The sequence below is a fragment of the Humulus lupulus genome, chromosome 4, assembly GCF_963169125.1.
Source record: "Humulus lupulus chromosome 4, drHumLupu1.1, whole genome shotgun sequence".
Classification (NCBI taxonomy): Eukaryota; Viridiplantae; Streptophyta; class Magnoliopsida; order Rosales; family Cannabaceae; genus Humulus; species Humulus lupulus.
The window spans coordinates 204,791,258-204,863,153 of record NC_084796.1 but is presented as its reverse complement, the minus strand read 5'-3'; the positions used below and the strand labels follow the sequence as shown (position 1 = coordinate 204,863,153).

General features: G+C 40.1%; 2 protein-coding genes and 1 pseudogene across 9 annotated transcripts; 2 read left to right on the top strand and 1 right to left on the bottom strand.

The window, feature by feature from the left end:
- Positions 1-22,774: 22,774 nt before the first annotated feature.
- On the top strand, positions 22,775-52,522 carry LOC133831128 (uncharacterized). 6 transcript variants are annotated; one of them, XM_062261310.1, is made up of 14 exons: positions 22,806-23,035; positions 23,133-23,309; positions 23,381-23,427; positions 23,526-23,796; positions 23,993-24,339; positions 24,526-24,811; positions 25,144-25,211; positions 25,918-26,166; positions 26,452-26,527; positions 26,836-26,912; positions 27,005-27,054; positions 50,787-50,871; positions 51,510-51,608; positions 51,831-52,522. In XM_062261310.1, the coding sequence occupies exons 2-14, from the start codon at positions 23,150-23,152 to the stop codon at positions 52,056-52,058; spliced, it is 2,043 nt and encodes a 680-aa protein (XP_062117294.1). In that variant the 5' UTR covers positions 22,806-23,035; positions 23,133-23,149; the 3' UTR covers positions 52,059-52,522. The 6 variants fall into 6 exon arrangements, with proteins under 6 accessions (XP_062117297.1, XP_062117296.1, XP_062117298.1 ...); XM_062261313.1 differs by lacking the exon at positions 51,831-52,522 and having other exon boundaries at positions 22,775-23,035; positions 50,787-50,970; positions 51,510-51,607; XM_062261312.1 differs by lacking the exon at positions 27,005-27,054 and having other exon boundaries at positions 22,776-23,035; positions 26,826-26,912; positions 50,787-50,970; positions 51,831-52,130.
- A 1,108-nt stretch (positions 52,523-53,630) lies between these two features.
- On the top strand, positions 53,631-59,241 carry LOC133831126 (TSL-kinase interacting protein 1). 3 transcript variants are annotated; one of them, XM_062261307.1, is made up of 14 exons: positions 53,631-53,830; positions 54,511-54,681; positions 54,799-54,881; positions 54,967-55,014; positions 55,124-55,233; positions 55,388-55,472; positions 55,562-55,841; positions 55,972-56,106; positions 56,219-56,373; positions 56,480-56,718; positions 56,815-57,187; positions 57,605-58,015; positions 58,110-58,238; positions 58,522-59,241. In XM_062261307.1, the coding sequence occupies exons 2-14, from the start codon at positions 54,561-54,563 to the stop codon at positions 58,747-58,749; spliced, it is 2,397 nt and encodes a 798-aa protein (XP_062117291.1). In that variant the 5' UTR covers positions 53,631-53,830; positions 54,511-54,560; the 3' UTR covers positions 58,750-59,241. The 3 variants fall into 3 exon arrangements, with proteins under 3 accessions (XP_062117291.1, XP_062117292.1, XP_062117293.1); XM_062261308.1 differs by having other exon boundaries at positions 54,504-54,681; XM_062261309.1 differs by having other exon boundaries at positions 54,463-54,681.
- Positions 59,242-59,498: 257 nt separating this feature from the next.
- On the bottom strand, positions 59,499-61,392 carry LOC133831127 (UDP-glycosyltransferase 86A1-like; annotated as a pseudogene).
- Between the last annotated feature and the right edge of the window lie 10,504 nt (positions 61,393-71,896).

The window sequence follows — 71,896 nt, the reverse complement described above, 5'->3', positions numbered from 1 at the left end:
ACTGATTAAGTAAGCATGAGGGCCCCTAGGTCCCATTTATTTTGGCGCCCCTAGGTTTAACCAGCTAATCCTCACCTCTTGGCCACTCGTCGCGGTAATGAGCCGGACATAATAAAATAAAGCAGTGCGACGGGGATCAGCCGTCTAGGATATGAAGGATCTTTACCGTTCATATTTTCTAAATCAGCACTCACTAGACTAACGTCTCTAAGCAACTTTCTACGATAGTGTATATATGTGCAGGTATCCCTATACTAACATACAATACAATAATCGTTTCATGTTGCAGCCATACAATATAAGTTGACTTACTTGGAGTCCTTAGCACTCAGTAGGTTTTCACCCTCCAACGTTCAATCCAATTGCGCTTAGCTAATACTGTAGTTATCCATATAGTATACTCGGATTAACTATGGCACATAATTCATTATTATTATTTTGGGCAGTTTGGTCATTTTCAAAATCATTTGTAAGGATTTATGATCCTTATTTGGTTTTAAACCCATTAAGGAAATTCATACAAAAATATTTGAGACTACACTCTAAGTCTCGGGGAGACCTATCCTAAGGTCTCAATACCTAGGCTCGGGTATCACAATAGTATTTTCCCACAATCCGCTAAAAATCTTATTCTTTCAAGGTATCGCTATTAACCCGCACTTTCAACAAGTCGGTTAAAATATGTAAGATTTTAGCCAGTATTATAACCAGAAAATACTAATAAATTCCTTAATTATTTTTAAAGAAAATAAACTCTTACTTTTCCTTTTATTTTTCTTAAGGTTTTAGTCTCTAAAAACCGTTTTAAGAAAATTGCCTAATTTTAACCGTTAAAAAATTTCCCTTCTTGACTAGTTAATTTTTCCAAAATCAATTAATCAATTTTACTTACTAAAAAAATAATTCACTTAATTATTTTATCAAAATATAGGGTTTTAAACTCTCTTTTAATTTATTAACTATTAATAAATTAAATCTCTTATTTTTAAAAATAATAAAAATAATTCACACTAAACTCAAAGTGGTAATTTTAGTGAAAATATGTTTTCAAGACTTACCAAGTTTATATCTTGAAATAAGCAAAATTTTACTTTTTACCTTATGTTCCAAAATCTCATTTTTACACTAAGTGTGAAAATTATATTTTTCACATTTTTAACTACATACTTCGTTAGTTCATAACTTGAAATTTACTTACCCAATTGTTACCAAAATTTTCCAATTCCATTTTTGGGATGCCATTTAGTTTTTTGTGAAATCTTAGGTCAAAATGAGCATTTTTTATTGGTGAAATAATTTTCCAACAATGAGGTAAAAATGACATTATTTTCAAGTCCTTATTTTTTCTGAACTTTGACAGTTAATAACTTTTAAACCGTTCAATATTTTCTTACCAAATTTTACAGTGGAATACTAGGTTATGCCAACAATATGTCCACAAAATTTTAGAAAAAAAAACTGGGTTTGTTTGCCCTATACAGTGGTTGTCCAAACTTGGTTCCGAAAATAATAATACAAAAAAACAGTTTTTTTTACCTAAACTTTGAAATAGCATAACTTACTCATTTCTAAACATTTTTGAGTGTTTCAAAAGCTCAATTTTATGTACTCAATCTCAACAACATCACAGTATAATTTAATTTTACAAAATCAATATACAGTGGCTACTTGACCCCTTGGAAGTCACAGCTCAAAACATGTTTTGTTTTAGGATTTCCTACAAAACCCTTGGGGGTTTTGGTTTCTATTTTCAAAAATCAACACACATGCATCATTAAAATTATAAAAAAACTACCATAACCTTATTACATCACCAATAAGAAACTTTAAGCATTAACTATACAAAATAATGCTTAAAACTAAAAATCATACAATAAAAACCATCAAAGTAGACTTTTTACCTCTTTGGTGTTATTGCTAAGGTGTGGATCTTCCTACTAGCTTTGGCTCCTTCAAAACCTTTCAAAAACCCTAACCAACTTCCCCCAACAACATAGTTAATTAGCTATTTGAAACTCTATGATTAAAACTTTACAAAAGTCTAGATTTATGAAACTTTACCTTATGGACAACCCTTCCTAGACCAAGACTTAGCTTCCAAGTTTCCTTGGTGTTCTTGGGGTTGAAAATGGAGAGAACACTTGAGAGAGTCTTCAAAAATTAGATGAGAGTGAATGGGAGAGAGGTGTAGTCGGTTTTGGGGTTAGAATGGCTCACAAAACTCTTCAAAATATCACAAAACACTTGAGTATTTTTTTCTACCCACTTGACTTCTTAATTAAATGGGATTTAAACTTAATTATTTTTTTTGGTTTATATCCTTTTTAACACCCCACATGGCCGACAACCTATCCTAAATACCCACTTATAATATATATATTTTTTATAATGGTTAATAATTATTTCCTAAGAAGAAAAGTCCAAAGTGACTTTCTATACCTTTTTCACTCTTATTAAGTTTTAATCACAAAAATTAACACTAAATAATTAAATTAAATGTCTCTCACATTTAATCTAATTGATCACACAATAAAATTTAACCTAAAATCCATTCATGAAATAAAATTCCACATTTCAGTAAAATTAGGCATTTAACACAAAATGCCATAAAATTTCCATTTTTCCTTAAGTTTATTATTTTTCACCAAACTTTAATTTTTATGAATGTATTTTATGCCCAAAATATATTTGCCATAGTTTTTCATTTTATTTTCTGAGATTTTTACCCGATCAGGGTTTTTGTGTCGGTCTAGGACCGAAAGTCTTATGTTGACTTTTAAATCACAAAATTCAAAATTTTGCTAGCAATAACTCATGGAATAATTTCCAACAAATATAATATTATTTAACATAATATTCTTAACTCGGAAAAAAAACCCGACCCGAGTCGTTTAAAGGTACCCAAAAACACAGGACGTTACACCTCATCACTAATCCCTCTTAACTGACACATGTCAGAAGGTGAAAATACAGACAAAAATCTTTATGGATATTTTAAGATTTAAAATGCTATTTTTCTGATTATTTTTCAAATTATTAAGCATCATTAAAATGGTAATATTTTTTCATTATCATTTTTAGAAAATTTGAACTAAAATCCCTATTTTTGAGGGGAGGGATCGGACAATTGGGATTTCCAACCATGTTGATTCTTTTTTTTTATTTCTTTCATTTAAGACATGATATTGGGATCCTTTAAAGGGTGGAGGACCCTCTAAGCCGAACGCAACACGTTAAACATGGTCATTATCGTTTTTTTTTTAAAAAAAAGGATAGCATCGGGTTGGAGTTTGTACGTGTTCTGGGAAATTATGGGTATTTGGGATTGATTCTTAAGAACCTAAGGATCATCTTGGACATAGAGAAACGAAGAGAAACCATACGATAACCAAAATCACAATCCAAGCACCATTAAAACCGATGTACTGAATGTGGAGGAGACAAGTTCAAACGGAGGGCTTCCAATCATTTTCTTGGGTTGTTCTTGATCGGGAAGGAGTGTTGGACATCGTAGGATCATTTTCCAATCGAAAGGAGGCTACAAATGCCGTCAGGGAGGCTGGGAAGAGGTTGTCGACGCCGAAGAAGGAGAGCCACGACGAAGCTTCGACCAGGTCTCAAAACACGTGTTTTTCTAGTTTTTCTTTGGTTGTTCAATCTTAAAAATTAGTACATTAATTTTAGAGCATTTTCCAACTGGTTTGGTATTTTTCTGATTTTTCCTTGAATTTCTATGATTTATTGAAGTTTAAATAGATATTAATTTTGAAAATATTTTTATTGTTCAGAAAAATATGAGTTTTTATTTGAATAATTTATGTATGATTTAGAATGGCTCTGTATTTTTAGATTTAAGCTTTGATTATGTTTGATCATTTCTTGAATTATTTGCTTTTAAATATGTGATTTAAATAAATAAATGTGGAAAATTATTTAAATATTCTAAAAATACTGGAAATTTTTGTATATATTTAAAATGAGATTCTAAGGCTCTCTGTATTTTTAATTTTGAATTTGTATTATTTGTGTAATTTCCATGATTTATTTGGCTTATTCTATATTATAATTATGAAAAATATTAATGAACCCTAGGTAATTTTTTGTGTGTTACTGTAGGGTGTAGAAACTAGTCTGCACAATTATATTTTATTTTTAATCGTTTATGTATTTTTCTTTAATTAATTTGTTTTTTATATTAAATTAGTTAAGAAAAATAAATATTTTGTTCAGAAAATTCTAAAATAATTTTTCGTAAGTTTATTTTGGCTTTTTGAACAGTCCTGTGTGATTATTTTGAATTTTGGGCTGACTGTATATTTAGTTTGAATTATTTTGGTTTTATTTCGGAAATTGAGGAAAAATAATTTATAAATGTTAAAAATTATTTTTTTTGGTCTTATATGAGCCTTTGTTGATTATTTAGGGTTTTGGAAAGTTTTTTGTTAAATTTTGTTGTCATATGATCATTTTTATAAAATTATTGAGTCTTTTATGAATTATGATATTAAAGGCATTTTGATAATTTTTTACGTAAAAAATATTTATATGAATTCATGTTTTACGTTAGAAACCTCATTGTTTGTGCATGTGACATTATGGTTCGAATCTTTGTGAAAAATGATTTTAATTTACGTGCCATGCACGTTAAAATTGCATAGGCAAATTATTTCGATAATTAGGGTTTTGAAATAAAACCATAACGCCTATTTTTACTTTATTCTGAATTGTTGCTGTGTAATTGAACATCTAGAAGCTAGCGGTCGTCGAGGTGACACAACAAGTAGTTCGGGACAAGTCAGCGAACAACGCATTGTAAAAAGAGTGGACATATGCGCACAGGGTGTACGTTATGCGTACAACCTTGTTTTCTTATTTGTTTAATTATGTAATCATATTTGTGACTTGAATTGTTGCATTAGATTGACTAGCATAAGGATAGCTAGGCATTTTAGTTAGTAGACATGCTTAGATAATAGAGTAGGCGTGCTACTAGATTCTAGCTGCTTGTGTGAGTGTAGCACTTGTAGGAATTATCTTGGGTGTGTATAACTCAGGATAATAGGATGCCACCATGGAACTACCGAGTGTGTGTACAGCGCAGGCTAGACTAGGTGCCACCGTGGGAATGCTGAGTGTGAGTACAGCGCAGGCAAAAAAAATTACATTTCATGTCCGATCAACATGACTTGTTAGTATTTATGTGTGTGAGTATAACACACATTATGTTAGTGTGATGTTGTGTTTATATATCGCACGGTGATTATTATGTTTATGATGTTTATTTATGTTTAGTTTAAAGTTTATGTTTTCTGGTTTTTGGGAGTCATGTCCTACATAGCTCTTCTTACTGGGCGTTAGCTCACGGGTACTCTGTGTGCATGTAAAGACAAAGCGAAGCAGTGAGTGGTGCAGGCTCAAGGCATGGACCGAACATGTTAGAGGCTGGGCTCTAGTTATTTTATGTTTTTAGAAATAAATGTCATGTTTTTAATTTTCATACTTGAAACGATTATTTTCTTTATGTTGTTGCTATTAAACCTAGCGTCCAACATTTTTATTTTTAAACAATGAGATCTCATTGTTTGTTTAAATTTTTGTTGACCCTGATTTTGGCCAACTGACACGGAGTCAAATTTGCTTGATGTGGACGAACACGTTGGAAAGAATGTGATGGCAAAATGATAAAGAACACAAGGGTTTATAGAGGTTCGACCCCAGAATCTGGTAATAACCTACGTCCACTTGAATTGTTATTGATATAGGATTCAAAGGAGTGATCAAAGAACTAGGGTTCAATGAGTTTCACCAACCTCTGAAGAACAATACAATATATCAAATATGATAACTCTAATCTCTAGTGATCAGAAAGCAAGAAAGAAGAAGCAGAAGATCCTTTCCCTTAAGCCCTCCTTCTCTATTTATAGGCTCAAGGAGGATTTACATTAATTTGTTACAGATATGATTTCCTAAATAATCAGATACTCAGGAAATCATGGGAGATAATTTCGGATACTATCATAACTGCATAAGATCTTCTCCGCGTATAGCATGCGTACGACCAGGCTGGTTGTATGAAGAGATCAAACGTTGTGACACTAGATGTCTTCCTGGTCGATAGTCGAGCACAAATTCTGCCAGATGTCAGCCACGTGTACTAAATGTTTGCCATGTCATCCATGCTTGTTTTTTGGATAACAATTTTAAATAAATATTTTCTTTTAGTGTCTTAAAGTATTTATTTGTTTATTATTTTAAACAGACTCCCTAAGTAATGTCTTAGGAAATCGGGGTGTTACAAGATTATAAATGTTATGCTTTATACTTTAAAGGGTCGTGATTTAGATTTTAAGCCTAGTGGTTTAAATTTTAAAGAGTTTTGGTTTAGATTTTAAACGTTATGCTTTATAGTTTAAAGAGACGTGATTTATATTTTTAGCCTAATGTTTAAATTTTAAGTCTTGCGACTTAAATTTTAAAGAATTTTGGTTTATATTTTAAATGTGTTGCTTTACAGTTTAAATGGTCGTAGTTTAGATTTTAAACCTAGTGGTTTAAATTTTAAAGAGTTTTAATTTAGATCTTAAATGTTATGCTTTATAGTTTAAAGAGTCGTGGTTTAGAATTTAAGCTTAGTTGTTTGAATTTTAAGCCTTGTGGTTTAGATTTTAAAGAGTTTTGGTTTAGATTTGAAATGTAATGCTTTATATTCTTAAGTGTTGTGGTATAGATTTTAAACACGGTGGTTTAAATTTTAAGGAGTTTTGGTTTAGATTTTAAACGTTATGTTTTATAGTTTAAAGAGACGTGGTTTCAACTTTAAAGAGTTTTGGTTTATATTTGAAATGTTTTGCTTTATAGTTTAAAGAGACGTGGTTCATATTTTTAGCCAAGTGGTTTAAATTTTTAGCCTTCTGATTTAATTTTTTTTTTAAATTGGTTTAGATTTTAAACGTTATGCTTTATAGTTTAAATATATGTGGTTTAGATTTTAAATCTAGTAGTTTACATTTTAATGAATTGTTTAAATTTTAAGTCTTGTGGTTTACATTTTAAGCATTGTGATTTAAATTAAGCCTTTCCAGTAGAGTTCACATATTATTGTGGTTTATATTTTAAGACTTATGATATTTATTTTAAGCCTTGTGGTTTACATTTTAAATGGTCGTGATTTACATTTCAAGCCTTTCTAGTAGGGTTTACATTATTTTAATGGAATGTGGTTTACATTTTAAGCCTTGTGTTTTGCATATTAAGCCTTGTAATTTATATTTTAAATGATTGTGATTTATATTTTAAAGAGTTGTGGTTTACATTTTAAACAGGCATGGTTTAGATTTTAAGCCTAGTGGTTTACATTTTAAAAAGAAATAGTTTCGATTTTAAGTCTTGTGGTTTAAATTTTAAATAGTTATGATTTATATAAATCTGGGTGCTCGAAATCTGGGTGTTGTGGTTTACATTTTAAGCCTATTGATTTACATTTTAAAGAGACGTGGTTTAGATTTTAAGCATAGTGATTTGTATTTTAAAGTGTTGTGGTTTAAAATTTAAGCCTAATGATTTAAATTTTAAATGATTATGGTTTAAATTTTAAATGATTGTGGTTTATATTTTAAAACCACTTTAAAGAGACGTGATTTAGATTTTATGCCTAGTGGTGTATATTTTAAAGAGTTGTTTAAATTTTAAGCCTAATGATTTACATTGTAAAGATTGAATTTGTAGATAAATTAAGCTTGGAAGAGGGGCAGTTAAAAAGAAAAGGGAAATTTTAGGTTCTATTCATCATAACATAGGAAATTTTTTTAATATGCCAACTTAAACACTCCTCCCATTAATGTGCCCCCAACCATGTGTTGGACAAAAATACCCCTTTTGTTACACCCAGATTTCGAGCTATGCAAAATATGACCTCGAAAGTTGGAATTCGCAAGTAAGTAGACTCGTAAGGTTGGAAACATGCTCCAGGATTACATGTCGAGCCTGCAGGACATAGACAACCTCGAGTATGGTGACCTCGAAGTATTCATGATCTTGAAAGATAACTCCGGGGAAGCATTCATCTCCAGGGATGACCTCAGGTCAGGGGTCTCGAGCTCGACGCACATATGATCTCGAAAGCCATGTGACCTCGGAAGATGTCTCCAGCTCGAAAGGTGACGGGAAACCTGGGAGGCTAAAGCCTTAGAGATACGTGATAACCACCTTGAATATCTACAAGTGTTATAAATATGAGATGTAATCCTCATTTATTATTGTAAATCCCCTAGAATCATGGGATATTATTTGGTCAGTTATACGTCCCCTGGTCTTCAGGGGACGTTTCCGTTTATATCTGATTATAGGCATTTAAAGCCATTAATTTTATTTATACAAAAAGAGTAACTACCCAAAATATGTGGGATAGTATTCTGCAGCCTTCTCTATAAATAGAGAGGCCATGCACCATTGTAAATGACCGAAATTCTAATCCTTGAGAGAAAACTCTGGAGAATTCATTCTTGAAGAATTCCTAGAGATAATCTTGAGTTTAATAACAAAGACTCGTGGACTAGGCAGATTTAACTGCTGAACCACGTAAAAATCGCGTGTTTACATTGTTTTATTTCAATTGGCCATCTTCAGTTATTGTTTACGTGCTCTTCTTTGACTGTTTGACGAAAAACGGCGTCAACAGTTTGGTGCTTTCATTGAGAGTCTTAAGCATTCATCCCTGAGAAAATCATGGCCACAAACAATCAGAACACCCCTGAAGAAAATTACCCAAGACGTCCTGGAAAACAACCAATGGAGAACCCGGATGTTGAGGAGAGGAGTGGGTCTTCTGATTCCCGGGGACCACCGCCTCCACCAAGGGATGAGGATATGTACTACAATCCTGAGCGTTACGTTCCTATTGTAGAACTGGAAAACCGGCAGTTGAAACAGCTGTTGGCAGAGGCCAACAAACGGAATGAGGAGTTGACTAGGATAGCCGTAGAGGCGCAGGTGGCTCAGCCCCCGCCTACGCGTGAAAACCAAGTCCCTCCTCCAAGGGACGTGCATGTTCCTCCCCGGAGGCCCCGTGGGCGTCCGCGAAAGGATGCTGCCACAAGGAGGCCGACTCAACCTTCGGCGCCAGCAGAGCCATCTGCTCCTCCTAGGCCCCAGAGGAGTACCCGAACTCGGGTCCCGCCTAACCCGCCTGTGGAAGTGCCTGCGGGAATTGAGAATAACCGAACCCCTGCAGAGGCTCGGACTCAGGTACCTGGGAGCGCACCGAACGCGACTGACCCATCTCGGGCAAATTCTGGACCCTCTAGGCCGCGACAAGGGTGGCAGCCACCGTCGCCTATACGGTTCCCTCCGTCACCCATAAGATATCCTTCACCCCCACACAGAAACGCTCAACCTGTTCGAGATCAGGATCAAGGGCGTGCGGGGGAAAGGCAAGGAAACAGGGAGACTTTCCAGGAGCGGAGAGGCGCTCCATCTGAGAGAAGCCAGACGTCTCGGTCTCACACCGCGGAGACGAGGCGACGTGGAAAGAATCCATTGCGAAACAACCGAGCAATGAGTCTCACCAGTGATGAATCCGGAGAGACCAGGTCCGTTAGCAAACACGGCCGAGGTCGTAAGAATACTGGAAGTCGCAAGAAACGTCCCGACCTGCGCAATCATCTGAATCAGAGTCGGGGGAATGGAGATCAAACAAATCCGGACCTGAGGGATCGCTTGAATAGGCGTAGAGATCCCTCGCGGAGATGCGAGCCTGGAATCACGATCAATGACGGTCAATTCCAGATAGCACCTCCTACTGACCCAGTCCAAGAAAGAATCGATCAGCTCGAAAGAGCCTTTAGGCTTTTGAAGAATGAATGAGGATTGAGTCGATATGAGGACTCAGATGAGGAGCTCGAACCGTTTGCTCCCCATATCTCTGACACTCAATTTCCTCAAGGGTTTCGGATTCCTCACGTCCCAATGTTTGAAGGAAAAACCGACCCCTGTAGTCACCTGAGCACGTTCAACACTATCATGAGAGCCAGTAACGTGGGTTACGAGCTCAGGTGCATGTTGTTTCCAACATCATTGGCAGGACCTGCCAAAAGTTGGTTCGAAAAGTATAAGAGACACTCGATAACCTTGTGGGAGCAGTTTTCTAAAGACTTTAAGAAGCAGTTTAGAGCAATGGTAGGGGTCAGACCAGAAGCATCCACCTTAACTAATGTCCGGCAGCAACCGGGTGAAACATTGAAGAGTTACTTAACAAGATTCAATCTGGAAGTAGCCCGAGCTCGGGATGTGGATGACAGTGGACACCTAATGGCAATCCGAGCTGGCGTATTACCGGGAAGTGCCCTTTGGGACGACATGCAAGGGAAACCGGTAAGGTCAATAACCGAGTTTAACAGACGAGCGCAGAGGTTTGTCAATGTAGAGGAAGCGAGGTCGACGCTCAAAGCGACCTCCCAGTCCGAAACTACAACGATAAACATCAAATCTGCCTCAACCTCGGCGGACCCAGCGGCACCAAAGCCTGCCTCGGAGAACCCATCCAAGAGGAAAAAGAATGAAGGAAGTAATCCCGAAGCTGAGGGAGGAAAGAAAAAGAAAGGAGATAGGTATTTCTCCGTGTATAAAGTGCACACCGAGCTCAATGAGTCTCGGGAAAACATATACCTGGCTAATGAAAACCAGGTCCCCTTCAGGCGTCCGGACCCAATGAGAAATCAAAAATCCAAGAGGGATTCCAGTAAATATTGTCGGTTCCACAGAGACACCGAACACACAACTGACGAATGTCGACAACTGAAGGACGAGATCGAAGGGTTGATCTCGAGAGGTTACTTCCGGCAGTATGTCAAAAACCAGAGTACTGGACAAACTACCGCGAGCCAGAGAGTATCCGCGCCTCCGACGACACAAAATAATAATTCCCGATCTCGGGAAGAAGACAGACCCCCACCGATAGATGGAGAGGACGTAATAACCATCTCGGGAGGGCCTCATCTCGCAGGAGGGGGCAGGAATGCCCAAAAGAGATATGTTAACGAGCTTAAGACAGGGGACGGGTCTCCTTATGAACCCGAACCTAGGGCACCTAAAAGCCAGAGGATTGAATCACAACCCATAACCTTCACTGAGGAGGATGCCTCCCATGTTCAGTTCCCACATCATGATCCGCTGGTTATTACTCTTCAGCTCGCCAACAAAAGAGTCCACCGAGTTCTCATAGATAATGGGAGCTCAGTCAACATTCTTTACAAAGCGACCCTCGAGAAAATGGGACTCTCCCTTCGCGACCTGAAGGCATGTGCAACTACTTTGTACGGATTTTCAGGAGAAGGAACTGCCTGCATGGGATCCATTGAGCTCCCCGTGACCTTGGGAGACTATCCAGTCTCGGTGACCAAGATAATGGAGTTCGTGGTGGTAGACTTGCCATCTGCCTACAATGTGCTGCTCGGGAGACCCGCCCTGGTCGGGCTGGGGGCAGTTTCATCAGTAAGGCATCTGGCCCTTAAGTTCCCGACCCCTAGCGGAGTCGGGACATTAAAAGGGGACCAACTGGCAGGGAGAGAGTACTATAGCATCTCTTTGAGAAAGAAGCAAACGAGCGCTCAGGCACTCATTATCATACAAAATAAAGATGGAACGGTCTTAGAAATCGACGAGGAGATTGATCCGAGGATTAAGGAGAAAGTTGACCTCGAACCTCTAGAGGAGCTCGAATAAATTCAGCTCGAGGAAGCTGAACCCTTGAGAAAGGTGAAGGTCGGGAAACACCTCCCAGATGAGACAAAATAGCAATTAATTTGCTTTCTGAAGAAAAACCAAGATGTCTTCGCATGGTCGCATTCCGACATGGTGGGGATAAGCCCGAATGTAGCAAGCCATGCTCTAAACATAGACAAAAGTTTTCCCCCAAAGCAACAAAAGCAAAGGCAGATGGACGAAAACAGGAAGAAAGCACTGAAGGAGGAGGTTGATAGGTTAAAGGCAAACCATTTCATTAGGGACGCCTTTTACCCTGACTGGGTAGCCAATCCGGTGTTAGTCCCAAAGCCCAATGGGACGTGGAGAACCTGTATTGACTACTCAGATCTCAACAAAGCTTGCCCAAAAGATTGTTTTTCGTTACCAAGGATTGACTAGCTCGTGGATGCCACAGCGGGGCATGGCCTGATGTCGTTCATGGATGCCTATTTTGGATATAACCAGATTCCCATGCATGCCCCAGACCAAGAACATACGAGCTTCATCACGGATAAAGGGCTATATTGTTATAATGTCATGCCATTCGGGCTCAAGAATGCTGGAGCCACATACCAGCGGCTCGTAAACATGATGTTTTCGGAACAAATTGGGAACAACATGGAGGTTTATGTTGATGACATGCTTGTAAAGTCTCAACTCAACAAGAACCATGTTGATGACCTCGAAGAGTGCTTCGGCGTGCTCAGGAAGTATAACATGAAGCTAAATCCTCAGAAGTGCACTTTTGGGGTATCTTCAGGAAAATTTCTGGGCTTTATTGTGAACTCCCGTGGAATCGAGGCTAATCCCGACAAGATCAAGGCCCTGATCAACATGCCCTCGCCTCGAAGGCACAAGGATGTCCAAAGTCTGACTGGCAGGATGGCGGCCCTAAGCAGATTCATCTCGAAATCTACGGATCGTGGTCTTCCATTTTTCAACTTACTGAGAGGAGGTAAAAAATTTGAATGGACAGAAGAGTGCGAGCTGGCCTTTCAAGAGCTCAAAAAGCACCTAGCGGAACCGCCCATCCTATCAAAACCTGAAACGGGAGAAGTATTGTACCTATACCTTTCAACTACCGAACACGCGATAAGTGCAGTGCTCGTCCGAGAAGAAGAAAGGGTACAAAGACCCGTTTACTACATCAGTAAAAGATTACTGGGGGCAGAGTCAAGATATCCACTGATGGAGAAACTCGCGCTCAGCCTGATTCATTCATCCCGTAAGCTCCGCCCCTACTTCCAGGCACATCCCATCCATGTGCTAACTGATCAACCACTTAGACAAGTCCTATCTAAACCAGAGGCTTCAGGTCGACTCCTTAAATGGGCTGTTGAGCTCGGACAGTTCGAGATCACCTACCACCCAAGAACGACCATTAAGGTACAGGCATTGGCGGACTTTATAGTAGAATGTACGGGTATAGCCGACGACGAGGTAATAACCACGGCCCACGAGCTGTGGAAACTTTACGTCGACGGCTTGTCAAATGAAAATGGAGCAGGGGCAGGGATCATTTTGGTTACCCCCGAAGGAAGCAGATTTCATTCTGCCCTAAGATTTGGCTTCAAAGCATCGAATAATGAGGCTGAATATGAGGCTTTACTCGCGGGACTTCGTATAGCTAAGGAGCTCAAAGCTAAAGCTATACATTGCTACAGTGACTCCCAGCTAGTAGTTAATCAAATCTTGGGTGAATACCAGGCTCGCGGCATGAGAATGGCAGCTTATTTGGAGAAGGCAAAATCAGCGTTAGAGTGTTTCAAATTCTATACAGTCAAACAAGTTCCCCGCGAGCAGAATTCAAATGCAGATGCCTTAGCTCGACTCGCAACGTCCGCCAAAAATGAAGAGCTGAATGTCATACCCGTAGAACACATACCAGCGCCTAGCATTAACGAGCCAGAAGAGGAAGATGTGTGTATGATCGAAACAGAGCCGACTTGGATGACCCCGATAGTTGATTATCTCGAAAATGGAGTTCTTCCAAAAGATCGGAACCAAGCTCGAAAGTTGATGTATCAACTTCCCCGTTACACAATCTTGGATGGAAGGCTGTACCGAAGGGGATATTCCATGCCGTTACTCAGATGCGTAACCCCTCCCGAAGCTAAGAAAATCATTGAAGAAATTCATGAAGGGTTCTGCGGAGATCACACTGGGGGGCACAGCCTGTCCAAGAAGATCATATGCCAGGGATATTTCTGGCCAACCATTAAAGCGGATTCTTTCGAGTATGTGAAGAAGTGCGACAAATGCCAGAGATTCGCCACGATACCTCGAGCCCCACCATCCGAGCTGACCATGTTGACATCCCCATGGTCCTTCGCGGTATGGGGCATCGACCTCATAGGCTCTCTCCCGACTAGCAAAGGCGAAGTAAAATATGCTGTAGTCGCCGTGGATTACTTCACAAAATGGACGGAGGCTGAACCATTGGCAACTATAACTTCAAAGAAAATCCTTGATTTCGTTGTAAAGAGCATCGTGTGCCGATACGGAGTACCGAGGAAGATCGTATCCGACAACAGAACTCAGTTCGATTGCGACCTATTCACCAATTTTTGTGAGAAGAACGATATAATAAAGAGTTTTTCATCAGTGGCCCACCCTCAAGCGAATGGTCAGGTCGAAGCCGTTAACAAAACTCTCAAGAGTTCTCTAAAGAAAAAGTTGGAGGAAGCAAAGGGACGATGGCCCGAGGAATTGCCTCAAGTCCTTTGGGGGTATAGGACCACAACTCGGACATCAACAGGACATACCCCGTTCTCTCTAGCATACGGCTGCGAGGCCATGTTGCCCATCGAAGTCGAAATCCCAACGATCCGAACTCAAATTTACGATCAGAGTTCAAATCACACTCAGCTCGAAGAAAACCTAGACTTGATCGAAGAAAAAAGAGAAGAGGCTCAACTGAGAAATACTGCTTACCAGCAACGCACTATCAGATATTTCAACAAGAGGGTTCGAGATCGAAAGTTCGGAATGGGAGATCTGGTGTTGAGACGCGTATTCTTAGCAACCCGAGATCCAGCAGCTGGAGTGCTCGGGCCGAACTGGGAAGGACCGTACCAGATAGAGTCAGTCATCCGACCTGGCGTATACAAACTTGCGAGATTGGATGGGAGCCTAGTACCGCGAGCATGGAATGGCGAACACCTTAGACCTTACTATCAGTAGTGTAGGAAGAGTGTTGCCTGTAACCATGATTTTCTATCTGTATTAGCTTGTCTGTTTTTGAATTCCATCAAATAAAAGATCTATTTTGTTCAATATGTAATCTCTTTTTGTTTTTTATTTTTGCAATCTCTCTTAATTTAATAACCTATGGTCACACTCATAGGATATTAAGGGGGCATCATTGGTACATATACCATCAGCTTAAAAAATAAAATAACATATACAAAAAAAAAATATATAAAGTATTTGGATGTAACCAAATACGCGAGCCTAGATAGTTCGGATATAACCGAATCATCAAAAACATATAAAGTATTTGGATGTAACCAAATACGCGAGCCTAGATAGTTCAGATATAACCGAATCATTAAAAACATATAAAGTATTTGGATGTAACCAAATACGCGAGCCTAGATAGTTCGGATATAACCGAATTATCAAAAACATATAAAGTATTTGGATGTAACCAAATACGCGAGCCTAGATAGTTCGGATATAACCAAATTATAAAAAACATAAAGTATTTGGATGTAACCAAATACGTGAGCTTAGATAGTTCGGACATAACCGAACTATCAAGAACCGAAAACATTTGGAGTTAACCAGATGCACAAACTTAACAGGTTTGGAACAAACTAGCCAAAAAACTAATCGATGATAAGTAGGAACCTAAACCTATTTCGAAATAAGTCGAGATCGAGGCTGGAATATCTTAAAAGAAAATTAGTTTCGAACTCTTAACCTTGGAACAAAGACTGAGGATGAGGAAAAGTGACTAAGCAAAAAAGATATAACCAAATCATTCACATTACATACCATATAAGTACTTTCGGGTTCATGGTTAAAGTAATACCCGACCTTGAAAAATAACGAGGTCGAAAGCGGACAATTTGAACAAACTGTGCATGAATGCATTGAGCTTCGAACTTAAATCCACAATATGTTTGTATGACTAAATAAACATAACCGATTCATCAATATAAAATGCGCCAAATATTTCGAGCCAAGAAATGTAAAGCATATGTAAGTGATATTTAAAGAAATTGTATCAGCCCCGAGGGCATAAATTAAAATAATTACAGAAATAAGGGGACGCAGCCCCAATAAATGGTTCCCTCGAGATCAGAGTCAAGGAAGAGGAGTCTCCTTGGCCTTCTCAGCATCTGCAGCACCGGATTCCTCAGGACGAATAGCATGACTATCCTCCTGAGCTCCCTCCGAAACGGCGTCCCGAGCAGCCTTTTCCTTCTCGAGCTGCTCAGCCTTCTCCTTCTCGAGCTGTTCAGCTTCTTCCTTCTCGAGCCGAGCATTCCACCTTTCAAGAAGCGGCGCCTCGTGAGGACCTAAGAAGCTGGTGTCCAGATCTTCATTGTAGGCCCACATTCGGTACATAGCAGATTCAACTGCTTGTTCCTTCTTCTCTTTGTATTCGTCAAGGAGGCGAGTTTTTTCATCCTCCATGATCTCGAAGGTGGCAGCCTTGTCCTCTTCAAGCTTCTTGTTGGTCTCCTGAAGCTGGGTGATCTCCTTCTTATGCTCCTCGAGCTCAGCTTTCAGCTTCCCGAGCTCAGTGGCCATGTTTTCACGTTCCTTGGCTTCTGCTTCAAGCTTCGCATTCGCTGCTTTCAGATCATCATCGCATGCCTTGAGCTAGAGATCCTTCGCTTCCTGAGCATGAGATTTGCTCGAGTGGACCTCATTGTTCAGCTTATAGTTAAGCTGGGCAGTGAAGGCAAGAGCCTGAAAAAAAAAAAAAAAAACCACCATTAGCTCCAAGTCAATGTGAGTATAAGTAGAAAAGGAAGGACTATAGAAGGATACTCACCGCGGCAGTATGCTCGATACTCTTTTCGTAGAGAAAAGTGCAGTCTCGGGTGTCATTTAAGCACTGCCATTGGGGAGCTTCGAGACTGCCATAGCTCTGGCCGATCCGGGACATAACATCCGAGACCAGCGTAGATCCATGAGACCCAGCGTCATTATCAACCACATATGCATCCATGTGGGTGGAGACTGATAGCTTCTGTGCTCGAGAAGCAGAAGGCCTTCTAGAAGCGGACCTAAGGAGGACTGAACTGCCACGGGGGGTTGGGACTCAGCCATAGCGGAGGGACCGACCAGCGAGGTCGGCGCCACGGCCGAGGCGACGACCTGTGAGGATGGCGCCGTTGTGGAAGCACCAGCCTGGGAAGCCGCCGCAGCGATGGAGCTCGAAACCGGCGGAGCAAGGGGAGGTGTTTTCTTGGACCTCTTGGGGCCTTTGCCCAGCTAGTCAGTCCTCTGCGCCCCCGCTCTGGGGCGTTTGCTCCTCTTGGCGCCGGCGCCGTCGATGATGTTGTCGAGGTCGGAGTCCATCTTGCCTGCACATGTCACAACACAGAGCGAGTTAATAAAAGAGAAACATACAAGTTGTTTCAGTATCACAGACATATAAGGTGATGATAGAGGAAACCTAACTGGGAGTCTCCCCCGAGCTTGAACTTGGGGACCATGAAATTCCCCCGTCTTTAGAGGAGGCGGGGGGAGTGCCTTCCCTATATGTGGGTGATAACCTCGAGAGGTCCCTATAATCGTTGGTCCCATACTGAACGACTATCCCATTCCACATCTCGTCTGTGGTGTACATGGTGTCGTATTTCCCGAGCCCACTATCAAACCTATGGACGCAGTCATCTACCCAACTCCATATGTAGAAGTGGTATCTATCCTGTGGGCACGAGACTAACCTATTGGGCCTGTGTTTTAGTAAGGTCGGGGACCACATTCTCGAGGTAGGAAGGACTTTACCTTCATCCGAATCCGAGCTCGAGGCTTCACCATTAGCCTCATTCCCAGACAGCGGGCTCCTTGGGCGAACTGGAAGTGGTGGCCTCGTTTCTCTCCTCGAAGGAAGGGCGCCTGTGGGCAGTGGTACCTGCTCCCAGTGTTCGTATTTTATATTGGACCAGTCAAAGGTGGACTGGCCCTCCCCCAAAAGTCCGCACTTTCGGAGCTTATCCTCGTGTAGAAGGTATAAGAGGGACCTCCTGCCACGTGGGAATTGGAGCAGGGTCTCTCTATGCTCCCTCATTGTATCGTCGGGAGTGGGACGCTGAAAATTGGCTGAAAGACAACATATTTCTACTAAGTATGGATCTAAGAGCTAAGGTCACGAGCACAAAAATAAAGATAACAAGAATACTTACGAATCCGCCTGAACGAATAGTGTCGAGACGGGGACAGACCATCTGTCCAGAAGAAGGCCCTTTTGAAATTGGGCGGATGATTAGGAAGATCTTCAAAGACCTTCTTCTCCTTGGGATAGCTCGAGAGGTAATAGAAGCCATCCCCTCCCCGAGCTCGGGAGGGGTTACTTTTCAGACAAAAGAGATACAAGATCTCTTGAGGCGAAGGTCCTATCCACCCCATCTCGTGGTACAAGGACCTCAGGGCAGACAGTACCCTGTAAGAGTTGGTGTTGAGTTGGAACGGGGCCAACCCAAAGAAATCCGTGAAGTCCTTGAAAAAAGACTTCAAGGGCAACAGAACTCCTGCCCTCATATGTTCCTGGCTCCAGGCCGCGTATTTCACACTGGCGTCGCGACCCCCAGGGGCGAAGCAGCTTCGTTCATGCTCGGCCGGAGGTCGACACTTCAAGGAGCCTGACAGGCTGAGGCCGTGGAAAGCCAGGATTTCACTTATCTGGCTAGTTGTGGTAACCGAGCTCCAGTAGTGCTCGCCCTCAAACATTTCTCTCCCCGGCTGCGAGGAGGAAGGTTCCCCCATTAGTGAAAATTTTAGCTCTCCGGGGTGGTATGCGACAGTAACCTTTAAAGCAGGATCGAGAGGAATCGGCCTAGGTCCTGAATTGGATTCCGGATAGAGGGCCTCTTGAAGAACTCTCCTCTTCCCCTCTATGACCTCGTCAATCTGGCGGCGGTAGTGAGCTCGAATGTCCTCTTGCTCGCGCGCAAGCTCGTATTCTCTTATCTGACGTTGATTACGGGCGAACGGCGATTCTGAGCTCGGAGATTTTGGCTCGTAAGGGAGTGCCAGCAACGACCCCCACCGTCTTTCCAGATTCTGTGACATCTAGCGAGAAAGAAAAAATGGTGAGGGCCATGCATGCAAGAGTTGCGAGCTCGAAGTTGCGAGCTCGGGGGTTTAGGAGCGAAACAAGCTAAATATCAAGACCCTTATTGAAGAGTCAGGGCGTGCGTTTCACGAAAAATAAAGGAGCGTGGATAATTTTTTGAAAATCCCGAAAATCAAGGGAAAAGAAAGTGGCGGTTAACCAGGAAAGGCAACCTTGGGTTTTGTGCATTTATCAAGGCCCATGTTTTTTATCCGAAAACTTAGTGTACAAGAAACGTCGCCTAAAAAATTTTCAAAACCCAGAAAATAGGAACCTCACTCAAATATGAAAACTGGGTATAAGCCAGTGATGTAAATCCAGTACGGAAGTCTAAAAAGCATAAGAGCCTATCGGATCAAAACCTCCTATCGTATTATGCTAAGGATGTAAACTAGCATAAACACATACACAGCAAGAACAACATGAATGAAAACTAACAAAATGGAAAACAAAGATTGCTTACTTACACAATAATGGCGATTGCAGAGAGATTGTCGATTGAAGAAGAGGTTGCAAATAAGAACTCACTGACCCGAACAGACCAGGATTTCTTTGTTTCTTTGGCCGAGAAAACATGCACAGAATAGAAATGTTATGAGGAGGTCTCTGGTTTCTTTTTTCTTTTCTTGCTTTTGGTAAACGAAGGTAAAAATGAAGACGAAGAGTAGGGTCTTGTATATATAGGTGGGAAAAAGGAATTAATATGGAACGTTGAACAAAATCCTTGCAAAATCCAATGGTCAGGGATCAATGACAAGATAGCGCCGAAAAGGTGTCAGACGGACGATCGTGGGCGTGTTTCCAAGGTACTCAAGTACCAAAAATGAGCAATACCCAACTGACGCGTGTCCATTTTCAAGAGTGTATGACGGTACAGTTCTCAAAGAAAGAAGTTCAAAAGTTTCCTTCTCTTAGGATTCGAACAAATACTTTTGAGGGGGCAAGATGTTACACCCAGATTTCGAGCTATGCAAAATATGACCTCGAAAGTTGGAATTCGCAAGTAAGTAGACTCGTAAGGTTGGAAACATGCTCCAGGATTACATGTCGAGCCTGCAGGACATAGACAACCTCGAGTATGGTGACCTCGAAGTATTCATGATCTCGAAAGATAGCTCCGGGGAAGCATTCATCTCCAGGGATGACCTCGGGTCAGGGGTCCCGAGCTCGACGCACATATGATCTCGAAAGCCATGTGACCTCGGAAGATGTCTCCAGCTCGAAAGGTGACGGGAAACCTGGGAGGCTAAAGCCTTAGAGATACGTGATAACCACCTTGAATATCTAGAAGTGTTATAAATATGAGATGTAATCCTCATTTATTATTGTAAATCCCCTAGAATCATGGGATATTATTTGGTCAGTTATACGTCCCCTGGTCTTCAGGGGACGTTTCCTTTTATATCTGATTATAGGCATTTAAAGCCATTAATTTTATTTATACAAAAAGAGTAACTACCCAAAATATGTGGGATAGTATTCTGCAGCCTTCTCTATAAATAGAGAGGCCATGCACCATTGTAAAGGACCGAAATTCTAATCCTTGAGAGAAAACTCTGGAGAATTCATTCTTGAAGAATTCCTAGAGATAATCTTGAGTTTAATAACAAAGACTTGTGGACTAGGCAGATTTAACTGCTGAACCACGTAAAAATCGTGTTTTTACATTGTTTTATTTCAATTGGCCATTTTCAGTTATTGTTTACGTGCTCTTCTTTCACTGTTTGACGAAAAACGGCGTCAACACCTTTCATAAACACTCCTCCCATTAATGTGCACCCATGATTAATTTTTATGTTCTACATAAAAATTTTAAGGCTTTAAATATGCTAGATGTAACGCCCCACGTCACTATGGCTGCTTTCTGGAATGATGACTGGCTCTACAAACCAACACGAGTCTTTCAAGCGTGCTTTGTCCTCACTCGCACGCTTCCTGGGAAAACTTCCCAGGAGGTCACCCATCTTGAGATTACTCCAGGTGATGGGCTACCGAAAAGAAGATGCATCTTGTTGATATAGGTAGTACCCATCAATCCATTTAAGCACTCTTCAAGTGTGTAGTCCCATACCTACATAGTCTTAGAATCATCACATTTGACCTTCCCCAGGCAGTGTGGGATTGCACAACTTTACCCGGTCTTTCCCCTTATGAATCATGGGATTCTGACTATCACACTAGACGTGTACATCTTGAAAAAAAATACTAAGATTAAAACTAAAACTAAAACAGACATTTAATCAAAAAGTTATGGCTCACCAAAATTTTTGTCAAATTTCAGCGCAGAGCATCGATTTTGCATCATTTTGGCCAAAAATCAAGTTTTCATGATTGCATCGCAAGAGTATCGAAAAAGCATAAAAACAACATCGATTTTGCATCGAAAAAACATCGTTTTGGAAAAAAAAACTAGTTTTTCAAGATTGTATCGATTTTCCATTGAATTTGCATCGGTTTTGCATTGAATTTGCACAGTTTTGGCCAAAAAATTAAATTTTGTGGATGCATCGCAATTGCATCGAATTAACATCGTTTTTGTACAGAAAAATAATGAAAACGATGCTATTTCGATGCATCCAAAAAAATTGATTTTTGGTCAAAACTGTGCAAATTCGATGCAAATTTGATGGAATCATGAAAACTTGATTATTTTTTGCCAAAATGATGCTTTTTCAATGCTATTTTGATGATTTTTCGATGTCTTACGATGTAATCATGAAAACTTGATTTTTAGCCAATATGGAGCAAAATCAATAGTACATCGATGCTCTGCGCTCAAATTTGACGAAAATTTTGGTGGGCCATAACTTTTTGCTTAAATGTCCATTTTAGTTGATTTTTTTTAATCTTAGTATTTTTTCAAGATCTACACGTTTAGCCTATTTAAAATCTTGAATTTTTGATTTAGAAGACACAAATTAATTATGGGTACACATTAATGCAAGAGAGTGATAAGTTTAATGAAATTTGTATTATAGTCAAAATTATACAAAATGACATATATTTAGGATGCCTATTAAATTTGTCGTATAGATAAAATATAGTATATTATTAAACATATAACCTTAAATTTCTCAAAGAAACTTACAAACAAAAATATGTTGAATAATGCCACAGAAGAAATATACTTAATTATATATGTGATAATTTTTTTCCCATTATTCTTCAGTGTTTGAATAAGTTTGTAAGGACTATTTTGATTTGCGTGAATAAGTTTTTTCATTACATACAAATTCCAATTTCCGAAATAGCATCATATATATGTTGCATTAACTTTTAAGTTAATTGTCTCAAATTTAAGAGTGACCAACCAATGACAGAAGTTGTTTAGTTCAAGTGTGATTTTTTGGTATTCGGATTTAGGTTGTGAGTTGCGTTTTGATTAATGGTACTATAGGAAATCTAATTCTAAAAGTGGGTAATATTAAACATGAGGAATGATACGTGTACTTAAAATTTACACTTAAATATTATATACAATAATTATATAGCAATTTAGTTAGTAATAATACGTGCATCTAAAATATATACATAAACATTACACATAATATAATGATATGGCAGTTTATCCTATCTTCATATTTATTAAAATTGAATATTGAATATTTATTGAATATCATTACTCTTAAATTATTCTTAAATTAGAAGCCTATTGATTTAAAAAATAGCTAGTGACAGTGTAATAGTGTAATATTTGAGTTATATTTTGTTGCGCGTATCATTTAGAATTTAGTAGCTAGTTTTAGTGAAATAGTCTTGTAAATGGTTACTTGAAAGTTATCCCATTTATTATTGATGTGATTATCTTATAAAACACACCTTTTTTAAAAGTAAGGATTTTGTATCGTCTTTGTAGTGCCAAGCTGAATTGAGCCATCGTAACAATGAAGAAGAAGATAGACAGTGGCCAGTCCACCTGAGAATGGCGACTGGCGACTGTACCAAACCAGCAAGTTCAAGACTTGAACTTCTTCTCTGATAATCTGACCCAACCACCAAGTAATTTTCCTCCATTCTTTCTGTTTACTCTACTTTTTTTTATTGTTAGTAATCAAACTTGTCATCGCAAACTGTTTGTCTTGCTCTGTGTGAATAGAATAAAAAGAAAGAGAGATGGGTCAGCTTCTTCTTCTGAATGCACTCCAAGAGCCTCTCTTTTGTGGAAAATTGAACCGGCCAAAGGTGCACAAGTACAGGCCATGTTGGTTTGTTGAAGGGTGTGTTCAGTCTATGCAATCTTTCACATGTCGCAGTCTTCATTCTTCCATTCAAGGTCTTTTCCTTTCCCATTTTTCTTTATATGTATTTATATGTTTGTATTTGAATTTCGAAGTTACTTGGCAGGAAGTTGGAAGGTGGCTAATCATTTTGAAGACCCAATTAATCATAATGTAACAATTTTTTAAACATTAATATGTAATTGTTTTTTTGGCTTGTGGGTTGAGTTTGGACTATGAAATTTCATATCAGAATTGGGTTTTGCTCTCAGGTCTTTGATTGTAACGAAGGAGAGTCAGACACCTTACCTTACGTTCAAACTCTTAGAAAATTTCCACAGCAAGAGCTTGTTAAAAAGGTTGTATTGGTTAGGTTTGATTCTACCATTTTGCTTCAAGAAGAGGCTGATCATATAGCTCAATCACCCTCCAATGCACTCTATACCATTAGGTATTTACATGAAGCTGGAGCTATAGTCATTCTAGTGAGTGATTGGAGTGTGAGAAATAACTTGAAGCTCTTTGATTCAGTGTCCATTGCAGGTGCAGTTTTGAGAAGAATGCCTTTGTTTTGTGTGTGTGTGTTTTCGCTGTTACTGCTGTTTTGCTTCCCATGTACAAGAAAGTTAGTAATTGTATACATCTCAGGAGTAGAAATTGCGTGAGCCCTGGTTACTTGGTTCATGGAGAGAAGAATTAGCTAGCTTTAAAACATAGTTTATTGTTATTTATATTTCAGATGTCTTGTCATCTAGGCTGCAATACAAAGTTGTTCCAGTACGGTGCATTTCTCCTGTGAGACTAGCAAAGATGGAAGGCTCTGAGAAAGCAGATATTTTTCTTCTCGATAATCTTTCAGAGTTTAAATTGGAAGTTGCTAACTGCTCAAAGTTTGCTGAAGAACTGTCATCTGGAATTGATGTTTTTGTTAATGATTCCTTTTCCCAGTCTCATAAAATTCTTGCATCAACTGTTGGTGTTACACGCTTCTGCGATGTGTGTGTAGCTGGTTTTCAATTTGAAGAGAGCCTAAAGCAGCTTAGAAATGTGAAGGAAACCAAAAGAAGAGAGCCTTATATGGCAATTGTAGGTTGCTATATGTGTCAACTTGTTTAGGAAATTCTTGTTTTTTCTATCCAATTTGTTTTATTGGCCAATTTCTATCCAATTTGTTAAGTGATTTCTTGTTATTTTATCCAATTTCTTTTTCTTCTTTAAATGAGCTTATAATAAACTTCCACTTGCTTTCTATTTTACTGTTTGCATCTGCAGATTGGAGGGGGCAATTTTCTTGCTAAGGCATCTGCATTGCAATTTTTGGCTTCCAGTTGTGAAGCACTGATCTTTGTTGGAATGATGTCTTTTCAAATCATGCATGTCCTGGGGCTATCAGTTCCTTTGAGTCTGGTGGAACATGGAGCACGTAAAGAATCTTTAGACATAGTCCAGTTTGCACAAAGTAGAAATGTACAAATTGTATATCCCAAAGATTTTTGGTGCAAGAATGATCAACTTCCAAATCAATTGGAGATATTTCCTTCTCATCATATTTTGGATGGTAAGATTGCAGTTCATGGACCCTTCCTATGATGCCATTTTCTTTCCCTTAATTTTTTTTTATCATCATCGTCATTATTATTATAATATTTTGATTAGATGCTCATACAAGCACTTGCCACAAGCTATTCACATACGCTCACCCTCCCCACCACTTGGATTTTGGGCTAGCCTCAACTGACTTGTCATTGATAATTCTTGAGTAATGACTAGTCATATAATTTTGTCCCTGGCCTAATTCTGAAGGTCGGGCACCTTTTTTTTTTCTTGTTATTATATTTGGTCAATTTCTCCTGATATTTGGAATATTTTATATTTTATTTCCTATTTTAGGATGGGTACCTGTTGATATTGGGCCTGTAACATTGGATGAAATAAAGTCCTTGCTTACAAAATGCAAGGTAAATTAAAACTATTTTTAAATAGCACTTTAATGTAGAAAACTACTTTTGCTTTACACATACTATTAAAATGAAATTGACAGTATCAATACTCCATGGACATAATTTCTTTTTGTATGCACAGATTGTATTATTATATGGCTCAAAACAAGATAACTTTACTATTGTTGAAATCATTTATTCTTTATCCTGAATGTTGAAATAAATGCTTCTTATTTAACCTTCTTGTGCCACACTCATCATTTATCACGCTGTTCTTTCCTATGTTTATTTGCAGTTTCTGTTGCAAAAATGCTTGTCATAAGAAAAATGCAATTACAATTTTTTTTTTCTGACACCAAGAATTCTACGCGCTCCTGTAGTAAAAATCAAGAGTGTAAAATATTAAAGTTTGTAGTGACCTTGTCTCCTGTTTTTCCTGTTACTACTATGTTAAGGACTTTTTTTGCTGATTGTGCTATAAATTCACTTTACACATTGTTATTTCCAGTGGTGGAACTTGGATCATAATAATTTTGAACTATAAAAGTATTTGTGTACCATATTAATAACCTTTTAAGTGCTAATCTCTCTATTTTATACAATGTATATAATTTTTTTTATTTTGGGGGGGCCACGGCCCCCTCTAAACTATAAATAGTTCTGCCGTTGGTTATTGCTGCTCTTTTGTTGATATAATTGCATATATATATGCTCTTAATGCCAGAAAACTATGTGGATTGGTCCAGTGAAATTTCACAAGAGCAGCTGTACAAGTGGAGCATCTAAACTGGCTCAAATTCTTTCTCAACTTAGTCAAAATGACTGTGATGTTACTGTTGTTGGGAATATTGCATGTGAAGCATTAATGAAGGAATCAAGTCCTGTCTCTGTTTTCAATATGATATACAATGCTTCAGTTGTATGGGAATATCTAAAAGGAAGAAAGCTTCCAGGGGTTCTTGCCTTAGATAGGGTATGTTTTGTTTTATTGTTCTGTTCTTTATATCATATCTATGACTCATATAAACCAAACCAGGACTGTAACTTAATGTTTGGCCGAAACTTTTTGGAAATTTGCCTTGTATCTAAGGTTAAGAGTAGCATGGTCAATAACTAGGGACATAAGGTTAATATACTTGGTTTCAAGGAGCCCAGAGGTTTATGTCATTTCAATTCTAATGGCTAAAAGTACTTAAAAATCCTGCATCAAAGTATTGGATCGTTATTCAAATCTCTTAAACGCAGTTTCTTGGTGCAGGCATACCCATTTGATATTGATTGGAATTGTGTGTATGTTGATCCATCTAAGCCTTTGGTAGTTGATATTGGAAGTGGTATGGTTACCCCCTTTTTTGTTTCATACTCCTACCTATTGCTTCATTTTCTTATTGCTGCTTAGTGTAGTGTATATGAAGGTTAAATAGAAAAGAAATGGAGCCTAGACATTCTTCTCACAAGTTAGCAAGTATAGAAGAAACTGATGGTACCAACAATAGCACTATAAATGGATGACATGGATTTTCAATCATAATGGACCAAATAGTCAAATATTTCAGAATGAATTCCTGGTTACATTTTTCTTATTAGGTTGTAATTGCTTTTCTTTTTTTCCCTTCCCTAACTTTCATACAGTGAATGACAGGCAATGGGATTTTTCTTCTGGGAACGGCAAGTCGAAGGAAGGATTTGAACTTTCTTGGTTTAGAGATCAACAAAAAGGTTATTTTCCTTTAAAATTTCCACATTGGATCAGTGAATCCTATGTTCTTAATCTTTACTATATAACTAATACTTTTGCCCACTTCTTTCAGCTTGTTAGACGTTGTCTAGATTCCATCCGTAGGCTTAAGATGAAAAATGGGTATGTACTTAAATTTAGAACTCGTAGGAGTTATTACATGAGCGTTGAATTGTTGGTCTAACAAGCGTGTTGGGTTTCTATGTATTTGCTTATTCATTTAATTTCTTTTGTTGTATAATTGGAACCAAATTTGGATGAACAAGTAAATTGGTGTGGGGAAATAATGCACTGAAAGCTTTCAGTAGTTGGTGTGAGGTTATGCCTAGGTTGAGAGTGTACCATAACCCCACTGGTTATGGGAAGAAAAATGTTCATTTCCCCACTGGATTTGGACAAAAGTCGGTCCCGTTTTCTGTCAACTCTGATATCGGTAATTGGTATTGGAAATTTAGAATAGAATTACACACAAAGTGTTCATGTTGACTCTATCCAGGGATGGAGGGTCAATTCGAATATGCGAAAGAATGAGACTTTCTGGATATGAAATTGCTATATCTCTAGATGCAACAATTTGGCTATTAGAGGAGGTGGATTGTTTGGCTTGATCTTCGGAAAGAGGGAATCGTAGAAGGACCTTTAGTAACAATTCCTTAAGGCTGATTTTGGATTATTTTCAGAATAACAAAGGTGCTTTTCTGAAATAACAATCTTGAGAGATAGTAATCTCAAGTTGATTATTGTTCCTGAGAAGGGACAAGCCAAGGGATGGAAGAATCTTGCTGGATGCCTGAATCGACTAGTTGGGAAGAAGGTTTTATTTTGACCAAGGGCGGCTGGAAGGAAGATGGACAATGAGGTCTCATGGGCCTCCATTGTTCAACGAAATTCAGAAATCGAAAACTCATGGAATAAGGCGGCTTCAGGAGGAGTTGAAGTGGATACTACGATGACGGAGAATACAGCCAGTGATTGGAGGTATGCTGTTTTGATGCTTAGAAAGGATTGTCGACTTCCCTAGCAAGCTGTTCAAGTCGGGATTAAGCAAGAGTTGGGGAAAAAGATGAGGTTTTCTAGTTTCTCTGATGATAGTTATTATATGGTGTGCCAACGAGAAAGAGCAGGAGACCTTGATTTCAATCAGTACGGTGGCTATCCCGGCAATCACTTTGGTCTCCTTCGTTAAATGGAATTGGGGGAACCAAAACTGGGATAGGAAATTGTCGTGTAGCAATGAATGGATTGGTATTGAAGGAATCCCTTTGAATATATGGAATTCCCATGTGTTTAAAGTCATCGGTTCTCTTTTTGGAGGGCTTTTGGAAATAGACAAAGACACGGTAGGAAGAATATGAGTCTGGCCAAAATCAAAGTTGTAGGGAAAGAGGATGGTTTCTGATAGGCCACCTCTTACGTATGTTTATGCTAGAAGGAATAGGAGGGCTTAAGATAGGCTAGGAGCAGCTGATTTATTGTAGTGGGATTGGGTATGAGTTAGTTATGGAAGGTTAGCTTGGTAGTGTATAAGGTACACGGTAGTACTAATGGGGTAGTGAATAAAAGGGAGTGAGTGAGTTGCTAGTGGGTAGGAAGGAATCAGTAGGGTTGTAACCCAAGTGGGAGAGACCAGGCTCTCGAATTCCTGGAGTATTCAATATAGGCGCTATTTTCCTTGGTTCTTTCTTCTCTGTTTGCTGTTTGGTTTACCAATTTGACAGGACAATCCTATCAAAGTGGTATCAGAGCACTCGGTCGGCATGGGACCTAAGAAGGATTTGGAATTGGAAACCTTGGAGGAACGGGTGGAGCTCTTGCAATCGGAATTCCGTCGGGACTTGTAGGAGGTTTGATCGGAGTTTCAACAGTTTCCCAAAGAGCTTGAGTTATTGAAAACTGAGGTTCAAAGGTTACTTGCGATGGAGAAAATGATGGATTTCATGGTGGCTCACTTGGCCCAACTGCTGCAAGCTTCGGGGAAGCCGACCGTTGAGACGACTGCCATGGAAGCCGAATGTCAATGACGAGCATTGGACGGGGAAAATTCATCAGCTCTGAAGCCAACTTCGCCTGGGGTTCAGACCACCCCATCTTCGTCACCGACGATAGGGGATCCGCCACCACCATCGCCTCCGTTGGAGTCTTATTGTTCTGGGCAAAGTTTTGGTCATGATTATCGACCTCCGAGAAAGGAATTGTAGTTGTTTTCAAGGGAGAATCCGAATGGGTGGATCTATAGGGTGGAGCGTTATTTTCTTTTGACTCGTATGGCTGAGTCGTTGATGTTGGAGATGACTATCATCGGATTGGCGGCGACGCCATGACTTGGTTCCAGTGGGAGAACCAGCGCCGACCGATCACTTCATGGGCCAATTTGAAGAAGCAAATCATCCTTCGGTTCCAAGCCTCTCCAGTGGGATCCATTTCTAAAGAACTGTTGTCTGTCACACAAACGACCTCCGTTAAGGATTATCGCCTCCGATGGGAGCTGCTGGCGTCTCGAGTACCTGATGCACCTGATCACGTCCTTGAAGAGAGCTTTGTTCGTGGGCTTAAGGAGAACATTAAGGCTGCACTCCATATCCTTCAGCTCGTGGACCTGGCCCAAATCATGGACACGACCCAGAGGATAGAAGAGGGCCACCAACTGCTGAGTACGGGTCAACCTATTCGACCAGTTTTTGCCAAACTTGTTGTTAGCCTGATTACACCCCTCATAAACTCACTAAACCCTTTTTTCGCTAAGTCCCTCGCGCCACCACCTCCTGCCGTTTCTTCTTAGGCTCGACCGCCACCAAGACCGGCAAGCCCCGACGTCGAAGTCACCTCCATTTCGAAGACTCACTGAGGCCGAGTATCAGGACAAGAAAGCTTGTGGGGTATGCTTTAAACGTGATAAGAAGTTTCACCGTGGTCATGAGTGTGAGCAAAAATTTTTGCAAGTATTATTGATGATAGATGAAGAGGATTCAACACCTATAGAGGAGTCACCACCACCATCCCTAGACTCAGGTGAAACTATGGTGACTAAGGAGACCTTGACAACCCTTTCTCTCAACTCTTTGGTGGGTATTTCTTCTGCGCACACTATGAAGCTTGCTGGGCACATTGGGCAGCAACCAGCTACTGTCTTGATCGATAGTGGTGCGACCCACAATTTTAGCTCCATGGATGTGGTCTCGACAACAGGTATTCCTATCACAACTACCACTTGTTATGGGGTACTCTTGGGGACAGGGGCAAGGTCAGAACAGAGGGTATATGTGCTCAAGTGGAGTTGGATTTGGGAGCTCTATGGGTTGTTACTGATTTTTTGCCACTGGAACTTGGGGGGCTGATGTGATTCTCGATATAAAATGGTTGGAGACTCTTGGTAACATGCAAGTGAATTGGAGGACAATGGCGATGAAGTTTAAAATGACAGGGGCGTGGGTCACCTTGGAAGGGGATCCTAGTTTATGCAAGCCTCCTATTTTGCTCAAGGCTATGATTTTATTGGTGGAAAAAGAAGCTTAAGGTTTTTGGGTGCATTTTGGGGCATTTGTTGGGGAGGCAGAAGATCCACCACAGCAACTTCCACCGACAGTAGCATCGGTACTTGAGAAATTTGAGTCTGTGTTTGAGATGCCATTAGGTTTGCCACCCACTTGGTCCCGTGAGCATGCCATCAACCTTAGGGCTGGGGTCGGTCCAATTTCAGTACGACCATACAAATATACACAAGTTCAGTAGGATGAGATTGAGTGGCTTGTAACGGAGATGCTGCAAGCAGGTATAATTTAGCCAAGCACAAGCCCATTTTCTAGTCCAGTGTTGTTGGTTAAGAAGAAAGATGGGAATTGGCATTTTTGTGTGGACTATAAAGCTCTAAATTGCGAGATGGTGGTTGACAAGTTTCCAATTTCGGTTATTGATGAGTTATTGGATGAGCTTCATGGTGAAATTGTGTTTACCAAGCTGGATTTGAAGTCGGAATACCACCAAATTAGAGTCACAGCTCAAGATGTGGAGAAAATGGTGTTTCGCACACACGAGGGGCATAATGAGTTCCTAGTGATGTCTTTCGGTCTCTCTAATGCCCTGACAACCTTTCAAGCCCTTATGAATGAAGTGTTTCGCAATTTCTCGAGGAAATTTGTGTTGGTACTTTTTGATGATATTCTAATCTATAGCTCGTCATTGGAAGAACATCTACGCCACCTAGCTTTGGTGTTGGAACGCATTCACCAACATAGTCTCTATGCAAATAAGAAGAAATGCATGTTTGTACAAGAGCAAGTGGAGTATTTGGGTCATGTTATTTCTGCCCAAGGAGTTGTAGCCGATCCAAGCAAGCTAGAGGCCATGGTAAATTGGCCCACCCCGAAGTCAATCAAGGAGCTACGAGGTTTCCTAGGACTTATGGGCTATACCAAAAATTCGTAAAGGGGTATGGTAGCATCGCAAAGCCTCTTATAGATCAGTTACGAAATGATGCATTTGATTGGGCAGAAGAGGCTAATGAGGCTTTCCTTCACTTGAAACAAGCAATATGCTCGATTCTTGTGCTAGCTTTACCAGATTTTTTAGTGCCATTTATTGTGGATGCCGATGCGTCAGGGGGTGGTTTAGGGTGTGTATATGCATAATGGGCGTCCTATTGCTTATTTCAGTCAAGTTTTATTGTCTCGGGCTCGAACTAAGCCCCTCTATGAGAGGGAGTTGATGGCAATAGTGTTGGCCATTCAGAATTGGCGTCCTTATTTGTTGGGGGTGTAAGTTTCTTGTGAGGACGGATCAGCAAGTTTGAAGCACTTTAATAGGACCTGCCCCAATAATCCAATAAACCAGAAACAATGAACCAGAACAGACAATAATAAGCAATAAAACAGTAACCAAAGAGTGAATAATTCTGAAGCTTTATTGAAGGAAAATATGAGTTTCATACAAGCACAGAGAAAAAGATCTCCATGATGCCAGAATTCTCTTAATTCTTGCATAACTAATTACTAGCTTCCTTTTCCCACTAATAGGCTACTCAGTACCCAAATTGCCCCTCTAACAAACTACCCTCCACGTCAACCATCAAATGACCCAGCCTACCCTTGGCCTTTGTGTCCCGACCCCCTCCTAGTGTATGTGAACCGAATCATAGGTTTATCAAGCCTATCATTACTGCCCCCGAATTTGTGAACCTTGTCCTCAAGGTTGAAAGCTGGAAACTGAGTTTGGATAGCTTCAAATTTCTCCCAGGTAGCTTCGAAAACAGGCAAATCCTTCCAGCGAATAAGCACCTCAACAGCTTGATCTGAAGAAGCGGGATTTTGCCTGACATTCAGCACTTCAGTAGGTTCCACAATAAGCTCCAGATCTGACGTTAAAGTAGGTGGAATTGTGGTGGACGAATGAGCGGTGCCGATAGCAGTTCGGAGTTGCGACACATGAAAAACCGGATGGATAGCTGATGAAGGAGGCAAGTCTAGATGGTATGCCACTTTGCCAATGCGTTTCAGAACTGCGAAAGGTCCATAATACCTTGCTGCCAGCTTCTCATTTTTTCTAATGGCCAGTGATTTCTGTCGGTAGGGTCGCAATTTAACGAATACCCTGTCTCCCACCACAAACTCCACTTGCCTACGCGACCTATCAGCTCCTTCCTTCATCTTTTGTTGTGCTCGCAGCAGGTGCATCTTCAAGTCGTCCAAGAATGAGTCTCGCTCCTCAAGCAGCTGGTCGACAGCCAGTACATGTGTGGTACCTGCTGCATAACGAATCAACGGTGGGGGGTCACGCCCGTATAAAACCTTGAACGGAGTGCAGCCCAAGGATGAGTGATCAGTGGTGTTGTACCAGTACTCAGCCCATGCTAACCACTTAGCCCAAGCTTTTGGATGGTTCGAAGCGAAGCAACGGAGATATGTCTCAAGGCATCGATTTACTACCTCCGATTGCCCATCTGTTTGGGGGTGATAGGAAGTACTGTGGCGAAGTTCCGTCCCTTGCAGTTTGAACAATTCAGACCAAAAATGGCTGAGAAAAATCCTGTCACGGTCAGACACAATAGACAACGGAACCCCATGCAACTTTACCACATGTGTAACAAATGCTTCAGCCACCGTTTTGGCAGTAAATGGGTGTCTAAGGCCTATGAAGTGGCTGTATTTACTAAGCCTGTCCACCACCACTAATATAGTATCTATACCCTCCGATTTAGGCAGCCCTTCTATGAAATCCATAGTTAACTCCTCCCAAACTTGTGCTGGCAGCGAGAGTGGCTGCAGCAAACCCCCTGGAGACGTTGCCAAATATTTGTTCCGCTGGCAAATATCACAAGAACGAACAAACTCCAAGACCTTAGCCTTCATGCCGACCCAATACACATCTCCTTTCAGCCGTTGATAAGTCCACAGCTCCCCCGAATGGCCGCCGATGGGCGAGCAGTGATACTCTCGTAAGAAATGGGGCAGTAAAGCTGAAGTGGCAGATAAAACTAAACGACCCCTGTACAATAGCCGCTGTTGGTGTAACGAAAACCCAGCAATGATTTTACCTTGCGCCACGTCCGCTTTAACCCGAGACAGGAATGTGTCTGCTGCCACCTCACGGTTAACAAGCTCCCAATCCATCCATGTAGTAGACGTCAACAAGGAACACTCCACTTGGCCGACCCTAGATAAAGCATCAGCCGCCCGATTTGTTTCCCCGGAGCGGTACTGAATATCAAAATCAAATCCCAACAATTTTACCAACCATTTCTGATGTTCAGGAGTAACCAGCCGCTGTTCTAACAAAAACTTGAGACTCTTTTGGTCTGTTCGGACAATAAATCGTCTTCCAAGGAGGTAAGGTCGCCACTTGAGTACCGCAAGGACAATGGCCATGAGTTCCTTTTCATAGATGGATTTCAGCCGAGCTTTGGGCTTCAGCACCTGACTGAAATACGCCAGTGGGCGTCCCTCCTGCATCAAAACAGCCCCTACCCCAAACCCCGAAGCATCAGTCTCAACTACGAACGGCTTAGTGAAATCTGGGAGTGCTAAAACAGGAACTGTGGTCAGCGTTCTCTTCAGTTCTTCAAAGGCAGCAGTAGCTTCTGCGGTCCACCCATACTGATCCTTTTTTAGTTGATCAGTAAGAGGTCTAGCGATGGCCCCATAATTCTTGACGAATTTCCGGTAATATCCAGTAAGACCAAGAAACCCCCTCAGCTCCTTAATCGTTCTTGGCAGCGGCCAATCGAGCATAGATTGAATCTTGGAAGGGTCCACCGCCACTCCCTTACCTGAAATAATATGTCCCAAATAATCGACTTGTCGCTGTCCAAAGCAACACTTCTTTAAGTTGGCAAAAAATTGATGGTCTGACAAAGTTTGTAACACTATCTCAAGGTCTTTGACATGAGTTTCCTCATCCGGGCTATAGACAAGGATGTCGTCGAAGAAGACCAATACTCTTTTACGAAGATGCGGCTGGAAAATATCGTTCATCTGAGATTGAAAGGTGGCGGGGGCGTTGGTCAGCCCAAAGGGCATCACTACAAACTCGTAGTGGCCTTCATGAGTTCGAAAGGCAGTTTTATGGATGTCCTCCGGCCTCACCCGAATTTGATGGTACCCCGAACGTAAATCTAACTTCGAAAATACATGAGCCCCGTGCAACTCGTCTATCAACTCGTCAATAACTGGGATGGGAAATTTGTCGGGTACCGTGGCTCGATTAATGGCTCTATAATCCACACAAAATCGCCATCCGCCATCCTTCTTCTTAACCAAGAGAATTGGGCTCGAATAGGGACTGTTACTCGGCTGGATCACCCCGGATTGCAGCATCTCTCGAACAATTTTCTCTACCTCATCCTTGATACCATGGGGGTATCGATATGGGCGGATACTCACGGGGGTGGTGCCGGGCTGAAGAACAATGGCATGATCATGCTGTCTTTGCGGCGGCAGCGAAGTCGGTGTAGCAAACACAGTGCCGTACCGCTGTAATACTTCATGTATCCCGTCTGAATAGGCAGCCCGATCCTGAGAAACCGATGCACAACCCAGCTCTACCCAAACTCCTTGTCTCTCATGTTGTAACAGCCGTACCATCTGCTTCAACGATATACACGTCTTGTGAAGCAGAGGATCGCCATGTAAAACAACGGGCTGACCTTGGATTCGTAGTTTCATCGTGTGATCCTTCCAATGATGCGTGGTTTCCCCTAAAGTTTGCAGCCATTGGACGCCCAAGATAACATCGGTACTGCCGAGTTGCAACGGCAGAAAGTCGTCGATAATTTCCAATCCTTGCAAGTGTAACGGCACCGAGCGACAAATACCCTCCCCTTTCACCGCCTGACCACTGCCCATCTGTACTCCGTAAGCTTCAGTCGTGGACATAGGCAGCGCTAGTTTCTGGGCTAATTCCGTCGTAATAAAGTTGTGTGTCGCCCCGCTATCCACCAAAACTACCACTTCGTGACCCATGATAGAGCCCAGAATTTTCATGGTCTTTGGAGAAGTCAAACCAACCACGGCATTCAGAGATACTTCCACCATATGAGCCTCTGCCGCGCCCATAGCATCGGCAATGCCGAGAACCTCCCCAATCGGGTCAGTGGCCGGCTCATCCACGGCCTCTTCTTGGATAATAATGACCTGAACTTCCGCTTGAGAGCACTCGTGCCCTCTAGTCCAGCGCCCGTCACATTTGAAGCAAACCCCACGACGTTTCTTCTCTTGAATCTCGGACTCAGACAGGCGGCGGTATGCCACGGACGTTGCCGGAGCCGAGGCTGTCTTAGGACTAGCACTAGTCGGGGTCGTTAATGAAGAAGAAGAAGGGGAAAGGACAAATGTGCCCTTACCGTGTTCAGGAAGAGACAGGCTGCTCAAAGGGGGTCTTGGATTGGCCCGAATGGGCCCACTCAGCCCAGCCCGATATCCCTTAGTGAAGGCCTGATTGGCTTCAATCTGCTCAGCCAACTCCATCATGTGTAACAGCCCATTTGGCTCCAAAATCCTCAAGGGGGCCTGGATCTCCACTTTGAGGCCCTTTAAGAAAGCAGCCCGTAAGGCAGCCTCCCCCATCATCTCCACCGAAGCAGCGAGAGCTTCAAACCTCCTGCGATAGTCCTGGACCGAAGTGACCTGTTGGAGGACAAAGAAACGATCATACACCGAGCCTTCGTGAGTGGGACGGAAGCGCCGGAGAAGCAACAGCTTCAATTCTTCCCACGTGGTGATGAGGCGCCTCTGATTTTCCCAGCGAAACCAACTGAGAGCCGCCCCTTCCAAACACAAGACAGCGGCCTCTAATTGCTCGCCCGGAGATAACCGCTGTAAGTTAAAGTAGCGCTCAGCACGGTAAGTCCAATCATCCGGGTCCTCTCCCATGTAAACGGGTAATTCGATCTTCCGAGCTTGAAATTCAGATCGCCGGTCCCCACCCTCAGCGACACGGCCCGTGGAGGCACCCCCGCCAGTCGCCGCGGACCCCTCGCCAGGAAGACGACGACCCGAGCCCGGAATTCCAAGAGGCCCCTCGCGAAGAGAGGCAAGTTCATCAGCCACCCGTCCCTGAGCAGTAACCAAACGATCCAGCACCTCCTTCATAGAACCCAGCTCGAGGGCATGATCCTTAAGCAGCGCACCATGATCGTTGAGCTGAGTTTGGACACTGGATAAGGCAGATTCAACGCCAACAACACGATTGTCCATCCTTGTCGACACCGGCATACACAGAGTGCCAGGTACTGGTTCTGATACCAATTAATAGGACCTGCCCCAATAATCCAATAAACCAGAAACAATGAACCAGAACAGACAATAATAAGCAATAAAACAGTAACCAAAGAGTGAATAATTCTGAAGCTTTATTGAAGGAAAATATGAGTTTCATACAAGCACAGAGAAAAAGATCTCCATGATGCCAGAATTCTCTTAATTCTTGCATAACTAATTACTAGCTTCCTTTTCCCACTAATAGGCTACTCAGTACCCAAATTGCCCCTCTAACAAACTACCCTCCACGTCAACCATCAAATGACCCAGCCTACCCTTGGCCTTTGTGTCCCGACCCCCTCCTAGTGTATGTGAACCGAATCATAGGTTTATCAAGCCTATCACACTTGTTGGAGCAGCAGTTAGTGGCTTTAGAACATAAAAAATGGCTCACTAAAATATTAGGGTATGATTTTGATATCCAATATAGATCGGTGTTGGAAAATAAAGCTGCAGATGCCTTGTCTCGAATGTATTGTGAAGTTTCTTTTGCTGCCATTTCCGTTCCAAACGTGCTGTCGATTCCGGATTTACAAGCGCATGTAGTTGCTGATCCGACATTATCCAAAGTAATGAAGGATTTATCTACAGGCCAGCAATGTGGAGGGTACTCATTGGTGCAAGGCTGCCTCAAGTTCCGATGTTGTTTTGTGATACATTCATCCTCTCCTTTCATTTTGTTACTGCTGCAAGAATATCATAGTAGCAACGTGGGAGGGCATTCAGGAGTGTTCAAAACGTTTCAACGAATAGCAACTAACTTGTATTGGCGAGGCATGAGGAAAGACGTACATAAATTTGTAGCTGAATGCATCGTTTGTCAGCAGAATAAGTATCTAGCTCAGTTGCCGGCGGGTCTATTGCAGCCATTACCAATTCTTGAGCAAGTTTGGGAAGATATTTCCATGGATTTTATTGAGGTGCTGCCAACTTCGAATGGGTTTGACTTTATTTTTGTGGTGGTGGACCGCTTGAGCAAGTATGGTCATTTTATACCACTTCGCCATCCCTTCTCTGTTGTGACTGTGGTGACAGTATTCATGCGAGGTTGTAAAGCTTCATGGGACATCGTGTTCGATTCTATATGACCGAGACAAGATCTTCCTTAGTCTCCTTTGGAAAGAGCTTTTTCGTTTGCAAGGCACGACTTTGAAGCAGAGCACAACTTACCACCCTCAGTCCGATGGGCAAACAGAGGTGGTCAACCGCTATTTGGAGACTTATCTTCGTTGTTTTGTTGGTTCAAAGCCCACTCAATAGGTCAAGTGGCTACCTTGGGTGGAGTATTGGTATAATACCTCGTTTCATTCTTCAGCTGGAATGACCCCTTTCCATGCACTTTATCATAGAGACCCCCCTCCTTTGCTTCGGTTTGAACCAGCCAGTACTAAGGTGTTAGCAGTAGAGCAGAATCTTCAAGCTAGGGATGATATTCTAGTCTTGCACCGAGCCTAGCAAAAGATGAAGTTTCAAGCTGATCAAAAGCGGCGAGATGTGCAGTATGAAGTTGGTGATTTGTTTTGTCAAATTGAGACCTTACCGTCAGCACTCAATCGCCAAACGCCTCAATGAGAAGCTGTCCCCGTGCTTCTTTGGCCCTTTTCCTGTACTAGAACGCGTCGGCACGGCAGTGTAACGTCCCCAGCTCCCTTCGAATGCCACTATCCACCCTGTTTTTCATGTTTCACTACTTAGAGTTGCCCTTGGACCAAACCACTAGGCCACTGCCTTGCCACCTGGGTTGACATCAGATTTGGAATGGCTATTGGAACTGGAAGTAGTGCAAGAAGTGCGGCCAGGAACTCGTAAAGAAGCGCCTCAAGCATTGATAAAATGGGTGAATTTGCCGGTGTTTGAAGCTACTTGGGAGGATTTCCATGTGTTCCAGGAGCAATTTCCAGATGTCCACCTTGAGGACAAGGTGAACTTTTGGCAGGTGGTATTGATAGGCCATCTCTTACATATGTTTATGCTAGAAGGAATAGGAAGACCTAAGATAGGCTAGCAGCAGCTGATTAATTGTAGTGGGATTGAGTATGAGTTAGTTATGGGAGGTTAGCTTAGTTGTGTGTAAGGTACACCGTATTTCTAGTGGGGTAGTGAATAAAAGGGAGTGAGTGATTTCTAGTGGGGTAGCGAATAAAAGGGAGTGAGTGAGCTGCTAGTGGGTAGGAAGGAATTGGTAGGGTTGTAACCCAAATGGGAGAGACTAGGCTTTCTAATTTATGGAGTATTCAATATAGGCACTATTTTCCTTGTTCTTTCTTCTCTGTTTGCTGTTTGGCTTACCAATTTGGCAGGACAATCCAATCAGTTTCATTCCAAATTTCATGTCTCTGCCATATGATGGTTATTTTTTATCCCTGAGGTTGGTTCGATGTCAGATCGGGGTTGGAAGGGCCTCTAATTGCAACAGAAAAATCTGGTTGCATAAAGTAAACTCAGATTCAATCGTGAGAGTGGGGTCGACAGATGGAGTAGGGACGGTGGACGTTTCTACAGAAGCCAAGGTGGTGGAGACCATGACGGTGGACAGTGGTGTAAGGAAGGAGGCGCAGTCTGGGCGAGAATTGGGTTCGGATATTCAAGAATCATATCACGGATCTAAAAGAATTGAATGCCGTAACTTTTGCTTTCCTTTAAAGAATATTTTTAATAGTCTAATGGCAGATCTATCGATAGGAAGAAGGAGAAGATCGAACACGTGTTGAAAGAAAGGAATTTTAATAAGCCCACGTGCCTGAGCTGAATTATAAGATAGATCTCTCTTTTAGTAGTTTGGGCCGGGCCTTGAAATTGGAGATTGGGCTTTGTTCCTTTAGATTGGATTTATTCTATTTTAGGGCTTTCTTCAATCCAAATATGGTGGGAATGGATTTGGGTCTTCGAAGGGGTGGGAAAGGCCTTTTTATTTAGGGCCCATTTTAGGACATTTTAAGGGCTTAGCCCTAAAGACCGTGAGACTTTTTTACAAGGAAGAATTAATTGCTAGGCAGATTCAAATATCCTACTCTAAGGAAACGTTGTGTTTTACTTCAGGAAACGAGTGAGGAACGGTCGGATCCAGAAGCTGGGGCTTCCAGGCTGAAAGTGTGCTCTCGAAAGACTAAAATGATAGATGCAGAAAGTACGTTGTTATTGGAAGGTCAGGGAGAGTTTGATTTTTCTTGAACAAGAACTGGAAGAAGATGAGTTTGTTTTTCCATTGGTAGAGGGTCAATCTGAATCTTGTACCTCCGGAGACGAGGATATGGAAAATGAATCTGAAGCCGACAGGGAGGAAGTGGAAGATATTATGGTGAATGCTAGAAGCTTGTGGGATGAAGGAAATGAGGAGGGAGAGATGGAGGCTTGTGATGAAAAGATGGGGCTCGTTGAGAACCATGTTGAGTCCCTGGATGGAAAGGAAGGAATTAGTAAAGAGGAGAGGGAACGGGGTACTAGCTCGATATCGCATGGGGAAGGAAACAAGCCAGATGAATCATCCAGGCTATTCAAGGCCATGGAGTCTTTGGGTGTTACACTATTATCTAATGATCATGGTGAGAAAGAGATAGGCAGCTCTATTCCTTTATCTAAGAAGAGTCATCGTGAACTAAGGAGGTTGATGTTTAATGTTAATTATAAAAAAGGAAAGAAGAATGGGGAGGGGTGTCGAAGTTTCTTATGAAGATTCTTTCCTGGAATGTGAGGGGGTGTGGTAATAAAGAAAAAAAGAAGGCGATTAAAGAGACCATCTGTAAAGCTAATCCAGATTTAGTTGTGCTTCAAGAGGTGAAAAATGAAATAGTAGATAGGAGGTTTGTGGGTAGCATTTGGCAATCCAGATTTAGAGCTTGGATTTTTCAGCAAGCTATAGGGAGATCAAGAGGTACCTTAGTGGTTTGGGATACCTATAGTGTCACTGTCAATGATTCCTTGGTAGGTGACTTCGATTTTTGTCCGTATGGAGGCCGTAGGTAAGGATCCTTGGTTTTTTTCAGGCGTCTATGGCCCCGTGGAGTACGGAAAAAGGGATGGTTTCTGGGATGAATTGGTTGGGATGAGCGCTATTTGTGGTAATCACTGGTGTGTGGGAGGTGACTTTAACGTTGTCAGGAGTGGTGATGAGAAGCTTAATAGTGTGTCTAACACGAGAAGCATGAAGATGTTTGATGCACTGATTAGAAAATTGAAGTTGGTGGATCCCAAACTCCACAACGGTCGATTTGCATGGTCGAATTTCAGACAGAGACCTATTTGTTATAGGTTAGATAGAATTCTGTTCACTTCTCCGTGGACAGATTTTTATCCCTTTGTTCGTCAGGAGGTGGCGGTTCGCATTGTGTCGGATCATAGTCCCATTGTGTTAGACTCCATTCCTCCCTCGTGGGGGCCAAGTCCATTTAGATTTGACAATTTTTGGCTTGAGCATAAGGATTTTTCTGATCTCTTCCAGAAGTGGTGGAATTCTGTTAAGTTGGTGGGGTGGCAAGGGTATAGTTTTATGAGCAAATTATCCTTGGTTAGAGATAAAGTTAAGGTGTGGATTCGAGAGGTTTTTGGGTCTAGAACAGTGCTTAAACAAGCTTTGGAAAGAAGGATGTTCGCTTTGGATGGACTAGAGGAGGAGGGCTTGTGGAATGACAACTTCTTTTGGAGCGTTGTATGATCAAGGAGTGACAACAAATTGTTTTTGAAGAAGAGAGAAGTGTTTGGCTTAAGGTAAAATGTCAATGGACCAAAGAGGGGGATTCTAATTCCAAGGTTTTTCATAGTATTCTTAATTCTCGTAAAGCAAGGAATTTTATTTCTAGAATTGAGCAAGAAGATGATACTATCCTAGATAAAGATGTTGATATCGAAGAGGCTACTATGGTATTCTACACTTCGCTGTACTCTTCGGTCCATAGGGTTTGTTATGCGATATTTTCTTATGATATTTAATGTGCAAGTGTACACAATCGCATGCAAGTAATATAATAGTAAGTATTTTAATATCGTCTCCTCAGGGATTGTTTAAGCAAGATATTGTAAAGATCAAAACCCAACAATTTGGAATAAAAATAAGCAATAAGGTTGATTGAACTAAAATAAAAAAAAACGAAATATATAAATGAGTGAACTAACGACCAAAACGAAACTGAAACAGTAAGCAAATGATTAATCAAGCGATGAATGGAAGTTAGAGCTACTAATTCCCTCTAATATGCAATTTTGGGCACAGATGCGGGTAGCAATGCGGGCACAATTCTGGGTAATGTTGACAAGGTTTCTACTTGTTTTAATTCTTTTTCCTAAGTAATTAAGGTTCAATTCTTGCATTAATTAACATATTCCTATGCCCAATCAATGTTAAGAATATCAATTTGAGCACAAACCTAAAAAGTCATGCAAGGTGATTATATATTCCTATATAAACACAATTTCCAAAACATAAAAGTTAAGAACATGCATCAATCAATCTTTGTATCCATTAATATTAATCTTTTCAGCATCAATACTAATTTAATTACCTACTCAAGTTGGCCAAACATAGAGCAAGTATAAACAATAATACCCATTGATTGAACAAAACCTCAAAACAACTTTAACATTAAAATTACCCACACACCCAAAATTACATATTAGAGTTCATTAGCATCTCTAACTACAAAAGTTTAGTTCATACTAAAATTCAAGAGAACAATTATTATAATTTCAGCCATGGGTTTCATGAGAGTTAATTAAAGGAATTCAAATACAAAGATTAAGAGCTAGATGAATTTGTCTCTTTTTCTCCTTCTTCCTTGCACTTTCTTTCCTCCTTGAAGCTCAAAATCTGGTCTCCCAGTGGTGGGGGCGGCTGGTTATATTTTTCTTTCAATAGTGGTGGCTGATGAAAAAGGCAAAAAGAGTGTCCATTGTTAGTGTTTTCTTTTGCCTCTTTAGGGTTTCCTTCACAAAATTCAGAAAAAAATCCTTGCTCCTTACTTGCACCCCTTGTTATGTGACCCAAAGGTGATGTAGATTAATGAATTCCAGTTGTCCTCCTCAAAATACGCCACTTCAGCAATCACTTAAGTGAGCAGCCACGTCATCCACGCATAGCTCCAGGAAATGCGGTTAAAATAAACGCGGCTGCATTTCTGAGTTTTCCTGCTCAACAAAAGAAACTAAAAACCAAAGTGAACCTTTTCAAGTCTTCTATTCACAAGATAATTTTTCACCTATTAATGAGCCATTTCTAATCCTTTCATAAATATCAAACACTAAACTTATCAAAACCAACACAAACACAAATAAAATGAAATTAAACACAAAATAAACAAAAAGAACAAATATCATTCTAATCTCATTGAATTATAAGCTTAAAAGTGACTAAGATAACTCTATGTTATAGAGTTATCACACCCCCAAACTTAAAGATCATAGTGTCCTCACTATGACAAAGCAAAAGACAACACAACTAAAAAAAATGACAATGAAGGACCGACTCAAAACAACAAGACAACTACGAACGAGCAACAACAACAAATAAAAATAAAATAAAATAAAAAAAAAAGCTAAGAAAGGATAGAAAGAACTCCCTCAAGTCACTTGTCATCGGAGGATGCATTGTCAGGCTCGGCAGGTGGAGTCCAAGGTTCAAGAATGCCATCTGGGAATGAAGGAAATGAAGGAAAAGGCCTAGTGAGATTTGTTAGCATTGCCTTTTCCATGACACGATTATGTTGTTTGGTGTAGCGCCAGAATTGGTGTAGCCTGTCACAAATTAGCTCCTGCCGAGCATCTTGTTTGTCAAATCGAGCAAAGATGGCTGCATGACGGTTCAAGTTGCTAGAACTGGCACCGGTAGGTGCGCGAGGTGGGCTGCATTCAGGGGAGGACGACCCTTTAGATCCCTCCAGAACCTTGTTAATACTTCCTCTTGAGAATTTGCTTTTATTGCTCACTAGTTCTTCAGGAGGGCCATCACCAATGGGAACACCAACTGCGCGACAGAGCAAGGTAATAGTGGTGGGGAAGAATAACTTGCCAGCTGCCTTAGTGATCCTCTTCTTCAGCGCACGGTGAATGATATTGCCCACATTGATGGTGTATCCAGTCATTAAAGCATGTCACAATAGGAGACGCTCCAAGGACACAGTCTCATCATGAGTAGTGGGGCTCAAATGACTACGAAGGAAAGTGTACACACTTTTGCTTGAGGCAATAGTTGCTTTCGCTCAATAGCACGCTTTCCATGCTCTTCAGCGGTGACCCAACCGGTACCCTCAACTGTTGATGACAATAAAGCTGTGTTGACCTCATTCTCTGAAAGGGTCTCCAAGAAGCATGTATATTCATCAACTATGTCCACCAACCCATACACCGCATTTATGGCCCTCGGAGAGCAATCAACCGGAACCGAACACACATAGACTGTAGAGTCCTCAGGGTCAAGCCAATTAGCATAAAATTCTTTCACCACAGCCATTGCCACTAAAGGTGTATCATGATGTTGTGCAAAGGTTTGCCATCCCCGAGCATTGATAAGACTAGAAATGAAAGACGGCATCCCCAGAGTGGCTGAATCTGTCAATGCGAAACCCCACTCATGTAATAACTCTCTGGGCTTGATGAGTGTATCAAATTTAGATGCGGCTGGCAGGGATTTAAAATGACCGTTCTGTGGAAACTTCTCATTAGATTTGTCTTTCTTTGTGTTCTTATCATCACACTTGGTGCCCATAATAATGTCTTAAATTCAACAGCAACAAGAGGCAGCAACTATTACTAATTAGTGCAACGACTCAACACCAATATTCAGTTCAAATCCAATGCAACGATTGTTCACCAAACAACTCAAAATGATAGTCAACACTCTTCAAACAAGCAATAATTCCCCCAAAATTTCAACAGTCATTGTAACTCACGGCAGCCCCAAACAGCCAGTCAAGAAACAACCCAAATTTATCACCTGAATGCAACTCACAACCCAAAAATTATATAGCAATTACTTGATAATTCACCTCCAAACCCAACGGCAAGTAGTCCCACAATTTAGCTCAAGGTGAGTCAAAAGAAATTTCCACTATGTAGCTCAAATGAACAACTCAGCTCAAACAACAGTAGCAAAACCCTCAAAAATTAACTCAGAAAGAGTTGAATGAGCACTAGAACCTGGGGTGTTTGGGATGCTGCGGACTGGGCAGCTCTGAGAGACGTGGGGCGCGAGAGTGAGACTACTGGGTGGTCAGGGCCGAGGACTGGCGGAGCTGGCGAACTGGGGTCACGGTCGTGGGTGGTGCAGCTGGGATGTCATGGGTTCGGGTCTTGGGCGTGGGTTCGTGGGTTTCTGTTGTGGGGTTGGGAGGCGGAGATGCTGGGTCGTGGGTTGTGAGATGGAGATGGGAGGTGACGAGGTTGGGATGGGAGATGGAGTTGGTGTTTCGCGACTAGGAATGGTCGAGGGGTGGTGAGGCGCGGCCGTGGGGGGTTGGGTGAGGGAGGCGCGGCCGTGGGAGGGTTGGGTATCGGGCAAGAACAAGATGAAAGGGAAAGTAAATTTAGCGGTTTTTTTTTCGCTTAGAGAAAAGTAACTTTTATTTTATTTATTTATTATATTTAACTCTCTAAACCCAGCCCACAGATTTCAATTTAGAAGCCTCTTTAAACACTGTTCAACATTTAGTATTTCCATGTTAGCTCTATATATTTTGGCCTTGTATGAGGATTATAGCCAGTTAGTCAGGTTCAAGGTGGGGAAGGGGAATAGGATTCGTTTTTGGGAGGATGTTTGGATTAATTATGCTACGTTAAAGTCTTAATTACCTGACTTATTTCTGCAATCCACGGTTGATAACTGCTTGATTAAGGATTTTCAGAATGAATTTGTTGGATGGGAGATCACTAGCCTTGCTCGGTTGCTTCAGTTACTCGAGTTTGTGGCTTTGCCGACAATTTTGGAGGACAGGAGGGTGTGGATCCCAGACAATAGTGAGATGTTCTCTTGTAAGTCAGCATTTTGGAAGTTGAGTTATATAAAATTGGTGTAGAAATAATTGTATTTTATTTCTATGATTGTTTTCTGATAATAGTTTACAACCTAGGGCTAGATTATATAGGCTATACAACATTAATTACAGAATACTAAACAATCCCAATAAATTAGGGAACTGAAAGATCACACCCTTTTGATTTCCTTAACTGTCAACACTACCCTTCAAGCTGGACTATAGATATTGATGACTCCAAGCTTGTTTACTAAGAAATCGAATACCTGTTCAGATAATCCTTTTGTGAGAATATCAGCCAGCTGAGCTAGCCTAGTCTACATTTGTGAACACTTCAACTTTTCTTTCAATTGTCTTTTGGAAGAAAAGTCCTTTTCCCTGGGATTTGCTTAAGATACCTCAGAATTCTATATACTACATTGAGATGTCCTTGACACACTTCATGCATATATTGACTGACAAGACTTACTGCGAAGGCAATATCTGGTCTGGTGTGTGAGAGGTAGATTAGCTTTCCTGCTAGCTGTTGATACCTTCCTTTATCAATTAGATTTCCTTCAAACATCCTCTTTTTGTCTCCGAGCTCAATTGGAGTTTTGCTTGGCTTGCTTCCAAGCATACCTGTCTCTTTTAGAAGACCAAGAGTATATTTTCTTTGGGACACAGAAATACCTTTCTTGCTTCTAGCAAATTCCATTCCTAAAACAATACCTGAGTGTACCGAGATATTTGACTTCTAACTCTTTTACCAACATTTATTTGATCGAATTCATTTATTCGGTGTTGTTACCAATGACAATTATGTCATCAACATACACAATTAACACTGACATTTTTCTCTTCCCTGAGTGTTTAATAAACAGAGTATGATTAGTTTGACTTTGCGTATATCCAAGTCTCTTGACTACTTTCAAAAAATGGTTGAAACATGTTCGAAGAGATTGTTTCAAGCAATATAGAGACTTGTTTAGCTAGCAGACTTTAGTTGTAACGGGAGGATTTTCAAAACCCGAGGGCTTACTCATACACACTTCTTCTAAATCACCATTCAAGAATGCATTCTTCACATCAAGCTGATGCAACTCCCAATCCAAGTTCATCGCAAGCGAGAGTAAAACTTTGATAGTGTTGAGTTTGGCAACTGGGGCAAAAGTTTCTGTGTAATCAATTTTGTAGGTTTGAGAAAAACCCTTGGCAACTAATCAAGCTTTGTACCTCTCAATAGATCCATTAGCATTGTATTTGATGGTAAATATCCATTTGCACCCTATCACCTTCTTTCCTGGTGGCAATTTCACTAATTCCCAAGTTCTATTCTGTTCAAGTGCTCTCATCTCTTCAAGGACCGTTGTTTTTCATTGAGGAGTACCAAGTGCTTCATCGATATTCCTGAGGATCACAATATCTGACAAACTAGAGGTAAAAGCTTTAAAAGGTGATGACAATTTTGAATAAGAAATAAATTGTGAAATAGGGTGTTGAGTGCACGATCTAGTTCCCTTTGTCAATGCAATAGAAATATTTAGATCTGAATGAATATCTTGATCAGATGGAGGTTTAGAGGGTAGAGTACCTGAATCTTTTGGGGAGGTGGTTCTATCACCGAATAGGCCTCTTGAATGTGATGGGAATTCGTTACTTGTTTATTTCTTTCTCTTCTGGTATACACTCGAATTTCTTTATGTATGTTTTGATATTGAGGAAGAGAAGGTGGATGAGAAGATGGAGGAGAGAATGGGTGATTTTTTGGTTGAGGAAGAGAAGGTGGATTAGAAGATGGAGGAGAGGATGGATGATTTGGTTGAGGAATGTGCTCTGAATCTGGAGGAAAAGACATGTCTAGGGGTAATTCTAAACCCCATGACCACTGAGCTTCTTGCTTGTCATAGATGTGCTCCTCTTGAAGCGAGGTGGGAGTGAAGTATGGAGAATTTTCGAAAAAGGTGACATCACTGGAGATGTAGAATTTCTTGGTGAGGGGACAGTAACAACGATAGCCTTTATGTGTAGGAGAATATCCTAGGAAAATTGTTTTTATGGCTCTAGGATCAAATTTACTTTGGTGTTAGGAGTGCACGTGGACAAAGGTGGTGCAGCCAAAGACTTTGATTGGCAGAGTATTTGTGGAAATGTGAGGATAGAGAGACTGAAGAATAGAGTATGGTGTCTTGAACTGAAGAGGCCGACTGGGAAGGCGATTGATTGGATAAGTAACAGCGAGTACAATATCGCCCTAAAAATATTTTGGAACATGCATGGTAAACATGAGAGCACAGACAACTTCTAATAGGTGACGATTTTTCCGCTCAGCCACCCCATTTTGTTGTGGTGTATCCACATAGGAGCTTTGATGAATATTCCCATGATTAAGGAGAAAGGGACTAAAAGTAGTATTAAAATATTCAATACCATTGCCAGTACGAAGTGTCTGAATAGAAGTTTAGAACTGCGTTTGGATCATATGATGAAAGTTTTGATAAACGTGACCAGCTTCAGACTTATGTTAATTAAGCAGATAAACCCAAGTGATCCATGTGTGATCATCAATGAATGTAATGAACCAATGCTTACCATGAGAAGTAGTGACTTTTGAGGGACCCCAAATGTCACTATGAATAAGGATGAGAATGTGAATACATTTTTGGAGGGAAGAAGACTTGTGTGTGTTTGGAAAATTGACAAATATCACATTGAAAATCGGATTCTTTTTTATGAATAAACAAAGATGGAAATAATTTTTTTAAATATGAAAAACTTGGATGCCTAAGTCGACAGTGCCATAACATAATTGTATGGGAAGTTAAATCAGAATCAGATTTTGAAACATAGGAATTAGAAATAGAACTTGAATCCAAACGAAGTTGAGAAGGTTGCTATCTTCTTTGAAGCTTTCTATCAAAGAATTAAAGTCTGTCATGAATCCTAGCACTGTCAAGTCCTCCCTGATGATAAATCCTGAAAGTGACAAGAATTTGACACAAATTTAGCAAAGTAGTGATTATCAAGGAAGGTACATAAAGAATCGATTTAAGATGTAAATCAACAGACAATGTAATGGTGCCAATTCCTACAATAGGAGAGCAAGAGCCATCTGCGATTTTGACGCCAGAATTAGTGAAAAACAGATAATAATTATCAAACAAGTGAGGTAAACTTGTCATGTGATTAGTTGCGCTGGAATCGATTATCCATGGTGTCTAGAAAGTAGAAGAAAAATTACTAGAGTGTGCAGTCGAGGTACTATGAGAGTTAGGAGCAAACTTGGTTTTTGGATTAGGGATTGTAGGCCTAGATTTGATAGAAGCAGTGGTGGACTGATTAGGGGCCTGTGGTTGGGCTTGGATATGGGTAGGCCCACTGTTTTGAGAAAAACTAAGGATGGTGGGTCTGGACTTGATAGGTGCAATAATGGGCTGATGTTGGGCCTGAGTTTGGGCAGGCCCACTATTTTGAGAAGAGACTTCACTTGTCATCTTAGGGCTTCGGGACTTAAGGAGGCGGAAGGATAGTTGAGGAAACCTAACAGAGTGCGCAGACGAGACTTGAGGAGGCCGAGAGCTTCTGAGAACTTCCGAGGGCTGAACGACTGGGGACAACACTAGAGTGGAGTGATGCGGGTCGTACTGGTGCAACTGGAGAAGACGTCGAAGAAAGTGAGGAGACCTGATTGATTGCTGGTCTGGAGCAGGTGCCAAAAGACTTCGCCGAAGTGCCTGGAATGTCATCGAACTGGTTCACCGGAGTGCTTGGAGTGTCGTCGGATTGGTTCGCAACTGGAAGAAGGGACAACTTGAGTGGTGCTGGAGTGGTACTGGTCTGCTAGTTCGGGACGTGCGACTGGAAGACGACTTCGCCTGGAATACCTTGAACATCGCCTGAGAGTTGAGGATCGACTTTCAAAAAAATGGAGGAAAAAAAAACAAAGGGTGGTCGGGATCGAGCCTTACAACCCTGATACCATATAAAATTGGTGTAGAAATAGTTGTATTTTATTTTTGTGATTGATTTTTGATAATGGCTTACAACCTAGGGCTAGATTATATAGGCTATACAACATTATTTACATAATACTAAACAATCCCAAGAAATTAGGGAACTAAAAGATCACACCCCTTTGATTTCCCTAACTGTCCACAAGTTACGCTCACCTAGGGCTGGAAGAGAAGTGGGCAAAAAATTTGTGGAAGAGTGCTTCTCCTTCAAAAGTTAAAGTGTTTGTTTGGTTGGTATTCAATGAAAGATTAAATGTTCATGATAACCTGCAAAGGAGGAGACCTTATCATTGTTTATCTCCTAATTGGTGTGTTTGCTGTAAGAATGTAGGGGAGTCAGCTAGACATTTAATTTTGGAGTGTAATTTTGCTAGGAAAGTGTGGGGTAAGGTGCTTGATGAGTTTGGGGTCTTTTGGTGTATAGCCCCCTCTTGTGCTCAATTGTTCCTTTGCCATTTAGAGGGAGGCAAGAGGGCGTCTCGTTTGTGGCAGAACACCTTGTTGGCGACTTTTTGGGCTATTTGGAATGAAAGGAATAGAAGGATTTTCGAAGATGTCTTTAGCTTAGCGGAGACTATTTGGGATCAGATCAAGATTTGGGTTGCTACTTGGGTGTATAGATCTAAGTGTTTTGAGAGGTTTTCTTTTTGGACCTCTCTAGGGATTGGGGTAATTTATGACTTTAATGTTGTGGGAAAGGGGTGTTTGTTTTGCTTTTCTTGGTTTGTTAGCTTGTGTTACTGTGGTCTTCCTTAGTCATAAGTGAGGGCTCTCAATATATATTGAGAGGAGGCCAGTCTAAGACAAAGGCGGTCTCTTTTTCTAAAAAAAAGATTTGTTGGTCTAACAAGTTCAACCGTTTAGCTTTTTGGAGCTAGTAAGAAATAAGAATAAACAATAAAATATCAACTATTAAGCTTTACAAATTAATGATCTAAAATATCTCTTTTCTTATAAAAGAATCAATACTCATTTGTTTTGAATGCGTATAGATCTAGCTTTTCTCTGAAATTTTTATTATGAAAAAAATGTACTTGTGTTCATCTTAATTTCTCTTAACCAGCCAGTGAAACTAATCAAAGTGTTTTTCTCAACCATGTTGATGGAAGTTGAATTATCTAAGTTATCAAGCTTTTATTTGTTGCCATTGTCTATGTCAGGCACTTCATTGCGACGAATGCAACATCAGCTTTCCGTTCTATTGTTTCTAGCTATCCTGGGGAGTTGGTTCTTGTGTCAATACAGGTTGACAGTAAGCTTATTAGCTGTTTTCATCATAAAATTTCGCTCTTCTAAAATTGGTTCAAATGGAGTTCCAACTGGTGACTTCCAAAGATATATAAAGTAAACTTATTGCTACTTTTTCATCATAATAAGTCAATAAATGATGCTTTACTTTGAATAATGTACGAAGCAGTGAATTGGTTTTTGTTTTGCTTGGAAATATAACATTGAAAGCATCCCAGTAAGTTGTTTCCAACTCAAATAGGTCAATTTTAGTTTCTCTTAGCATCATTACACTTATACTACCATAAATATTATTAGGGGTGGAGCCAGGTGATTTTTCTTCAGAGTGTGCATGATAGATTTTTTTTTTCAATAAAACTAATGTTATATTCAAATAGTGTTCAAAATAATCATTTTCTTTTAGTTAATTATCTAAAACTTTATTTTGAGCAGCTATTTTCAGTTAGTTAATTGTGGACTTATAAATTAAAGGGGACAACAAATATTTATTTAAAACTTAATATTTCTGAGATACAGTTATGAATTATGATAAAAAGCTGAGGGGCATATGCATTCACTGGAGGTGATCTGGTTCCGCCCATGAATATTATATGGATCTGTAACTTAAGTAAGATCTCCTTTCTTTCTCAATGTAGTGTCCAAATCCTGATTTCAACAATCCAGAACATAGATGGAGAATGGTACAGAGGTCATTAGTAGAAGCTATAGTGGAACTCCTTGTACCAAATGGAAAGGTAATATTACTTTTGGAATCCACATTGGTAAAAAATAATCATTCATGTGACACTGAAAGAAATTCGATTATAGGACCTATTTTCTGTGATTTATAGTGTTGAAATTTTACAATCTGGACATGCAGGTAGGTAGACTCCATGTTGAATATATGGTATTTATTTTGTCCTTAATGATTCACAATTCTTTCAGCTTTATTTGCAACAAGCTTTTGTATTTTCCAGGTCTTTTTGCAATCTGACATAGGGGCTGTTTCATTGAGAATGAAAGAAGAGGTTCTGAAATATGGCAAAGGTAGACTCATTGTGCATGAAGAAGGCAATGCCACAAGTGAAGGGTGGCTCAAGGAGAATCCATTTGGAGTTCGGTCAGATTGGGAACAACATGTCTTAGATCGTGGTGATCCTATGTACAGATTAATGCTTTCTAAATTAACCAATGCTGAAATGTGAAGCTATCTGAGACCCTGATGTATGAAGAGGGTTCATCACCAATTGTGTCATGATTGATCATCTTGAAGAGGTTCATTTGTATGGTTAGTTAGTTAGCAAGTTCTGAACCACCATCCTTTGTTTGAGACACTCGATTTTCTGAGCTATATAGGCAAAATCAGTCTCCTATTGGGTTTCTGAATTTGCATACAGTTGCAGCAGCTATGTAGGTTAGTGCTTAGCAAAAAGCTATGTTTAGTAAGAAGTGGAGCCAATAATTCTTGGTAAAGCACATGGAAGAGTTACAAAAGAATAGGCTCCGGACATGTTTAGGGGTGTTTAAAGGTCATTATCAATAACATAAATTAGTCTAATGTCATTTATATAAAGTTTGTCTTTTATTTGTAAAGAAAGCTGATCAAGTGTACTAGTCAAAGTTAAAGTTTGGATAAATCAGTAGTATCTAACAGAGGCTTTGTTTTAAACCAGTTGTTTTGGAAGTTTTGGCCTTTAATGTGATCGTAAATGCCCTTTGAACTAATTTTGTCAGTTATCAATGAAAGTGTATATCAATTTCAAACTTGGTAAAAATGGGACCCAAAATCACAATTTTACCTTCATTTCATCATTCTATTGAGAAAACCAACTTTGAAACTTCAGTCTATTTAAATATTATATATATTTATATTCCTTGTAATTTATGAATATTATGAGTTGACTTTCATACAAACTATTGCATTTTGACACATTATGAAACAAGCATAATCCCTTTTTAAAGGTGCAACCTTTGTAATTAAAAAATAGAAGCTTTTGGCCAGACTTGACAAATAATTCCATTTTTATAATAATGTTATACAATGCAAATGTAAGTTATAAAAAAAAAAAAAAAAGGAAAATAGAAAGAATAATTTTATTTTTCTAACATGTTGATGGAAAACTCTAGATCCAAACTGTTTACTTACAAAAATGAAAAAAAGTTCATTAATGTGTGGTTACATGAATGTAACACATCCATCTCAATGACACGTCTCATTACTCATTAACTAATATATTATACGCATTAATGAATGCAAATAATTTCTCTTCCTTTATATAATCGTCCATATGAGTCAAAAGTGAAAATATTAAACAGCAACAACAAAAAATGGTTAGTGGTTGCCCTATTTAGTCATTTTATTTTTCTCTTTTTACATTTACCCTATATTTTTTTTAAAAGAATACATTTACTATATTTTGACTAGCCGTTTTAATTAATTTATTTATTATTCTGACAATATCAAAGATTCAATTTATTGTATTTATCCTTTTCCTTTTAATATTTCAATGCATGAAAGTTTAATTTACTGTCGGTTCTCTACCACTACCCTAAAAAGTAACTTTTTTTATTTATTATATTTCTTTTATAAAATTAAACAAATAAACTTGAATAAGTGTTCTCCAACGTATTAATATTTAAATAACCCTAAACAAATATAAAGCCAAATTTGAATCTCAACTTAATATTAAACCAGGAACATTTATAGACCAAATATTAGGAGAAAAAAAACCTCATCATATTTATTTATGTAAAGAATTTATTAACTAATAACACCTTTTTCATTTATTCTTTTTATTTTTATTTATTTAATTTTTAATTTTTTCCCCAAAAGTAAAATTCGTTTCTTCTTGGTTCACACCGAACTGTAGATGCTTTTGTCGGAAGATTCTCTCCGGTTTCAATCGTCTTCTCCAGCACTCAGAAGTCTCCGTTTCTGGTTCTAGGGTTTCCCCGATCGTCTGAAATTTTTATTCAGGTACTTACTGTAAATTTGGATTTTTTTTCTAGATTCAGCTATTTGATTTCATTCTCAGCTCGTAATTTTTCAATTTCTTTAGTTTGAAGCCGGAGTTCTTCTTTGGTTTCTGAGAAAATTGGGGGAAAGGAATTAAAGATGGTGGAAATTTATGAATTTTGGGTTATGATACTGCACTTTATTTTTTAAATTGATTTTTGTTTTTTATTCGATTGAAGTTATAACTATTAGTTGTCTTCTTTTTTGGATCTAAACTTTCGGTTGTTGAAGAGTCAATGTTCTAGTCTATGATTGTTTTCCTGCATTTTCTAAGCTACTAAAAATGAGTTATTTTTTTCGTTTAATATTATATCAACGAGGCTAAATTTCTTTTCTTTGCTTTGTTGGATTGAACTTGAATTTTATTTATTCAATGTATGTATGGTTTCTGGGCAAAACATGATCGAAATTAGGGTTTCTTTTATCTTCCCTTTATATAAAATTTAAGTAGTTTAAATGTTGTCTTTGGTGAAACTTAATCTTTGTATTACATTTGGGAATTGCATTCATTCAAGTTAAATTTTGACTCTTTATAGTATGATTAAATATAGTTTGATTATCTTGGTCACAATCGTTTTCCTACTTTTGTATAGTAAAATTGACTTTGCATTGTCCATCTTAATTATCACTTGAGACTTTAGAATCTGAGAGCATGGCCGTATAGAGTTCTTGTCATGTAATTCACATTCTGATGGAGTCAAGGGTCATCTTGCAATCTGAGGCACACCTAAATTCGGACAATACTGCATTTCAAGATAGTGAACATGGTGTAGCCCCTTCTGCACCAATTCACCTTGTGCCCCAGCAGCCTGGTACTTTGTTCTGACTACTGGTTTTAAGATTTCTTAGTACGGACATTTTAATGATATGTTCTTTCTGTTTAAGTTGAAATGTCTTCCCTTGATTGAAATATAATTGTCAAATTACAGTAAAAAAGCAAACTCGGCAATGGGCTGCGTGGACTCGTCAAGAGGAGGAAAATTTCTTTACTGCATTACGACAAGTTGGCAAGGCATGTTCATATGTTATATCTGCTTTGTTATGACTTTAGATATTTTACCATGGTAGTTTATAACTGTATTTTCCACTGATTTCAGAATTTTGAAAAGATAACTTGTCGCGTCCAAAGTAAAAACAAGGACCAGGTAGTTATTTTGGGGATTCTTAACTAATGATATTGATAATGTGTTCCTGCAGTATTTTTATTTTGATATTCTTCTACTTTTGTTTGTTTTGTATTTTAATTGTTTTCAGGTCAGACATTATTACTATCGTCTTGTGAGACGAATGAACAAGCTTCTTGGCCCAGGATTGTATCTTGATGCGAAAAACTCTAAAGATACTAATGCTGCAATGCTTCGTTGGTAATATTTACTTGTAGTGGAATACATGTTGTAAACCCTTTATGTGTTGGGGAGACAATAATATTGGATCTTGATGTTTGTCTATCCTTATTTGGGGCACTATGTAATACAATTACTAATACATCACCTCTCATGTTTTGTGACTTTGGTTCAGGTGGTCTTTATTGGAAAAGTATAGCTGCAAAGCATCAAAACTTCACTTGAAACCTCGAAGGTTTAAGATATTCATAGAAGCCTTGGTAAGCCTTTTTCTTTTTATTCCATTAATGAATATGGAATTCATATGTTCTGATTTTTCCTAACTGACTGAAACATTCCTTCAATGAAGGAGCACCAACTGTTAAAGGACCGAAAGAAGAGCGTTAGAAAACGGCCTACTCATGGGGATTATTGCCCTCCTACTCCTAACACAGTTACAAATCAGGGTAGAACTTCAGGCCATGATAATCGTACTGTTAAATTGGTTCTTGTCGACAGTCAAAACATTCAGAAAGTAGGATCTGGAAAAGCACCGTTGAAGCGCAATGTAAACTTAAGCATTAACCGTAGCAATAATAAAGGAGACTCAACTACCATGAAACCTGCAAGGCAACAACGACGGAAACCAGGTATATTTTCTTGTTACCAAGTATCCACTTTTTTTGTGGTTGCAACATTGACTAATTTTAGTTATTGACAAGGATGAAGTCATTTTTTTAATGGTAACCTTGTATGAAACTTATACACATTGAATGCCAGGTGTTGTATCATCTGCAGCATATAAAAAATGGGAAAAGGCAGCTATTGCTGGAGTCTCTTTGGTTGCTGATGCGGCTGAGCACTTGGAACGGACATCAACTGACAAAGAGCTTGAGCAAAACCAAAGTACCTCAGGTGAATTGTTAAGCCACTGGTTCTTTTTGTTATTTGTTATTGAAAAAAGTATAATTCAAGGAGAATTGATTGAAATTTATTCTATTATTCATTTTTTCTCTTCTGATTTCAGGCCAAAAAAAGAGTTCTGACCCTGCTGGACAAGTTTTGTTCTCTTTGCCTAATTTTCCTCAAAATCCTTTTGCTGAGAGCAATATAAACTCTTCAATGAAGCTTAAGCTCCAGTTATTTCCAATTGATGATGGTACTAGAAGAGCCTTGGAAATGGTAGGCACCATAAATAAAACTCTGTTTATGAGCTTTTCCGGGATTACTTTTGTAACTGAACAACATTCGCTGAGTGCAACTACTTTTGGTTTTCATATGTCTACAGGATAAACATAATCCCCACCTTGAGCTCACTCTTAGTAATCGAAAAAGAATATCATCAGTTTTGGAACATCTAAATCGTAAATGGGGCAGTTCTAAGGTTGCCTCTGGAGAGCTAGTGCTTTTCCCTTACAGTGTTCAAAAAGAAAATATAGTTGGTCATCAGAGCTGGACTCAAGACTCGGTTGCCAGCGCAGCTGATGTATATGCTATGATTGGAAGTCCACAAGTTTTTCGATTAAGGTTTCTACTCTCTCGCTTTCTCTTTTTCCCTCTATTAATACAATGATTTTAGGAAGTTAATGAACACCACAACTAGCTCACTAAATATTCTTGAAGGTATGGTTGGATTCCCACTGCCGAACATGGGTTTGCCACATTGCAAGAGAAAGCAACTTTGCCATCTTGCTCCATTTCAGGAGAGCCTAATGTAATTATTGAAAAGAGGGACCAGGATATGCGGAGTTCAACACCCATGTCCGTCCCATCAACTGCTCATCAATCCATGGATCTTCATGAGGATAATCTAGCCTCGGTGAACAAAAACCATGCTTCTGCTTTGATTTCAACTAATGTGCTGCTGAATGAGAGAAGGTATAGTTCTGCAGGTCCAAGTGATAACCTTCTGGACTCCTCTGATCCTACTGCAAATAAATTCTGGCATGGAAAGGGTGCTGGTGGTGAGACTAGCATGAGGCAATTGGGAGATACGGTACTTGTCCTTCCTCTGTTCCTTTGCAATGAATTATGTCAGCTCAGATGTGTGCCTAACAAGTTGTGCCCCATTCAGGGCCTTGATTTTTTTTCCCTGCGCCATTTGTTCTAAATAAGTGCCTTAAAGCTGTTATAACATTTTTTTACTATTACATTTGCTTGTACTAACTACTAAATACTATGAGGCATTTTTTTTTATTTGGCAAATTAAGAGAAAGATGCCCCACTTGCTTTACATATTTTTATATCGCAATTATTAATTTTTACTTCAAGTGAACAATTTCCAGTTTAAATTTTGTTCTTTTTGTGGGAATCCAAATTTAGTATGAAGTTGATGGTGTTATTTATACGTTTCATCTATGTTCATTTATGTTTATCAGTATTCACTGAACGTGTACTTTCCTTGTTGATTTAGGATGACATAAGGTTAAGCAATGGAAGTGGTCTTTCTCCTGGTGAGTGGGCTGATAGCCTCACCAACATAAGTGTTGGAGATCTACTTTCAGGAGTGTCTCAAGATATGAAAGCTAACTGCATTGATCCTCCAGTTGCTGAAAGCGCTCACTGCCTTCAGCAGATGCCATTCAGCTGTGACTCATTTGATGCTGCTATTGCTGCTCATATTTCTAGGCAGCAGGACAAAATGGGTTGTCAGCCTACTTTGGTGTCTTCGATTTGGGATGCTGAAGAAACTTGTGACGGCTTCTTATTTCAAAAAAACCATGTCCATTGTCAGGAGGCTGAAAGTCTATCTGGTGTTGCTACTCCAAATGCTCGCAAACAAACTACCGGGACAAACTTGATGGAATCTATCCATTTGGATGAGGTAATAATTGAGCTTGTTTCATTTAAGAAATCGCACTGGGAACAAGCATAGTTGTTTGCAATATTGCGTCTAATACTTTTGATCTTTTGTCTAGGAGTTATCTGAGGTGGAGGGACCAACTGATGATTCTGCTCAAGGAGATCCTATGGATGACCGTGGGCCTGATTCGCAACTCTTAGAGAATCCAGCTAAAGATTTCAGCGAGCTTGCAGATATATATTGGGTACTTTTCCTTTTAGAGTTTTGTCTGTTATTTCAAATCCCAAGGTGTTTCACTCATAGTTTAGTGGGTTGACTTTTGCTGGTAACTGTCTCTGTTATTATACAAGTAGTCATTTTCTTTATATCAAGTGTGTTTATTTAATCTCTACTTGGTTTTAATATCGTCTTAAGAAAAGCTATTGCTAATTCTAGTGCTATTTGGTGCTTTTTCTACACCTTATGTAACACCTCCCAGCAACCGTTTTTTGGGTACTTCATCTGATTTTACGATCTTCATCTTGCAGCCCGAGTCCCTAGGACCATTAGATTTGGATATACCATCTTCCAAGTACCACTCCGAAGATCTTATTCTAAGCGATAGCCTTAGCGGATTGAACCGTCTGATAGCCAGCAGTTTAGATGCATTTCAAAATTGTTCATTTTTTGGGTTGGACAAGAAAGAATCAGCGTCAACAGTGGAGGCTCGAGAATCCATCTCCTTTTCAGATTTTAAAATTGGCAGTGGTCTTTGAGAATCTTCAAATGGGATATAACCAAAGATGATATCTCATAGATTCGAGGTTTAGCATTGAAGTATAGCAAGCATATAATGATCTTCTAAGTTCAGCTGACTTCATGGTTGCATGCGAAAGGAACTGTTGTGAGCAGAATAGATAATGGCGTTTGTGTTGACTGTTTCTCTGATTGAAAATGTCCTCCACCTGTAGAAATTATAGACAGGAAGAAAATCTAACAGTTTGTTCCGACGTTTTGCATCTTCTTTCCAATAGTTTCATGTAAATTGTGATCCAAAGCTGATGTGAGGAGCTATGCAACTTTAACAGACCAAAAGGACTTTGTTATAGGTGCGGGGCATATCCTTTGGTCTCTAATGTTGATTTCTTGTACATTCTTGTTGTCATACTTTATCTTTCTTCTTTGCAGTTCTCCAATCTTTCATTCAGGGGTCTCATTAATGAAATTGGCTCCTAATTATGACAAATGTTGTGAAGGGCCTTCGCAAATTGTAAATTTATTTATAATCTGTTTCAGGTTACATAGTGATATGGCTAGGCAATAAAACTAAAATAAAAAAATAAAAAATGGATAAGTAATAAAACAATAAAATCACTGAACAAACTAAAATACTTCACTAATGAACCCTAAGTAGTCAACGGCCTTCTCCATGTTTGCCTCACCTTTAATGTCCCATCTCTTAAAAAAAAATTTCACCATTTATTTAAGGGTTGGTTTTGTCTGCAACTTCAAACATGGTGGAAGGTTTCCTATCACAAAGGTTGATTCCAATCCTCCAATTGGTTGACCGATCAGAGGAAAACAGAGCAATGTGACACCATCTCACAGGCTCTTCACTATTATTTATCCACAATGTGGCAAGGGAGTTCATTTACAATGACAATATTGAAAATGACCTATCAAACTGTTTATGGTATGTTTTAGGTAATGAAACTAGAATTGGTGAGTACAAACTGATAAAACATTTTTTCTTGACATATGGGTATAAGTTTGAGCATCAACTTGGCGATGAATATATTCTTCAACATATTCTTTTGCTAATTTTAGCCTTCACATCACAAATGAACTGATTCAAATTCTTCTCTGATGAACCTTCTGTACTCGAGGCATTTTCTACTGTCTGCCTTACCTTAAAAGTCTCTTTTCTCAAATCTTCAGCTGATTTCCCATTCATCAAACAGTTGATCTTCTCTGCAGCTTCCAACCTGGTCAATGGCTTCCTATCACAAAGGTTGACTCCAATCCTCCAATCATCAACTACTATTTTCCTATTGGTTGGATGATCTGTCATAAGAGGATAGCACAGCAAAGGGACACCACCACACCATAGACTCTCCAGTATTGAGTTCCATCCACAATGAGTCAAGAAACCTCCCACTGCTGGATTTGACAGAACCTCAATCTGAGAACACCATGGTATGATCAAACCCTTGTCTTTGATCTCATCTTCAAATCCAATTGGTAGAACAAAAGATTCTTCTTTATCATTACTCACAGCATCAGGACGAAGTACCCATATGAAATTTACTCTGCTTAGTACAAGTCCATGAGCAGTCTCATCAATATCAATCTTTTTAGAAGGAATAAAGCTACCAAAAGACACATACAAGACTGAGCGTTTAGGCTTGGTGTTGAGCCATTGGTTACAATCTGACTCTGTCCTGAGACTCGTGGGGACAAGGCTCTTGGTGAACTCAGATGGGATAATAGGTCCAACTGCAAAAAAGGGTTGCTTTTCTTGCAAGGGCTGAGATGGTGTCGTTTTCAAGTTCTTGAACTATGTTGCACAGAATAAAGTCTGCGTTTTTAACGTCATTGAAAGACTAGTATATGATTCTATGTGCTAATGTCTTTGTATCACTTGATTGGAGAAAAGAAGTCAAGTCCTTTGGTTCTATAGCCTTGACACCAGGTATGTAATCAATTGTGTCCTCACGATTATCTAATGAACAAAATCAACCCATTATTCCATTACTAAAAGGATCCAAAACCTAGAAAGGAAAAAGAGAATAATGAACGTATATATATACCGTTTGATGCAAAATGACCATTTTTAACAATAAGGTCCAAGTAATAGTTGAGAGAGAAGACCAAAGCTGGTTCAGTCCAAAACGAAACATTAACAAGATTATACTTTCTGGCAATGAGAGAAGTTCAAGTGTATAAAGTATCAGTGATCAAACAAGTATTAGAAGGATCATTAGGAACCAAGTGACTGAGGAGTTCATCCACATGAGCCGGGATAGTATATAACTTGGATTCGCCAAACTCAGTGATGTTACTTGCTCTATCGAAATTCAATGGAAAACCATCGGTTATAGTCTTGTAACGTATGTCAAGGCCGGAGTTTCGAGCTCCGGCGAAGAGATCATCATCTACTTGTGTGGATTGATTATTTTTGAGTGATTTGGTAATCTGATGGTGGATGATTTGGGTGTTGACGAAGGTGATGGTGAAGCCCTTTGAGGCAAGTTTGAGAGCGAGATTTTTAGATGGGGTGATAGGGCCTTGGTAACAGAGAGGGATTATCACTGCATGAGGCTTGATTGTTGTGGTGTGACTGTGACTGTGAGTGTCCTCCATGGCTAGATGATGAAGCTCAAGTTGGAATTGGGCAAAAATGGAGATGGAATTTGAGGCTGAGGCTTTTTTTATTCATTTATTAATGAACACTGAATGCGTAATTGACCAGCCTTCTTGGTCCACATATGTATGTAGATGTGCTTTTTGGACTATAATATATTATTCTCTTTCTTTTATTTTTACCTGGCAAGAACGAGTGTGGCACCTCCCTGTTGGCGTTACCATCAGAGCTTCAATATCGTCAAAGAAGTTCGCCAAGACCCGTCTAGTTAAGATGGAGTGCGTCATGTGAAGTGGCGGAGCCAGTTGGGGACCAGTGAGGTCCCTGTCCCCACTAGACTATTTTTTAAATTAAATCAATTATACACTATTTATTTATAAATTGTTATAATGAAAAATATCACTTAGTTCTTATGTTTTGACTGAATACTTGATTAACTCTTATGTTTTGTTATGTTTTCTTAAATGACAAATCAGATCACGTGTTTTGTAAAACAGATCAAATTAGTACTTTTGACCTGATTTTAGTGAAACTTATTTTAAATATAACCACAATGACCTAAGGTTTTATTAATTAATGAATTAATTAAATAATTCAAAATATATTTTATAACAAAAAATAAACTAAATTGTTTTTAAATAAAAAAATAATTAAAAAAACTATTTCAAATTATTTTCTTCTCTCTCTCCTCTCTCTTTCCTTTCTTCTTCCCCAACCCAATCGGTCCCAAGGAATAATTCATGGCTGCATAACAATGGCAATGGAGCTCCATCTTTCTTCCTTTTCCTTTCTCACTATTTTCTTCCTGAAGCTCTTTGTTCTCCCTCTAGTCAGCCCTAGATGGAAGAGCTTTCGTTTCTTTCCCAGCCAGCCCTAGAAGGAGAAGCTTTGGTTTCCTACCCAGATATGTGACAAAGCTTTGGTTTCATGGTTGGAGGGGGAGCTTCGGTCTTCTACCCAAATTTGCGACAGAGCTTTGGGTTTGCTGTTGGAGGAGGAGCTTCGATGTCTTACCCAGATCTACGAGAGAGCATCCTTTTTTCTTCTTTTTCAAGTCAACGACATGGCTACACCTTCAGATCGGTGGCTATAACGCCCTGGTTACTCCAAGAACGTTAATGTTGACTTTAAACAGTGCTTAACTTGCTAAACGAGTCATTTGGTTATAAATGTGCATCTAAGTATTATTAATAGGCTAAGGTGAAAATCTTGATAAAAATGAATGTATATATTTTATTTAAAACATAAAATTGCACATGGGTATTTTATAAGTGTTTACAAAGTTATTTACAATCCAAAGTAGTCATTACAGTGTAAAAATTACAACCCGCCGACCTAATAAGCTGAAAAAATAGGGTTAACCCCTAGTTCCTCTGAGAAACACCTTGGTCGTGGTGGTCAAGCAGCCGCATATGTACACATCGCCACCTATGCTCTCCACTCAAGGTTGGGTGAGCTTTTCTTTCCCTTCACCTGCACCACATAGCATCCGTGAGCCGAGGCTCAGCAAGAAAACTTATTACTCCATGTATGTAATATCAATAAATGATTCTGGTAATCATTATGGGGCTTGCAGCCCTAATCAAATAAGTGAGTCACACTTTGGGCTCCACACCCTAATTAGATAATTGACTATTAAGTCATAATCTGAATAGATTACTAATAAGTCTATCTCTAGATAGATGACTAATAAGTCTATCTCTGAATATATGACTAATAAGTCTATCTCTAGGGCTCTGCACCCTAAGCCATGTGACATTCAGTCACCTGAGCCTTTTGGCTCTGGCTCTATGTAACTAGTTTTTAGACTAGACAATCGCTTTTAGTTTTCATCGAACTTGGGGTCGGTCAAGCATCTTACCTGTGTTAAACACATTAATGCCGTCTTGAATCTTAAGCCAATACCATACGACCAGTGCTCATATCACCACTGAACTTGATTGATAAGTCATAGCTTCACGATCAATACTAAACACTTTTGCCGTTTTCTGACTAATAAGTCACCATACATAGATAAGCAAAGCTGCTATACATTTACTATGCAATCAATGTCAATATATAGAGCACTCAACACGCTTCATCAATAACCATGCATGTTACATACTGGGTGCAGTTTTCTTACCTCTGGTTCGAGCGAGAAATAATAAAAGAACGACTTTTGAGAACAATCGGTCCTTAAGTTCCTTAGGGGTCACCTAGTCATAACCAAATATGGAATGCCATTAATAAAATAAATCAATAAAAGGTTCATGGTCTAAAACCACACTCCCGGGGCCTTGAATCCTACTAAAACGGTTAGTAGATTCGATCCTGAGCCTTAGGAAATGAAACCCCGAGCCTAAACCCTTGAAAAACTCCTCCCTGGCACAAAAGGAAGGGGCGGGCCATGACTTGGCCTAGTGGGTCGCGCCGCACCTGCCTAACAGAGCCCAGGGGAGGCTCTGGCTTGGGTCCAAGTCACGACTTGCATGAATTCGGTCGCGACTTGACGCGGTGAACCCAGCTCCCCTGCCCATTTTCTCAATTTAAACCAGCCCAAACCTTCATCAATTAAATCCCAAAATCACACCCAAGCATTACCACAACACATCCATCATTCAACCAACAAAACCTAAGCTTTAAACCATTCAAAACAACATCAAATAACCACTTATAAGATCAAAACTCTCAAGCTCAAGAACTATCTCAAAAACAGAGCAAACCAGAAAACTTTGGCTGAAATCATACCTTAAACATAGGTTTGAATCCCCTCCAATGGCTAATCACTAGCCTAAAACCTCAAGCTTTGATTCCCAAACTTGAACCCTCAATCTTGCTTCAAAATTCAAGCCAAGAAGAAGAAGAAGAGATGATCGAGAGAGAGAAGGAAAAGAGTCTCTATTTTTGCTGTTTAATTCCTTCTACAACCAGCCACTAACCTTAAGTATATCCCATGGTCAAAAGACCAAAATGCCCTTAAGCCCATTTAATTCCTATGTAGTCACCCAAGGGCAAAACAGTCATTTCTCACTTATCCCGCTAATTATAATTAACGTCCTCCAATTCTCGTTGTTCCTAATATTCTCAAATAATGATTAAATCATATCCCATTACCTGTTCATTCTCGATAATATACTAAGCATCAAATTACCTCTAGGCTCACCTTGAGCCCAAAAATTAATCCCGCTATGACCAAACCGCTAATTTGCATTCTAAGATCGTCTCATGCTGAATAGCTCTAACATATCCACATTATAATGTGGTCTCCTCCATAAATCATAAACATGCACATAAATATACAAATGTGCAATTATCATCATATATTCCACATAATAATGCATTTAATCACATAATTGTATAATAAATCAATTATGACCCTCCTGGCCCCCTAATCCAAGCTTAAACCACATTAGGGATTTTGGGACATTACAGTGGCTGTCAGCTAAGGAAGGTGGCAGAGGCACACTCGAGGTCAGGAAGACATTCTTTGGAGCTAGAATAGGCAAACTTGAGGTGAGGAGAATGGGTGTAACGCCCTGGATAGCCAAGACTGCTACACTGTGTACTTATAAAAGTGCATGACTTGTAATTATATGTGTTATATTATTATAATCACATTATTATGTGAATATATTTGCGATAACTGACCTAAGTCGATCCTTTAGAGCGATTTGGTGAAAAAGTCACAACGAGGATTTATACCCGACTTGGGGGGAGCCAATGGGTATTTTGGTAATTTTGCGTAGGTCGGGAATTAGTGGAATATTATTGGAGGAAATAATTATATTTGGAGAGTTAGTAAATTAATAGGGAACTTAGGACGTTAATTGAGGTTTAGCGGGATTGGTGGCAAAGTGACTGATTTGCCCTTGGGGTGTGCCTTGGATTGGATTTTAGAATGAGGGTATAGTGGTCATTTGACCAAGGCAGTAGCAACCAAAGCACCCCACGTTTGGGCACTCACCACTTCACTTGGTTTCTCTAAAGAAATTGGTGTTAGACTCTCAAGCTTTCTCCCAAGAGCTCAAGGCACTTAGGCTTGATCAAGAACTTGAAGCATCCTTAGAAGAAATTGGAGGTTCTAGAGGCCAAAGGCTGCCAAGGGTTTCTCTCTGTTTAGCTGATAAGTCTAGTTTAGGGTTGACCAATGCCTGAGCAACATTCATGGATCTAATGAACAAGGTGTTCAAAGATTATTTAGATCAGTTCATGATTGTATTCATCGACGACATCCTGGTTTACTCTCTTTCAAAGGAAGAGCATGAGCAGCATCTCTGATTAGTATTGCAGAGATTAAGGGAGCACTGGTTATATGCTAAGTTTAAGAAGTGCGAGTTTTGGCTACCAGAGGTGACATTCCTTGGTCACATTGTGAGTGGAGACGAGATTAAGGTGGATCCGGCCAAGGTAGAAGCAATTAGAGATTGGCCAAGGCCAAGGAACACCTCGTAAGTTAGGAGTTTCCTTGGGTTGGTGGGGTATTACAGGCGATTCGTGGAAGGATTCTCAAAGATTGCCACACCATTGACTGAGTTGACATGAAAGAATCTGAAGTTTGTGTGGTCAGATAAATGTGAGAATAGTTTCCAGAAGCTGAAGTGATGATTGATTACTGCTCCAGTGCTCAGTCTCCCTTCAATTGGGGATAATTTTTTCGTATATTGCGATGCATCGAGACTGGGGTTAGGATGTGTGTTGATGCAGAGTGGGAAGGTTATTGCCTATGAATTGCGACAACTGAAGAAATATGAGCAATGGTACCCTACTCATGATTTAGAACTAGCAGCGGTTGTATTTGCGCTGAAAGTTTGGCGATACTATCTATATGGAGAGAAGTGCGAAATATATACCAATCACAAGAGCTTGAAGTATTTCTTTACCCAGAAGGACCTAAACATGAGATAGAGACGTTGGCTGGAGTTGGTAAAGGATTATGACTATGAGATCCTCTATCATCCAGGGAAGGCCAATGTAGTGGCATATGCTTTGAGCTGGAGGGGCCCATGATAATTGTTCAGTTCGAAGCAAATATCTAAGGAATTGGCAGAAGACATGACTAGAGTGAAGATAGAGTTAGTAGTGGGCCAGTTGGCCAATATTACTTTGCAGTCCACCCTCTTGGACAGAATAAAAGAAGGACAAATGAGTGATACACATATGATGAAGCTCAGAGGGGATGTCTTAGCTGGAGTAGCTAAGGACTATTCTATTTCAGAGATGAGTTTGCTGAGATACAATGACTAAATTTGTGTACCGATGGACATAGATATTAGACGAGAGATCCTTGATGAATCTCATACCACACCATATTCATTACATCCAGGCACCACGAAGATGTGTCAAGATCTCCGGTTGTTGTATTGGTGTCTTGGGATGAAGAAGGACGTGATCGACTATGTAGCAAAGTGTTTAACCTGTCAGCAGGTAAATGCTGAACACAAGTGGCTAGCGAGGTTGTTACGACCTTTAGGTTTCCCGAGTGGAAATGAGAAGGTATTACTGTCGGGAATTGTGCCCTGAAAGCATATGTAGTAGACATTGTTTTAAGAAATAAATAAATAAATTGAATTTGTATGCATATAATTTCTGGACTATATTATTCTGTGATAATATTATGTAAATATAAGAAAAATTCCTAAGTTTATATATGTGATCTTGTTGACCCTCGTTTTGGTCAACTGACACGGAGTCAAAACGCTTGATGTGGATAGATGTGTTGGAATGGATATAATGACAAAAAGAGTAAAGAACACAACAAATTATAGTGGTTCGGCCCCAAAAACTGGTAATGACCTACGTCCACTTAAGCTTTTACTGATATGAGATCCCAAGGGAGTGATCAAAGAACTAGGGTTCTCTGAGTTTCACAAACCTGAGAGGGATAAACAATACAATCGTAATACAATCGCTCTAATTCTTTCGTAAGTGTGTAACTTCAATTAACTAAAAGCCAAAAGTCCCTTCCTTGAGCTATCGTTCTTTATTTATAGGCTCAAGGAGGATTACATGAATTTGTTACAGATATTCTCTCCTAATTAATCGGATAATCAGGAATCATCAGAGATAATCTCGGAATTGATTATGATTTCCCCAAGATCATCTTGAAATATGCGGAGCATACGACCATGCTGGTCGTATGGAAACCTCAAACGCTACGTCAGGGGGATCTTACTGGTCGTTGGTCGAATAGAACTCTGCCAGGTGTCAGCCACGTGTTTAAAAACGCTTGCCACGTCACCCGTGCCTGTTTTTTGGATAACATTTGCCCCCAAGTTTATTTATTACGACCAACAATAAATAAACTTTAAGGAAAATGACTCTTCGATTACCCCACCAGACCTGTCAGAGTCGTTCGTGCATTCTTGGAAAAAGTAACCTACCCCTGTCTAATCACGACTTTTCAGTTCCCAAGTAACTTATTGACGGCTATCACCTTTCCCCATGCTTCGAAAAGAGGAAACTGATGATTACTTCTCCTTTCATGCCACAGACAAAATATATATAGCCTTCTCAGAGCCTTCTTTTTTTTTTTACGCAAGTTATTTCTCTTTCAAGAAACCCTAAATCAGAACCTTCATTCTCTCTGAAGATCATTTTTCAGCGTTTCAAGAACAAGCCGTCCGTTCGTCTACGCTCGAAATTCCTTCAAACCTCCACGATTTTTGCTTTGGTAAGTTTTAGAACCTTTCTACTCTTTATTTTCGCTATGCATGCCGCTGTGAGTTAACTGTGAAGTTATGGAATTTGTCTGTGTTCTTGGGTTGAGATGCATGAAAGTAGGGGGTTTATCGGGTAATGCTAGATAGGATGATGTTTCTTTTCCATCCAGGAGTTACGAGTTAGTTTGATAGTTGAGATCACAAATTTAGGACGTAAAACCAAAGTAAAAGTTCGATTTTTATGCTAGTTGAAAAACTGAGTTTTTCCCGCCCTTAAAGGAGTTGAAAAAGCTTTTTCAAAAAACTTTTTGCTTTCACTTTTTGATCTGTTTTTCAAACTGCTCGTGTGAAAAAATTAGGTTAGAATGCTATTGTATAAAAGTTTGACTTTTATACATGACCAGCATTATTCTAATCAACTTTCTAGACTCTCCATCCTCACCTCCCCATTTTTCTGTTCGCAGATTTTAATGCCAAATTTGTGGGGAGGTGAGCGGCCTATCGAAGACGATCTTCTTGCACAACTGCTTGAAGGTGAAGAACAACCGTCCCAGCGCGTTCACAAGATTCCATTTTCAAGAGTCTCTTCTTCCAGACCTTAACCATCACCACCTAAAATGGCCCGATCTAAATCTCCTGGCAAAAAGAAACCAAACCCTGAAAAAAATCCAAATATTCCTGCCCAGCCTGATTCGCAGGCTAGGGTTCCCTCGACCAGCGATCGAGAAAACATTGCCCCGGATCCTCGCATTTAGGTTAGGGCTCACCGGGGTCAATCTTAAGATCCCTGCTGCTGACCAGAGGGCTAACTTGCCTGGGGGCGTCTACAGCGTCTGGTGAAGGTACCACATAGAGACGGGGGCTACCCTTCCTCTACATCCATTTTATCAGGGGGTGGCAAACTACTTTGGTGTTGCCCCCTTTCAAATTACTCCAAATGGATATAGAATGCTTGCTGCACTCTATATCCTTTACAAACTCAAAAAATTTCCAGAACCTACTCCTTACGAGGTCAACTTCCTTTTTGACCTTAAGTCCAACCCTCAACAGTCCAGGACAAGCCTTTTTCATTTTTGTCACCAGGAAACAAACTGAACGTTCCTGAGTGACACCACCCACATCTCCAACGTGGGGAAATACAGCCAAGAGTATTTCTTCAAGCCCGACATGACTACAAACAACTTGGCCTTCGCTCGAGGAGGTAAATGTCCTTTTCCACTGGTCGCTGCTTTTACTTAGCAAATTTCTTTGTACTTCTCTAAAGTATCTTGTGCCTTTCAGGACCATGGCTACGCCCAACCCCAACACCAGACATAGTGTTGAGATCCAACGCACTGGCCAGGATGACTGATGCTGAAAAAAGCGTTAAGTCTCTATCTGGCCTCCTGACCCCTCATCAGGAAATGAGGGAACCCGCGGTGGTTGACGCCACTGCTGAGGGGCATCCCAAGCAGCAACCCCCAGCGTCCCCTCCTCGAAGGAGATTGGCTGGGGTTACAATCAGGGAACCGACTGGCGCCCCCCCAGCAGACAGGCCCTCTGCCCCCCAAGGGAAGGGGAAACAAAAGGCAGCAGAGATTGTCGTAGACTTGGATGAGTCTTCAGATGAAAATAATACTGTAATTTCTCTTTTAAATAGCTTGCCAATTCCCTGTCACTTATTTGACGGGGACGGCAATTTTACGTATACTCCAAATCTAGGGCCAGACTTCTTCGTGCCAGAGAGTGAGTGTATGACTAGTAGAGTCAGTAGTGTAGCGACAAGTAGTAGTAGCTCGGGTATTGGACTTTGTGATTTACCTTACTTCTTTTCTGATGTGCCATGATTTGTCACCTATTTTTGTCTTACTGTCTGCATGTTTATCTTTTTCTGCAGAAATGGCCTCCCCTAACGTTTTCGACTTGTACAAGACTTAGGAAGAGGAGGAGGAGGTTCCCCTGGTCCGACGGAGGAAATCGGCTGAGAAGGAGACTCCGCCTGCTGCCACAAATCCCTCGTCCGTGGCCCCAAAAGAACAGGCCAAGCAGGCTGAACTTCCTGGGGCTAAACTCTCGAACCACTCCCTGCGATCAGCTAAGGATCGCCTTGCTCATATCCTGAAGCACGACCATTGCAGGGAGGCAATGGCTGAGGTTGAATTCATGGGGGCCGACTAGCTCCTCAACCGAGCCCTCAATGAAGTGGCCAGCATAAGTACTTCTTTTCCTTTTGTGATTATGGTTTCGAATTTTCTTCTTTTCAGCTGGCCTAACTCTTATTATTTGACTGCAGACCATGCTGACAATGACCGCTGCTCGTACCCGCGTGGGTGTGAGTATCAAGCAGTCTAGGGCAAAGGTTGTTGAGGAGCTTCAGGCCGCGGAGGCTAGGCATGCTCGGGAACTGGAGGTGGTCACCCAGCTAAAGGATGCCTTGGTGCCAAAGTTGGTAGAGAAGCAAGCTACTCTGGAAACTACTAGGAAGCAGAGGGATGACTTTCAAGATGCTAGCCGGACCTCTTGGCGTGAAGTTAAGAAGCTGAAGGAAGAGCATCTTGCTAAGGACATGGCCATTGCTTTCCTTCAGAGCCAGGTGGAGCAGCTTAAGCTTACCAATGCCAAGGATTTGGAGAGGTATAAGAACGCGACACTTCGGTGTTTCTACGATTTTTGGAAACACAACCAAAGTGTCGATTTCAGTTACCTTCCAGAGGATGCTAGGAATGCCGAGATAGCTCGCTGCATTGCTCAGCTGGCTGCCGAAGAAAGAGCCAGGGTCCCTGCTTCCCCAAACATTCCGCCGGCTGCCGGAACAGAGGGAGGAGAAGTTGCAGGAGACATGGATGATCAAAATGCTCCAACGGATCCTCTTGCTCCTCAAGCTCCATAGAGGTTTTTTTTTGTTCTTTTGCTTTTCTTTAATTACACGACCTACAGGTCGTGATGTAAAGACAGATTTCTTTTTAATTTTGCTGCATGGGCAACATATTTTACTTTTACTTTTGAACAATTACATCCAAGCAATACTGCTTGCGGTGTAAAAGAATTCCCTTTGATATTATAATATTTCTGCTTATTATAACATCTGTTCGCATGACCAAACTTAGCATAGTACTTTGGCTTGATTTAACAAAATATAAATTTTGAAAAATACTCTAAGTACTGTAGCATGCTTTCACTTATTTTGTTCATGTGTTTACATACCTCTTGGTATGCTTTGCTATCGATGTACCTTATATGCCCCCCAAGTGACTGAGGAGCTTCAGGTCCTTGGTCACTTGCCTTGACCACGACCTGTGCGAACATTACTGCTCGGTATAAAATGCAACACTTATAATACAGCAAAACAACACACGTAATGAACAAATACTTGTAAATGTTTTTTTTACAAAGGTTTGGCAAGAATGACTGGCTGCGCACAGTCCTTTATAATTCTCGTATTAAAATGGACTAAACATGTCTTAACGAGTGATCTTTTAAAAAGATCTTACACTTATAAGCGATTAGCCATATAACATGACTAACCCTTTTTCAAAACTTGTAAAAAGTAAACATTAATACAAGCCAGTCCTTTAAGAAGGACTGTTTATTGATAGTACTTGCGCAGGTGTTCTCTGTTCCAATAGCGCGGAACGAGATCTCCATTTAAGTGTGCAAGTTTGTATGTGTCTGGATGAAGGAATTCTTCAACCTGGTAAGGTCCTTCCCAGTTTGGTCCGAGTACTCCAGCAGCCGGGTCGCGGGTGTTTAAGAAAACTCGTCGAAGTACTAGGTCTCCAACGTTGAATTTTCTTTCTTTTACTTTTGAGTTAAAATACTGGGCGACTTTTTGCTGGTACGTTGCTACTCGGAGTTGGGCTTTTTCTCATTTCTCCTCAAGCGAGTCTAAGGACTCCATCAATAGTTGGCTATTCTGGTCTTGGTCGTATGTGATTCTTTGAT

Bases quoted from the DNA above. Each gene is read 5' to 3' on its own strand.
- LOC133831128 (XM_062261310.1), top strand. From the start codon at position 23,150: ATGGGTCAGCTTCTTCTTCTGAATGCACTCCAAGAGCCTCTCTTTTGT. The intron at 24,340-24,525 runs GTAGGTTGCTAT...TTGCATCTGCAG, and splicing joins GAGAGCCTTATATGGCAATT to ATTGGAGGGGGCAATTTTCT. The intron at 51,609-51,830 runs GTAATATTACTT...TGTATTTTCCAG, and splicing joins TCCTTGTACCAAATGGAAAG to GTCTTTTTGCAATCTGACAT.
- LOC133831126 (XM_062261307.1), top strand. From the start codon at position 54,561: ATGGAGTCAAGGGTCATCTTGCAATCTGAGGCACACCTAAATTCGGAC. The intron at 55,015-55,123 runs GTAGTTATTTTG...AATTGTTTTCAG, and splicing joins AAAGTAAAAACAAGGACCAG to GTCAGACATTATTACTATCG. The intron at 56,374-56,479 runs GTAGGCACCATA...ATATGTCTACAG, and splicing joins CTAGAAGAGCCTTGGAAATG to GATAAACATAATCCCCACCT.